This window comes from Uloborus diversus, unplaced genomic scaffold (assembly GCF_026930045.1).
Source record: "Uloborus diversus isolate 005 unplaced genomic scaffold, Udiv.v.3.1 scaffold_14, whole genome shotgun sequence".
Lineage (NCBI taxonomy): Eukaryota > Metazoa > Arthropoda > Arachnida > Araneae > Uloboridae > Uloborus > Uloborus diversus.
Window position 1 is genome coordinate 8,879,597 of NW_026558098.1, and position 72,089 is coordinate 8,951,685.

The window sequence follows — 72,089 nt, forward strand, 5'->3', positions numbered from 1 at the left end:
TAAGAACCCATAGCGGGGAAAAACCACATCCCTGTGCAGTATGTTCTAAAGCATTTTCTCAACTAGCAAACTTGAAAAAACACTTGAGAACCCATAGTGGGGAAAAACCGTTTTCTTGTGAAATATGTTCTACAGAATTTTCTGACGGATCTAAAATGAAAGAGCACTTGAAAACCCACACTGGTGAAAAGCCATTTTCATGTGAAGTGTGTTCCAAGACATTTTCTCGTCCTACAAATCTGAAAGAACATCTGAGAACCCACTCTGGCGAGAAGCCATTTTCATGTGAAGTTTGTTCTAAAGAATTTTCTCAGCTATCAAACCTGAAAGTGCACATGAGAACTCACTCTGGCGAAAAGCAATATTCCTGTGAAGTTTGTTCTAAAGAATTTTTTCACCAATCAAACCTGAAAGTGCACTTAAGAGCCCATAGTGGGGAAAAGCCATTTTCCTGTGAAGTTTGTTCTAAAGAATTTTCTCACATAGCAAACCTGAAAGTGCACATGAGAACTCACTCTGGCGAAAAGCAATATTCCTGTGAAGTTTGTTCTAAAGTATTTTCTCAACTAGCAAACCTCAAAGTATACTTGAGAACCCGTGGCGGGGAAAAGCCATTTTCCTGTGACGTATGTTCTGAATAATTTTCTGTCCTAGCAAACCTGACAGTGCACTAAAGAACCCATAGCGGAGAAAAACCATATTCCCGTGAAGTATGTTCTAAAAAAATTTCTGACGGATCAAACCTAAAAGTGCACTTGAGGCTCTTTTTGGCAAAAAGCTGCACTGGAAAATCCAGTGTTACCATAACGGACTCGTGTATACCAAAAAATTGTCGTAACTGTCAACTCTTGGAAACGGTTTCTTGTAAAAAAAACTGTTTCTGTGATGTTTGTTCTAAAGACCTTCATGCTTTAAGAACCCTAATTTAAAAAAAAAAAAAAAACGTTAAGAGTCAACACTGGTTTTAAACCAGGGAACCACTGGAAATTTGTTTTAGGAGTTTTCTCAATAAGTGCTTTTGAAAACCCACTAACGATTCTATGCTGTAGTGGAACTCTTGTTCTAAGTTGACCTTTAGCCGTAAAACAGGAATCGATGTCAGAATTTTTCTGTAGTTGTAACTTTTACAATGTACTTGGTATTCAATTATCTGTATTTTCATATTGTGTGAGAAAAAAAAATATTTAAAGTGAAAACTTTGTCAGAACTTCTTTTCTGTAGCTGAAACATTTAGAATGTAGCGGAGACCGGGGCTAGTTCGCGAACTTTATTAATTTTATTTTTTTTAAAGTGGTAAATCAAGTAGAATTTTTTATCTGCTTGAATAATAATCTGTATAGTATCAGCAATAAAGCCGTATTTTTGTTTTGACAGTTCAAGACTTTGTGCATGTTTTATGTAATTTTTGTGGAACCTTTGCAGAGTTCGCACACTTGCCCCGTCACGGGGTAAGTTGGTGATCCATATGGGGTAAGTTAGCGAATTGAGAAAAACTCATAATAGGCAGCGAAATTTTCACATCAAGCCTCAATGATGTTTAAAACATGCAAATAAAATTTGCCAATCGATGGAAAAAAGCAAAATTAGCATTATAATTGCTTTAAAATTAGGTGTATACAGGATGGCGCAGATAAGTCGGTTAGATTTTCAAAATCCACCAGATCATCAATGGACACAAAACAGCATCTCGTAAATTTTCCAAATTTTTATGCTAACTTATTAAAAATATTCAAAGATTGCATTTGCTTTCAAAATTTCGCCAAAAAAAAAACCTCTTTTTCTAACTTTTATTCTATTTGTTCACTTATTATTTCTATTCCATTTTCTTCAGATCACGAAAGTTTCCTTTCTGCTTTTTTAATCACGAAATTGTTGACCCGATTTCTAAAAAACTGGGGGGGGGGGGGGGGGCAACACTTTTCTTGGCAAAAGGGCAAAAACTCTCGTGCCCCCTTCCCCAACGTTTGGTCACGCTTCGCCTCTGTCAAGAAGTGATGCTACGTTCTTGATGAAATTTGGAATAACTATGAACCAATATTTAAACGCGTTGGTTCAGTTTTGGCGCTAATAGCTCCAAAGAGGCTGTTTTTTTTTTTTTTTTTTTTTTTTTTTTTTTTTTTTTGACGAATAAAAATAGCTTTAATAATGCAACAATGGGAAAGATAAATCCTAACAGTATTTTGCGTGATTTTAATTGTTGGAGAATGACCGGGAATTCCAATGAGATTTAAAATTTTTACCGTTCCTATCTTGTGTTTGTTAACAAATAAAATATTTAATTAATTTAAACAAGGCTTTCAAAAAAAACTTGAAGTTTTCGCTCTTTGCTTTGCTTTTGCTATCTTTTGGAAATTGGGATGGTCGTCAAGTTTTTGCGTGTGTAGTTTTGTTTTTGTTTGGAATATTGCTTCTTTGTCAAGTGTGAGCAGGGATCAGAATTCATAAGACAGATATAAAAGACAGCTTCGTGATGGCCACAACATACTAGTTTCTTCTGGAAGAGCCTTTTTGACCGGAGTATCAATGGGTATTGCTGTAAATCTCTCCCTCCCCCCTCTTTATTGTTAAAGTTTATCTTCTCTTACTCTAGCATATGAGTTGGAAGTATATGATCTGTCGTAATGCTCAATGACGTATCGACAGTATGTGTATTTAGCTGAGAGATAGCGCTATCTTTAATAGAAAACTATAAATTGGGATTATTGAACAAAGCAGCTACTGAATCTGCTGTAAGACAGGTATATCCAGATTCTCTACTTTCGTCCATCGGGGACAATCAAGTTCACTTATAGATCTTGGCAATTTGGAATTTCGCCGATCAGTGATATAACTTGGCATGAATACATGGAAAATATTCCATGAGAATAAGTTTGATCCCCCCCCTCCCCAAAGCAGTGGTTCAGCAACAGCAACACTAAGCTTACGTTCGACGAGCTCGACCGGTAGCGCCCGGTTAGTTAATCATGTGACAGCTATAGATCACGTGCTCCAACCCACCAATCAGCTTAAAATGGTAACCGTCGAGGTAATAGATAGATGATAGAACGCTGCGGTTTGTAACCGGTTACTTACCGGTCGACCGGTGAGGTTCGTCGAACGCAACCTAAGAGTGGGCGAATAAATTTTGCGAGGCCTCCTCACCCCTCAATTTGAGATAGATCAAGTAGTTCTTCTATTCTGTCTCATTTATGGACGCTAAATTTACTAGTTTTACATGCAGAGACGGCGAACTCAGCCTATCACCATTGAGTAAATAAAATTGAATTCAACTCTATTTTAGCTTCGTACGTTGTCGACATGATATTCTGCTCGCTTTTCATTCGGAGCTAGTGATCTCTGTTTACGAAGAAATTCATTCCGTGGATATGATGTTGAAGCGGGATTAGGAAGATTGGGCGCCGAGCATTTTGGGCGCCGGGAACTTTGGGCGCCCAATCAAAGAGTTCTATAATAGGGTAGAGGAACGACTCGTATGCTGCTTCCATTGGCCGCCATGACCAAGCACGGAGACCGGTTTGAGAGAGATTAGAGTGGCAAGAAGTCTAGTTTCGTTATGAAACGTAATGAAATTCTAGCGGCGATAAATGTTTTTTACTGCGTCAAATTGCTGATATTTTTCCTTAAATGCAATTTCAAATGGAAATAACGATGGAATCTGCTGGGAATTTTTGTCAAATAATTTGAGTTAAACTATATAAAAAGTTTTAATGAATGATGTATAAAAACATAATGCACTGACAGAATACAGTGATTTTCAACAGATAAATCGGGAAATTTTTAATCAGTACGACGAACGAAAAACGAATCAGAACAACGAAAAACTCTACATATTTTAATAAACAGATTATAAAACAGTGTTTAAATTGTTGGGTCTTACTTTATAATAGGGTTGATAAAAATCAAGATTTTTAAAAATATATGTGTAAATACTCGGATTTTTTTATTTAAATAGAATTTTTTAAATTTAAATTTATTTAAATATAGTATTTAATATTAACAAGTTAAAATGCCCAAGTTAGATATTAAATTAGATAATTCTTTTCCTATATATGGTTAAAAATTCATAAAATCTAAGTTTGAGCTATGCAGAAATCAGTAAAAAATAATTACACATCAGAGCTTAATAAAATCTTACTACAATATAAAGTCCCATATCCATTTGGGTGTATTTCCCAGACATTTTTTAACAATCAAAATGAATAACACCTTTCTTTTTTATAAGAAAAAAAAAGGAAATAATATGGAATTACATAAACTGAGGAAGAATAAAAATAACGTAGAACATTGAATTATTTTCCTTTTTTTTTTTTTTTTTTTTTTTTTTTGTGAAAAATAACACCTGAAATAAAATGCACGAAGAAAAAAAGGAATGCTTCTTGTATTTTAAATATTTTAATAAAACTCATCAAGGACTGAAAAGAAGACTGTTTTTTAGAATTTTCATCTTATAAAACGCATGTATATTTTTTTTTTTCACTGTTTTGACTTACTGTAAGTTGAGAAGGATTTTATGTTTATTTTTTTGGGGAATAAGTAAATAGTTTAACTAGGGTGGTTCAAAAATACATGTAAAAAAAACGTTTCTCCTAGATAACAGGACACCCCTCAATATTTTTATACTTGTTGATAGTAATATACCGGAAGAATTTTGACTTCTTATTTCAACTGAAAGAGGGTGCTCAACTCCCTCCCCCAAACATCGTAAATATGGCGATAGGCGTTAAAAATTACATTGAACTGAAAAAACAATGCTACATATTATAATATACGAAAGTAATATGCATATACATTGAAAAAAAATATATATATTTACAAAAACACAGCTGGGGAAATTTAATATTCCTAAATTTGTGACAATTTCCATGATACGACTAATGTTAAATTGAGCACTCTCTTAAAATTTGAGTAAGAAACTAAAACTTTTACAGCATAATACTTGGACTCTAGCTAAAAAAAAAAAAAGATTTTCTCTGACCACTCTAAGCTTAACTCTTAATAGGTACATAACCAATTTAATTTATTATTTTTAATTTCATTGAAAGGTAATCTTGTTTCATATATATATATATATATATGCTTCGCAAGTTCTTTCTCTTTTAATGTTAATTGCTACTATGTTTTTTTTTCTTCAGTTTCAATTAAATTTATTTAATAACAATATGAATTTTTTTTGTTTCTTTTAGTAAGATTACTTATAATTAATATTTGTTTGTTCATTGTTTTTCTAATAAAAATATTCTGAACTTCATGTAAATCAAACTCAGCCATTTGAACTTTTAAAAATTTTATCTTTAAAAATCATGATTTTTGTGAATCAATGAATTATTTTTAAATCAACTGATTTAAATCACTCAACCCTGCTTCATAAGAAAAAATAAATAAAACTTTTAGGCATTATTTTTTATTTACAATGACACATTTATTTTTAACAAAACAAATTTTGAAAGATGATCCTCTAATTTTAATAACATGAAAGAAATTTATTTGCACTATTTATTACTTCTGTATATTGTATCCAACTAGAATACTGTGTTAACTTTGAGTAAACTTTGGACAGATTTACTAAATCACATCACCAATAAAAAGTTAATTGTACATATTTCACAAGCCATCTGTTATTATAGAGTTCGATAATAGTTTGAAATATATTTTTATCGAATGCAAAATTATTCATTTTTGTAAACGCACTCACAAGCATGAATAAAGCTTTTTTTTAATTACTCATCAAAAAAATTTTAAACTTTGATTGAGTGCGGCTGCTCTGTTTGTACAACCATATGATGAACAAGATTTCACCATTTTAAAAACATAATAGAACTCTTTGCGCCCAATCGACGGTGCCCAATCTGCGGCGCCCAAACTTCGTATTTCGTGTTGAATCAATGAAAGATATCACTCCAGCTAGTTATAGGGCAGTAGCAGACGACGTCATCCTGGTGGACAAACAAACTCCAAGTGCTGCAGACAACTAAACGTGCTGTTCGCTCGGCTGTCAAAGCATCTCTTTCGCTTCCATGTTTTTACATCGTAATGCTGCGTGTGATCTAATTTTTGTTGAATTAGACACTGTTCAACTAATTTCTTGGCATTGATGAGCATTTATTTTAATACTAGATAAGTTGAAGTGACTAATACAACCAATATTTTGTTAATTTTATGTACAGATTCTTTTTTAGAGTGAGATTAAATTTTTGTTTACTTCACTCACCCATCCACGATGTTTACGTTATGTTGCTATTATTGTTGTTACGTTTGCGTTGCATCAAAAATTATTTGCATTCTCGACGAGTCAAAGTCACAACTTCGTTTGTCCGTAGTGTGGGTGTTATTTCTGCTTTTTTTTCCATCCCTTCATCATATAACTTTTTTGCCTTGTCATAAATTTTGTCATTACATTTCGTGTTACGTTTAACCACAATACGCAATGTTTAGATTCTAAAAATTTTTTTATAATCACTGAACCGACTTGCTCCGCGTTGTGTTGCTATTCAATTTCATGCTAAACGAACTTCGTTGCACTTTTTCCTCTCAGTAAAACTCATCACATTGAGATTAGATAAGTCAAAGTCACAAAATAAACAGTTTTCCACAAATTTTATGAACTCTCTCCCCCTCCTCCCTTTGTTTTTGGGAATTGTTTGTTTGACATTTGTTGCCTTCTATACTATTTCTTTTGCTGTGCAGTTTAGGTGTTATTTTTTGCTGCTATTAAGTTTTTCATAGTGTTTCTTAATCAATAAATTTTGATCAGGACTACGGAGCCGGAGTGGGACTGATTTTGGGGTAAAGGAGTCAGAGTCGAAGGCTCTAAATTGCCGGACTCTATTTCCCCTCCAACTCTACAGACCATGTTGTCAAAAATTTCTCCTTGGATTTTTGCTTAAATGTTCTTTATTAAAAATTTATTATTCTTGAACGTTTGTATAGTTATGACAATTCCCAAAAGAGGCAAAGGATATGTGCTCAATACATGTTCTATCAAAAAAAAATGTAATCCCGGGAGAGTCTCGCAAATGTTTCGCCCCTGTAGCGCTTAAAAAATGCGGCTTTTAATATAAAAATTTAAGCAATCGTTTATAGGAGGCTTTGGTCCTGTTTAATGTTCAGGCACTTAATACTTTCAATGTAACTCCCCTACTGATATTTTAATGTTACTCAGATATGAGTACTGAGAATAGATGAATAAATTTCCTTAATTGAAATGTTTCATCTATTTATAAATTTAATAGTTTTTTATTATGTTGATCAGAACAGCTTTCCTGTTTAATTACATTGATGTGAGTCTTTTTATGTGTTCCCCGTTTTTATTTTTTTCATTACGATGGTAATTTTTTTCATACCCAATTGCAAACACTACCGCGAGCTTATTAAGCTTTTTATGATTCTCTACGGATGAGAAGTGCCAAAAAGTTGTATCAGAAACACAAGGAAAATTTTCACTAGCTGGATCATTTGTTCAGAGACAGAGTTAGTCTTTAAAATTCTGCCCTGCGAATGATCTTGTTGGTATGAAAATTTGGAAGAACTATTTGCACTTCATAAGGATGCATTGACTTTGACAACAGAAATATGGACTCTTCTCTGCTACCAAGGACGGAACAACATAGTAGTATATTCTAAATATAAAGTTTCTCACTAAATTAGACCATACGATTAACACATAATGTATTTTTACCACATGGACAGAAATAAAGTCAAACTTAATAGTTCATGGTTCGTGTTAAAATTTTAAGTTCATTTTGCTTTATCTGTGTCAACTTTTTTAACTGGTTTAAAATTTAATTTGATTTAAAATGTGAATTCCATTAATGAATGTGCCACTTATTTTTATTTTGATCCCATGTGCTGACATATAAGTCGGAGATAACCAGGGTTGCCAGACGTCCCGGATTTCAAGGGACAGTAGCGTATTTTTAAAAATTGTCCCGCGTCCCGGGGAACTTCCATACGGGATGGCTGAAGTCCCGTATTCTAGCTGATAACAATATTTTACAGAACGAGACATTATTTTAATGGAACAAATTAAAGTAAAACAAAAAATGAAATAATGAGCAATAAGAAAATCATGTGGCAACAAACGCAACAATTGTTTTCGCTTTGATTTGGTTTGTATGTTTTTGTTTTGGCGACAGACCATGTGGAGCCACAGGGGTGTTCACCTAGGGAGGGGGGGTCATGGTGAAGACTGCGCCATTGAAAGTTTTAGGGGGGTTGAGGGGTATTTTTCTCATTTGGGGAGGGTCTTGCTTTTTTTTGGGAGTGGGGATCTTTTTACGATATTGAGGGAGTGCACCATTGCCGTTTGGGGGGAGGGGGGCACCCCTGAGGAGCCGAATGGTTGCTTCTTCTTTCCTCATTGACCAATATTGGAAATATACCTGCGCATCTTCGTCATTCGCAATGAAAACGATTTTTTACTTTGTTAGGCGACATTTTGTGAGGTGTAATGCTTTGTTGAGATTAAATTTGCAGCGACGTCTCAAAAATATCTCCCCCCCCCCCCTTTTCACACCTAGCAGCATGTCCCGCATTTACTGTTCTTAAATCTGGCAACCCTGGAGATAACTGTATTAAGTTTTCAGAATGAATAGAAAATTATGGTTTAGTGAAAACTTGATTTTACGCTTTCTGTAGAACTAGTGATGAAAAATGTTCCAAGCAGGAAAACTTAAAATCAGGGCCTTGTTCAAAATCTGAGCACATTGTTTAAAAATCGACTCTTATCCAATGAAGTAGGGGGAAATGCTTAACCTTTTTACTTGTTTTTTGATACAATTTCATTTATAGCACGATTCGTTAACATTTTTTTACAAATTCACTTCTTGGTTGGCATTTACAAATGTAAATAGCTTTAGAGTTTTTGTTCTTAAAATTGCTTAATCATCTGTGGGGACATTCTCGATTATATCTTCTTTGTTTTCGTTATTATCATCAAAAGCGTTCAGTTAATCTGATCTTGAAGGAATTCGTTATTTAATGAGACGACACGTGTCACCAACGGCTGGAAAAATTTCAAGAAGGGTACCAGCAGCTCGAGTCCTCAACTGCCCTGAAGGAATATTGGACGGTCAGAGGAAATCCTTCTCACAGACAAAGAAAAATTAGACAGTGCAAAAAGGATGCCAGAGCGGCTTCAAACAGCTATAAAACATTTATCTTTAAAAAAAATTCTGTGAGTCTTGTAGCTGAAAAATTATTTTGATCTGTTTGTAGAAAAACAATCATGTGGACTTTCTGAAAAAGGGTAAAGTAAATCCGGAATATTTTAACGTATTAGTACAGTCTTTTTCAGAGACCAGCAGAATGGAGTTCCACTGTATCTGCAATTATCTGCTCATTGTGGGAGAAAAACTTTTTGATGCTTTATCATTCAAAAAAAAAAAAAAAAAAAAAAAAAAAAAAAATCGAAATCAATTTAATAATTTTGAATGGAAGGCACAAAAATAACACATTCAAATAAAAACTTTTATTTCCAATAAAATTTCTATTGCTCCTTTTTACATACATACATATGTATACTTACACACAATGCTGTAGTTGTAGTATAATTGTTTTTTTTTACTGTAATAAATGCAAATGTGATGTCAATTGGTTTGAAACCACCTTTTCTTTTAATGAGTCCCCTCAAACATTTTTTCTTAATTGCGGCATTACTGACTTGTATGTGTTATTAGTGAAAATCACCCCTCATATGAAAAATTTATGATTATGTCGAATTTTATGGGTTGTAAGCCCATAGCTATGATAACCTAAAAATTATGTTTGGGTAGGTAAAAAAGAATGAGTTGGCACAGAAACCACCTCTTCTCCTTAGAACAGAGTACCTTCCTTTATAACTCTAACGGGTTTGATGACAGTCCGGCAATTGAGAGAGAGGACTTAACAGAATAAATTAACATCTGCTACCGGGCCTCTGCCCTTTGCATTTTTATCTATAAACTTTCTTCGTTATACCCCCCCCCCCCCGAAATAAAATCCTGGCTACGGTCTTGCAATAATCTACTCCACCTTTATGTGTCCGGCCTAGGCCCGGATCTATAATTCCTTCCCTCCCATAATCGCTATCGAATAATTGTCTTTAGTCCTAACATCATTGTTTTGTGAAATCCTTAGGTTTTTTTTTTAATGAAAAAAGGAGGAAAAAGTTTGTTTTTAAATTCGATCAATCCTTGCATTACATAAGTGAAAGAAATGCAGTGAAATCCCATTACAAACAAACTCCAAGGGACTGATAAAATATTTCATTGTAACGGAATCGTCTAAAAACTTACTTTTATTTTTATAAAAGTGTCAATTTTACAAACCTACACACCCTAATATACGTAAATATGCAACTTTTACAGTTACAAAAAAATCTAAAATATAATTAACACATTAATTATTCTGAAAAAAAATTAAAATATTGAACACTGAACTTTTATTCACTGGTCGTCATCACAAAAAGGGTTGCTATTTTCTTTTATGCGAGACATTTGGTCCCAGTAGACATTATAAAGGATTCTAATTGATAATCGTTATTATACTGACCACAAGAACCCTTTCCGAATTCGCAAGGTGCGTTTGGTGTGCAGAAATCGACAGCGCTTGGATAGACACTAGCTTTTGTTGTCACACATAAACCCATGTTCCAGTATGAGTGCATTTCCACCTTGAATGGCTCTGTTTTGAAAGTACAAATGGAGTTTTCACATAGCGACTTGTGAAAGTTGTTTTTTAGTTTCTGAAAACAGCATTAAGTACAAAATATTTGAACTGACGTTGAAAAAAATATTTTGTGGAACAAATTTTAAAAAAAAATGTCTTGGTTAAAATGAGATGTTTTATACATCATCTTAATAAGTTTTAAAATGGGACCACACATTTTGTTCGTTGTAACGAAAATTTCGTTGTAATGGGATTCCACTGTATATGGAGTTCTACGCACTCCAATTAGTTTTTTTTTTTTTTTTTGCTATGTAAGAAAACTACGTGTAACAAATGGACATTTTCCATTTTTGAAGTTTCTTTCTCATTTCGGAGAGGGTTCTAACTCCCTGGATCTACCTTTGGCTGTGCCATTGCTTGTGGTGAATATGTTGTATTATAATCTGTGCAATACGTATTTTTCAGATTTTTAGCTATTATTTGTGGTAAGTTCGCTGCTTCATGTTATCATACATAAAAATATGGTAAGCACATTACATATTATTTACTTGTGTGTAATATTTATATATTGTAATACTGTAGACAATAATTTGGTTAACCTTTTAGTTCCATAAAGTGACCACTTGACCAAAAATTTAAAACCTCGATTCTCCCTCTCCCCCACCATTTTCTTCAACTATTTGGATATCGCATTAAAAAAAATAGAGCTTTGCACAATGCATTTGTTTTAGATATTAAATTCAACGCCTTTTTAACGATTCCGTCCCTAAGAATTATTTTGCAGGAAAAAAATTAAATTTCAGTTTTTGAGGTGAAATATCCTCTATATTATTATGCTTCAATTTTGAAATATAGTCAGTACCCTGTTATGTTTTGATATTCATAAAAATTTGATTAATTATTCATCAGTTAAAAGATTAGAGAGAAATTTAGAGTGGTGTTAACTTCAGTATTAGAATACAGTAAAGCATGGTTTATACGCTTTTGAAGGGACTGTATGAAAAAAGCAAACAAATGAAAAAAATGTATTATAAGTATAGGTTAATGTGTATTAGACTCTGCAGGGACCAATTTAAAAAACGTATAATTGATAAGAACATATAAAAAAAAGTAAGTATAAATGGTGCACTGTATTTTATTTTCCGGAAACGCATTAGCATTTCAGGTGAGCTACTGAACTCGAGCTATGAACCAAAACATACACCTAAATTTAACCGTATTTTTTCCTCGCTATATTTGTCGACAAAACCTCACTACAGGTGTTAACTAGATTTTCCTGAACGTCATAGCATAAAGGTGCCTAAAAGACACTTGCACAAGGGCACCGATCAGGCTTGGCACGAACCTACCCGCCTTGTTAAAACCAAGTATTTAAGAGATCAAAAACGAATTTTCTACAATAACTACAAAAAAGAATCCCGCTCAAAATGGAATCACATATTGCTTTACGAATTGGAATTAATTTACCACAATAAATAACAGTTTATTTAGGACTGTTGTAAAGATTCAAAAAACAAGCCTGTCGCTTTGAATTTTTCGGGGAGGGGGCAAAGGGCTATATTTAATGCAAGTTTTTATTGAAAAACAACAAAACCTGCACTCTTTTATGAAAAAAACATTAATTTTTCAAAGCTGGCCATTGAAAAATTAATGTTTTTACATGCAAATGGTTTTGCATTGCTTGCTCCTCCCTGGAAAACTCAAAATGACAAGCCTGAGGAGGGGGGGGGGGGAGCAGTTGACCCTTAAATGACAGGTCTGTCTAAAAACTTCCATGACTGAAAAATTACTATGCAAATTAGCAGATATACTCCACAATTCATGTTATAAATCTGAGTTGTACGAGAAGGATAACTTTTATCAATATTCAGAGGATTGAAAAGTTGGCAAAGGAAGTTTTTCTCAATATTTCAAAATCAGAATAATCATTTATCTTTGCAAATAATATACATACTCAATATCCAGCATGTATTTTAAACAGTAAAAACACTAATTATTTTATTATTTATGCTTTGTACTACTTTTATGTCAAGGCATGTTTAGTTTTTGAGAGCCAAAAATTTCTTCTATTCTTCCATTTATTTAAAATGTTCACCAATAATTCAGTTTTATTAGCAAGTGTGAAAACTGAATCTGTCTCTGGTGTGTTGTCTTTTTTTGCTCATGAAGTTCTAACAATTCAACAATTAATCTGCTCTTGAAAAAACTGCACTAAATATTTTGTATTTCTTAGGAGACCAAGTTTAGCATAAATTCTGGGATCAATTTCATAGAAAATATGATATTCGAAACAAAAATCAATCCTTTAGAAAATGAATCGAATTTTATATTTATGTAATTAAAAGTGCACAAAACAAGGTCATTGCAAAAATATTTGGACAGACGCCGGTATGCTAAACATGATTTTTACTTTTCGTTTCAGTCACCGCACATATATCGCCGAAATTTTACACATTAAAAAATCCGAAATACATCCACAAGAGAAAAGGTAATAAGCTTTTAAACTTCAGTACGCTTTAAATTCTTCTAATGCATTGGCACTGAAGCCATAAATCGAATAATTCAGGATTCAAGTATGTCAAGTCAGATGGCTTTGTTGAAAGCTCATTTTTACTCAATAAATATTGGTCCTTATTGCTGATTATCTTGATTTTTTCAGTTTTTCATCGTTTTTCTTCGTTATTATGGCTTTGACAATATTCAGAATGCTTTTTATACAAAGAAAAAGCATAAAAGAATAACATTGCACTCCCAATAACATGCAGCTAATACGGCGAACTCAGGGAGATTAAAGGGCGAACTGGAGGTTGCTTGTCCACCAGGAACGGTTGCCAGGTTCCGTTGCTATGCAAAAAGCAGCTGACTGCTACTGCCCTATATTAGAGTCCCTATATGAAAACGTAGTTTTCAGAGTTGCGACAACGCGGCATCATTTTCCTATTGGTCGAAGACCGCCTGAGGCAGTGTTTCTTCTTCTCCCGTAGGATTAACATGGAGCGTATGACAGTGCTGTGGAAAAACCCAAAATATGGAAAATTAAAGGTGAGTCCAAGATTTTAATGCTCATATTACTGTTCTACAATGTTCAAATTATACGTGTGTAGCTTTACTTGAGTGAGTCCATTCCTATTTCTTTAACTATCGCGTAATTATATCAAGAACATGTGTTCCAGTGTGCTAAAACTCCCTTCTGACACTTTATTTGGGTCTTTTATAGTTAGTTTTCCTGTTAAATCGATGATTCCAATCACAACGTTATTGAAAAACAACACTTTAAGACAAGGCAAAAGTTTAAATTGTGTAAATTAAATTGTTTTAACGATAGATCTCTGTATTCGGTTTGGCGCGATCAATTTCGTGCTTGGCGACGAGTGGAAGTAAACAAAACATACACTTGTGATGTACGTGATGATGTCTTAACTTGTGATTTGTATTATAAATGCTGTATGTTGCAGAAATTTTTTTTAAAAATAAATGTGACTTGATATTAAAACCCATTTTAACTTATGTTTTAATGTTAGGGTTTTTATTTTTTCCTGATCATTGACAAAAATTGACTTATGTATCGTTTTAAATATTCCTTCAAGCTATAAAACTCCAAGTTAAATCTTCTCTTTATGCAACGTAAGTATTTAAAGTGTCAATTTTTTTCTTTTTTGAGGGGAGATGCAAAGGAAATAAAATGCTTATAAATTATAGAACTTTCAATGCTTGCTGGCAGTATCTTTTAATAACATTTAGATTGAAGGAAAAACGATTTGTTATGATTTTCTGCCAAATATTTATTAGTTAAAAATTGTAAAAAAAAAATGTCAATTCGATTATGAAATTAATGTTACCACATGAATTTGCCAAAGCGTTTGAGGTGGATATGAAGTAGAACACTTGCTTGATACACGGCAGATTTTATCGATTTTTTAGGTTGAGCGAGCCAATTTAAAACGTATTATTTTATTAAAAATTTAACGAATTGTATTCAGTTTTGGTTATTTTGGTAATTTACTCTTTTTTATTCAACAAGCACGTCACTCACTCTGTGTTCCATCATAAAAAGAAAACTGAGATGTTCTGAGTTCGTTTCAAGTAGTGTGTTGGTGCTTTTTATTATACTCTAATTAGGGTTTACTAATTTTTTAGGTTGCCTAGTTATTTCCTTTACATGCTACTCCTTCTTTATCACCTGAAGAATAAAGTGCATGCTATCACCCCGCTTCAGGTTAGTAAAAATTTCTATTTTTATTGAGAAAATGATTTTTAAATAATTATGGCCATGATTGATACATAATTAAGTTTTAACAAATGTTGAATAACCTATGAGATCAGGACCATTATCATGGGTTTTTGAGATTGTAAAAGTCCTCCCAGCCACAGCTCTTGTTTGTCACAAATTAGGTACATTTAAAGTTTTGCGGGTTGAAATATCAATACTTTCATGATAAAATGCTGAATCAAAGATTTTTTAAGTGAAACTTTTTATGCGAGGGCCTTGAAGTTATGATCCAACCTTTTTGTGTGACGAAAAGTGGTGGGGATAAGCAATGTCGGTTAGAAGGAAAGCAGTGGCTTGCTTGCCTTCAGGTATTGGAGAAAAGTGAGACATTATACTCTTCTCGCTTCCTTTCTCATTTTGTATGGTTGCATGTACTGCATTCAGGCAGCGCAGAGATCAGTATGTACATTTGTAATTACTTACTTTAATTATCGTAAACAGATCATTTCTCTTCTTAAGAAGGAAGAAGATGATCATTATCAGTAGACACATGTATATAATTTTATGTAAAAATATGAATAAGAAACACAATCTGAGTTCAAAAGTGTTTGATGAATAGTTAAAATATTTCACGTCTATCGTGTGTCATTATGACACAACCTGTTTCTTGGAATCAAACTTTAGAAGAATTCTACTCTTCTAGATCAGCAGAAAAATAAGGTACATGAAGTTCTTACCCCACATCAAGTTCGTAAAAATTTCAATATTTGGTGGGAAAATGATTTTTAAATAATCCTATCTCGATTAATGTGAATTTAAATTTTAACTAGTGTGGAATTGCATTTTAAAATTGTGGAAAACGCCCAAGAACTGAACTGAACTGAGTTAAGTTTAAATAAATTAGCCGGACTCGCGCACCTCGTAGCAGTTCTTATAGCAGTATGTAATATTCAAAATTCTTGAGATTTTATTTTCGAGAGAGTTCGTTGCCGATATCTTCATTATGTTGTGTTTATTAATTAACAAGCTTTTATTTGCAACTAACATTGTAGTTTATTGTGCTGTAATTAAATTTTTCTAAGTTAAAAAGTTCAAGTGTTTGTGTCACAATTTCTACACGAAGGAATATCTGAAGACTTCAGTACAAATGATTTCATTGCCCCGCGACTTTTGGAAGCGTTGAAGAAGTTAAATAGATGGTAAGAGTTTTTAAATTTAGAAACTTACTTTGGCGCGCAACATGGCATCCCTGCCGGGACTGCAGTGAAGTTATTTGATTTGTATTTAAAAGTTAAGAACTTTGTTGAAATGTCTAAAACAAATGAAGATATTCAATCTAAAATGTCAAAAAGTGTAGAAAATTTATGTAAAAAGCGAGCTGTAATGCGAGCTGCTGTAACAAAAGCAGTAAATAAGCTAGAAACAGAATTGGCAAAGAGTGAGGTGGATGCAAACATCGTGGAAGAACTTGTAGAAATATTAACTTTAAAATTTGAAATGCTAAGCGCTGTAGATAGCGAACTAGAAGCTAATTTTGAACCGAACGAACTCGAAAAAGAAATTGAAACTTCGGAAGAATATCGCGAGAAAGTGACTGTTTGGAAGTTTCGAGCTACTAAACGAATTAATGAAATGCGTCAGAATTCGTTGGAAATCAGTCGCATCAGCGAAAATCAAAATAGAAGCTTTGAAACAAGCAGCAACAGTACTATACGAGTTAAACTTCCGAAATTGACTATCGCGAAGTTTTACGGAGATGTGAGCCAATGGTTAACATTCTGGAACAGTTTTGAATCTGCGATACATAAAAATGAACTTTTGAATAACGTTGACAAATTCAACTACCTAAAGGCATATTTAGGTGGAACTGCCATGAACACAGTTGAAGGATTTCCAATTACAGCTGAAAATTATGATAACGCGATAAGAGCATTGAAGGACCGATATGCTGAAACTGACTTATTAATTAGTGCTCATATGAATAATATCATCAATATGCAACCTCTTAGAGACTCTAATGATGTTCGTGCATTTCGAAGATTTTATGACAACTGTACAACGCAAATACGGTGTTTAGAAGCATTAGGTTTGTCATCGGAAAATTACACTAGTGTATTATGCCCCCTGCTATTAAAAATCCTTCCTGCGGATTTAGTTTTAGAATATAGCAAATTAGAAAGTAATACCCATTCAAATCTGACAAACTTACTTGATTTTCTGTCAAAATCTTTGATGTCGCGAGAAAGAGCAATGCACATTATGTCAGTTAACATAAATCAAATTTCCGCCAACGAGACTTTCGCGCCACATAGGCAAAATACTGTCGAAAACCGTGTTAGAAATGATTCAAGGAAGAATAGGAAACAAATCGCTACCGCGTCTGAACTGATTTCTACAGATGAGATAGAAAATCCCAGAAAAATTAAATGTGTATTTTGCGATTCATTTACCCATTTCAGTTCTGAATGTGAATCTGCCAGTAATTTATCGCTAGAAGAACGGAAAAATATCCTGATGAAAAAGGGAGCGTGTTTCAAGTGTTTAGAAATTAGGAAGCATATTTCTCGGTTTTGTAAAGCAAACGTAAATTGTAAGCATTGTAAGGGAAAACATTCTTCTTTAATGTGTTTTACTAAATATAAGCAGAAACTTAACGTAGATAAGAATGTCCCTCCTGAAAATTCCGTCCTCTCAAACCAATCTTCGTCGAATGAAGTTTATTTGCAAACTTTAATTGTGCGTATTCGAAATCAAGGTTTAGAACATTTACTGCGTGTAATTGTCGATTCAGGGTCACAAAAAAGTTACATTTCGGAATTTGCTGCAAATAAAATGGGGTTAAAGAGTTCGGGAACTGAAATTGTTAAGCATGGGCTTTTTGGAGGGATAGAAACTACAGAACAGCATAATCGTTATTCTGTGCTCTTGAGTAGTCTTGATCGGAAGCATAGTTTTCAAATTGAAGTAATGGATCAGAAGAAAATTTGCGCTTTTATTCCGAAGGCTAAGACAGGTCAGTGTATTAAAATTTTGAAGCGGGCTGGTATATTTTTGAGTGATATATCGTCAATGAGTAAAACATGTTTGTATGAAGAAAATAATAATGAAATACACATGTTGTTAGGAGCAGATATAGCGGATAAATTATACACGAATGGAATCAGACATTTTTCGAACGGTTTAGTTGCTGTTAAAACTAAGTTGGGATGGACACTCATGGGAAAAGACTCAAATAAAGCTAACGTAGATAATTCACTGTTACTGTTATCTCTTCATGTTAATGACGCTAAAATAAATGATTTGTGGAATTTAGATTCTTTGGGAATTCTTGATCCAAGTGAGAAAATAAATAAAAAAGAAGCCCAAGAATTGGCGTTAAAGCATTTTAGAGATACAATAGGAAGGCAAGAGGATGGGAGATATATTGTTTCTTTACCGTGGGTAAAAGATCCTCATTTGCTAAATGATCATAAAAATTTGGCAGAAAAACGTTTGAAAAATACGGTAAAAAATCTTAAATATACAAGAAACTTAGGGGACTACGAAAATGTCTTTTGTGAATGGGAAACAGAGGGAATAATAGAAAAAATTCCAATTTCAGAAAATAGAACTGAAACTGCTTCTCATTATCTCCCACACAGAGCAGTAGTTAAGGAAAGTTCGACTACTAGAATTCGTCCAGTTTTTGACGGATCCGCTCATTTACCAGGAGGTTTATCTCTTAATGATTGCATCGAGAAAGGGCCTAATTTGATAGAATTGATCCCTACCATCTTGAACCGTTTCAGGATTGGAAAGTTTGGGGTGGTTGCTGATATTCGTCGAGCTTTTTTACAGATAGCTTTGCAATCAGCCGATAGGGATTTTTTGCGTTTTTTGTGGTGGGCAGAGGGCAATCCAGAAAAGACACTAATTTATCGCCACGCTCGTGTCGTTTTTGGCGTAAGTTGCAGCCCTTTTCTTCTGGCCGGTACACTTGCTTACCATCTCGATCAAGCCCCAGATGAACTTAAAGAAACTGCGCAAAAACTTAGAGATTCTCTTTATGTGGATAATTGTGTGGCTAGCGTAGACAGCGTAGCAGAATTAGAAAATTTCCGTGAACATTCTTGTAGGCTTTTATCATCCGCAAAATTTGATCTTAGAGGTTGGCAGAGTAATGCATTAATTCCTGAAATCGCTAACTTGGAAAAAAGTGAACCGGTGTCGGTTTTAGGACTTTTGTGGAACACCGCTGAAGACACGCTGTCGTGCGATGTCAGAAAAATAACAATAGATGGACCAATCACAAAAAGAACTATTTTGTCCGTTACACATCAAATTTTCGATCCGATTGGTTTTACTTGCCCAATAACTTTGATACCCAAAATAATTTTACAAGAATGTTGGAAAATCAAAGCTTCGTGGGATTCTCGGCTTCCCGATGAATTAGTGAAGCGTTTCGAAAAGTGGAAAAATGAGATTGCAAAATTGTACAGTCTAAAAATATCCCGACGTTTATCCAAATTGCCATTTACTCTTAAAGACATAACTTTACATATTTTTTGTGATGCTTGCAAGACATCTTATGCTACGTGCATATATTTTAGAGTGGAACAGGTTGGATCCCCAGTAACTTGTCATTTGATTGCCGCTAGAGCTAGAGTTGCTCCTTTAAAAAAGATTACGATTCCTCGTCTTGAACTTTTAGCTTGTTCGATTGGAGCTAGATTAGCAAACACCATCATATGCGACCTACGTCTCGAAGCCGTAAAAACTGTCTTTTGGTCAGATTCTATGGATGTGCTATTTTGGATAAAAAAGGAAGGCCCGTGGGCAACATTCGTAGAAAATCGTGTTCAAGAAATCAGAAGACTGACAAAAATTGAACAGTGGAGATTCGTACCAGGAGTAATGAACGTAGCTGACATTCCGTCCCGAGGATGTACCTTAGGAAAGCTATTGCGTACGGAATGGTTGTGCGGACCGGACTGGTTGAAGAGATCTGCCGAATATTGGCCGAAAGACGAATTTCTGCCTGACATGGAAGTAGTGAACGCAGAAAAGAAGAAAGTTATAATCACAGCTACTAACTCCGAAGATAAGGGAAAATACTACTACAGATATTCTTCTTACGTTAAACTACTACGAATCACCGCGTGGATTTACAGATTTGTAGAAAATTGTAAAAAATCCAAAAAAGATAGACGATTTGGTGTTCTTGACAGTAAAGAGCTTCAAAAGGCTGAACAAGTAATTTTAAAGCAAATTCAATCAGAAGCTTTTGGAAGAAATCCTGACGCAAGATTAAGATCGATCAATACAATCGTAGGCGACGATGCCTTGATTCGAGTGAAAAGGAAGATATTTTTTAGAGATGATGACATGCATTTTCGGCTTCCAGTTGTACTTCCCTCCGAACACCCGGTTGTCCTTAGTCTCATTCGGTGGAAACATAAAGAGTTAGGACATTGTGGCGTACAACTGCTTATGTCAGCGCTTCGAGAAAAGTACTGGATTTTGAAGAGCCGGAAAACCATTAAGAAGGCAATCAAGTCCTGTATTGTGTGTCGAAGATTCAACTCTAAACCGCCCGAAGTTCAGGAAAGTGTTTTACCGGAAAATCGTGTAAAAGATGCATCAGTTTTCGAAATTCTAGGAATAGATCTAGCAGGACCCTTGATCCTCAAAGATAACTCAAAAGTTTGGATTTTGATTTTCACCTGTGCTGTTTTTAGAACTGTTCATGTTGAGATGTTGACTTCAGTGTCTACAGATAACTTTCTTTTGGGGTTGAGGAGATTCATCGCGAGAAGAGGCAGACCGTCAATTATCTATTCCGATAACGGAAAGAACTTCGTTGGCGCAAAAAACCAATTAAGCAAGATTGATTGGAAAAAGATTCAAGATGAAACTACTGCTTCTTCTATTGCTTGGATTTTTATCCCCCCTTCTGCTCCCTGGTGGGGAGGATTTTGGGAAAGGTTAGTAGGAGTTTTGAAGAGAATTTTAAGAAAAGTTTTGGGTCAAACATCGTTGGATTATGAAGAGATGTTAACAGTCCTCTGCGACTGTGAGAGTATCATAAATTCGCGACCGTTGACTTACGTTAGTGATGACGTTCAAGATCTTACCCCGATTACACCTTCTATGTTTTTGCAAGAGATTAGAGAAATCGGTGTTCCAGACTTAGATGTGCTGGATCATCAGAAATTAAATAAACGTCACGCGTATACACAGAAAATACGAAAAGATCTCCGTTCGAGATTTCGAGTGGAATATCTCGGACAGTTGCGACAACCTGTGACTAATAGAAATAATTCTCCAGTTCTAAAAGTTGGTGACTTAGTTATCGTGTGGACAGATAACTGTAAAAGAATTGACTGGCCACTCGGAAGAGTTCTAGAAGTGTTCACAAGTAAGGATGGATGTGTGCGAGTTGCTAAAGTCAAGACAAAAACGGGTGTGTTCATTCGTCCTGTTAAAAAGTTGTGTTCTCTGGAGTTGGGAGCGGTGTCATCTTGTGAGCTTCAAAAGTTAAAACCCCCTCCTGTGACTGTTCTTGAGGATTTGTGTTGCACCACCACCACCAGTTCATCACCTAGCCTGACAGCATTGAAGTTGAGTTCCGGAATCCCGAGCCCTGAACTCAAGGTGGGGAGTGTGGAAAACGCCCAAGAACTGAACTGAACTGAGTTAAGTTTAAATAAATTAGCCGGACTCGCGCACCTCGTAGCAGTTCTTATAGCAGTATGTAATATTCAAAATTCTTGAGATTTTATTTTCGAGAGAGTTCGTTGCCGATATCTTCATTATGTTGTGTTTATTAATTAACAAGCTTTTATTTGCAACTAACATTGTAGTTTATTGTGCTGTAATTAAATTTTTCTAAGTTAAAAAGTTCAAGTGTTTGTGTCACAATTTCTACACGAAGGAATATCTGAAGACTTCAGTACAAATGATTTCATTGCCCCGCGACTTTTGGAAGCGTTGAAGAAGTTAAATAGATGGTAAGAGTTTTTAAATTTAGAAACTTACTTTGGCGCGCAACAAAAATAAAGGCTGTCATCGTGGGGTTTTGCGATTATCTGTTAAGATCAGGGTTCGAAAATATCCGATATTTTGATATACAGTCGAGTCCCGAATTACGCGAGGGATGCGTTCCAAGACATTTCGCGTTGTCGAAAAAGGTATGTAAAAACTTTTATAAACATAATCAATCATTTTAGACATGTGTAAACACAACCTTAAACAGTTAAAAACCTTTTCTTAACCATACCTTACTGTTTCTTACATAAAGAACTGAATTTTTATTTGTATTTTAAAAAAATGCCGTTTTATTCAACATAAAATTCTGCTATGATGCACAAAAACAATGATCAATGGGAAAGAAAGAAATAAAATAAACCAGTACTGTACGTACGGCATGTAGTAAGGACAACAAATGCCCTATAGTTGTACTGTACAGTTGATTCAGTAATGATATTTGTAACTTAAAAAAAGTGAAAATGATGATTTATGCTGCAGTTATTCTAATATATTTTTAAATACAGTTGCTTCATTGGTTCTTTTATAAAGTTTCCATCTATGGCATTACCCCTCTTCCTGGTTTCTTTAATTTACAATAAAAAATAGCTTCCATTTTCATAATTTTTGCATTTTGCTTGGATAATATTACTCGGTGAACTTTTATGGATTTCCTTTTCTTGACTTTTAATTGTACGTGTGGAAGATTCACTCATACCGTCATACCTAATTATTGTGCGACACTTCGAAGCATTTTTTGGTTCAGCTTCAGCTTTTCAAGAAGCTTTACCTTTTCTTTAATTGTCAGAAACTTTCTCTTTTTCTTTCTATCTTTACCAACTTTAGATAAAGCAGCGCTCCTAGGTGTCGTTATATTTTGTTAACTTTCGCATTTAGAATGAAAAAAATATAATGGAAAATGAGAAGTAGTTATTTATATAAGCGATAAAAGACTAGTACAGTGTGGGTACTTCTGTTCTCAGTGATTCTAAAGGGATGAAGGTCCGTTCACGAAAAACAACTTACTCACCGCGGTTCCTTTCCGAAAATTTTCATGTTGCAGGCGAGGAATTCGCGCTAGCTCAAAAATTCTTTACTGTTGAAAAAATCGCGTTATAGCCATTTCGCGTAAGTCGGATCACTTTGTAGCGGGAGTCGACTGTATATTGGATATTTTGATATTTATCCGATGTTTTCAACCAATGCAAAATAAAGTGTTTAGTAACTGCTTCCTTAAATCAGAGTTATTTATTTTCTTATATTATTATTATAATGCATCAACTTTAAAAGTAATTTTTCTTTCATTATTTATATTCATTTATTACATGTTTATGATTTTGCCTCATCCACTCAAAAAGTAATTCAATTGCATCCGAGTTCATTTCAACCACTCATAAAAATAAATATATAAATAAATAAATATTCAAATTAACAGAGCTTATCTTAATTTGTTGAAGTCTTTAGAAAATCAATACTTTTGTCAGGAAATAGAACATTGAAATAAAGGGGAATTCAAATGCTCTAAAACAGTGGTGCCCAACATACGGCTTTCAAAACTGATTCATGTGGCCAGCTGAAATATCAGGTATAGATAAATGAATTTACTAAAAAAAGTGGCTTTATTTTAAAGAATTTAAATTCAAGCATCAGTATATTTTGCATTCTCTATATTTTTACTTCACTTAGATTTATATATTAAAAACAAACAAAAACAGTTTATAATTAATTTCTTTAGTAGGATGCACTCACATTTTTTCAATCACAATCACAAGTAAGCACTTTGATTAAGTCTTGGCATTCATGTAAAAGTTTAAGACAGGAGTTCATTTTTTTTTTCCGCAATCTTGACTAAAACCATTAAAAAAATTAATTCATAGTTTTCTGAAAAGTACTCAGGACTACTGAAATAACACTTTCTGGAATAAAATTTGTTCAATATAACTGTACCATGTGATTTCCTTATAGGGTTTGTAGGACCATAGGAGCTATTTGTTGGTCAAAAAATAAAAAATATTAATATTATGCAAATAATTGGAACCCGTACAACATGCCCCACTGTCCAACGTGCCCCACCTCCCGCTACAATTTTGTTGTGGATATTCCTGAGTGAGGTGCAGAAAAAACAAGCAAGTTTTCTCACGGTTCCTAAAAAATTTAGAATCACGAACGTTCATTACTTATTTTAGTCATCAGAAACTGATGATTTCTCTTCTTAAGAGCAAAGATGATGCACAGTAACAAATATGTACATAATTTTGTGTGCATAATTAAATGAAAAGCAATCTATGCTAGTCAAAAGAGACTGATGAATTAGGTAAAATATTCCCCTGTAATATGTGTTTTACATTTTCAAGTGTTTTTAAAATACACCCTGTTATTTGAACTTAAATTTTACAACACACTTAATGCAAAGTAGTTGAAATACAGCTCTATTTCAATTAAAGTGTGTTTATTTATTTTCCATTTATAATTTTATGAGCTAGTTTAAAAAAACATTCCTGCCAATTGTGTTCAGCCGTATTGATGATTTAGCACATTTGAAGAATTTTACTTCTGCTTTTAAATTTGTTTGCCCTTAATGTTTTTTAAGTTTCTTCCAGATATTCTGCAACTTGAAGAAAGCTCGACTACTAACTGAATTATAGCCCTGATGCAGATGTTCTAGAAAACTCATGATAGTATTTTACAGTTCGCTTAAAGAATTGTATAATAGAATGATCTCCAATATTTAGTTTACAAGGATGTCCAGAAATCATCTTCCAAGTTTTTAGCTTGACAGCTTTATCAAAACTAATGAAGTTGTTTAAAAAAATAATAAACTTCCATACATAATATGCCATTCATGTTTGTTATGCTTCTTATTATGCTGATGACTTCAGGAAATTTGTTGCCGAAATGGTCTTTGGACTTTCAACAATGACATACAAACCAACAAAAATTCTGTGTTTAACTGCTAAATAGTGTAATTAAATGAAATTTTGTTCTTCTTCATACAAACAGTGCTGTATTTCTGATTTGTCACGCTTATTATCATATTTATTATCATTCATTTGTATAATAATATTGAAATGTAAAGAGGTAAAACAAACAATAATTTTGCAACCGAAATTGAGAAATAGCTGGAATTCTGTTTTAATTCTCTAAATTTAGAGTTTTGAATTTGTTTTGTAAAACAAATGCTTTAAGGTTTATGCTTGTTTGTCATGTAAAAATATTGTTTTCAATTTAGATTTTTAATAAATTTTTCGGTATTCAATGCAAGGCTAAAAAATTTAGGTATACATAAAATTATGAAAGATATATTTAGGTTTGTTTATTTCAGCATTAAGTGAACAGTTCATTGATGCTTATTCTCTTTGTGTAGTTATCCAGAAATCCCCCCCCCCCTTTAAAAAACAGTTTTTTCTCCCCACTTAAACTACAGGACAGGATTTGAATAACTGCAAATAACTCCAATTTTGGAAGGGATAGGTAGCAACTGTTATCTTAGTCCATTTCCGACTGTCAATGCACCTTCTCTGTTTCTGGCTAAATTCTGGAAGCATTTTTCAGGATGTTGGAATATAGGTCATGTTCATCCATCCATGATACAAGATAATGAATGGAATTGCAATCTATATGAAAAAATCTGAACAAAAATTCAATTTATTTCAGTCAAGGGTTTTTTCACAAACATTCACTTCACAAATAGTATAAAAGAAAATAAATTTCAAGCATCAGTACATTTTGCCCTGTCTAATCGAAACTCCCTAATTGAGTAGATGGGAGTAAAGTCTATAACAAAATTAATTTTCTTTATGCTTGTAAGTGACTGAAATTTTTGATTAAGCTTGTGTTTTGTCCATAGTTATTAGTTTTAAGAAATGATACTTTGGAGTAAAGAATTTTTAAAAATTTGATAATAATAACCACATTTTGAACATGTGAATATTTTAAAGTTACGTTGCATTTCAGAAAGCACAAAGATTAATCTTTGCTTATTTTGTTACTTAAGCAGTTATTGACAATAATAGTTTGCCCCAAAATCTATAAAAGTTACAAATTCTGTTTTGGTACCCTGAATTTGATTTTAATTGCCTCATTGAGAAAAATGTCTTTGTTTTCTCTTTTTTTTTGAGTGTAAAAATGTTAGAAATTCTATGTTTGAAATAAAGTTTACAGATGTAACAACAATAAAAAAATAAATTGAACATTAGAGACTTGTTGTAATCTTTATGTGGTAATGACCTGAACTGTTAGTATGGAATGAATGAGTTTTCTTCATGCTAAGTTGTATTTCAAATCTCTGTCAAAATTAAATGTAAACATTGCTTCTCCACGAACATTAAAAATAAGTACAAGTCCTCTACTGGTGCTGGGAATGATTTTTTTCTTTGTTTCATTAAGAAAGTGTCTACTTTCTTTTCTTTATAATATTGTTTTGATTTGAAAATATTGTTCAAAATGTAAGTAATAGATGCATGATGTGATACAGAAAAAAAATAATAACAATAGATACATTTGTTTCTTATTCATATGAGTTGAAAATAAGTAATGTTTCAAATTACACCCCCTCAACTCCTCAATTTATTTCTGAATATTTCTATCTACATCAAATTAAAGTAATATTTTTCAACTTTATTCAAATTAATATTTTAACCAAGAGTGCCTACTGAACCCCTAAAATATTTAGAGGTTCTTGGTATTCCTTCTTTCTTTTTTTGGGGGGGAGGGGGTTTACCTCGTTTTGACCATCTACCTATTTCTAGTATTGAACTTTCAAATTTTCCTTTGCATATTTATCTTTCAAATTTTTAATTTAATGTTTAACTTAATCACATTTAAATCAGAAAATTGTACAGGGTAAACGTAAACATGCAATTTTTTTAATAGCAAACCATTTTTATTAGTAATATTGCTTTTTAGATGGTTACAGGAAATATTTTTAGATTTAAAACTCTTTATAACGCTTGCCTTTCCAAAAAAAAAAAAAACAAGCAATTTCTAATGTGCATTATCTGTCGTTCATTTTTTTATCTCTTCATTTATTTTATTTATTTTGAATCAATTAAATTCTAATACATGGAGGTGAGAATTCACATGCTGTGAACCCCCCCCCCCCCAAAAAAATAACAAAAATTATTACAAAAAAAAAGACAGATTTGAATATATATATTTTTGCTGAAATTAAAAAATAATAAATTATTCCTTAGTTTTAACTGTAAAAGGCATGTGACAGCCAAGTTGCACTTTTTGAGGATTAGCCCATTAGTGACTGAAGTTTTTAATTAAACTAATGTTTTGTTAAGGGAAACAACACTTTGAAGTAAGAATTTTTAATTATTTTGTAATAATAAACATATTTTGTACATCAACTATTTTGAAGTTACGTTTTATTTCAGAAAACACTAAGACTGTTTTGCCACATAAATATAATAGTCACGAACATTTAATTTTGAATCCTGTCTTGGTACTCTGGTTTTGATTGCTTCATTAAAAAAAATGATTTTTTTCCGGATGAAAATGCTGGAAATCATGTGTTTTAAATAAAGTTTATAGATACAATAACACCAAAAAATAATTTGAACAACAGAGATCTGTGTTTACAACAACAACAAGATTACAACAATAAGATCATGCTATTGATCTGAAGACTTAGCATGAAATAAATGAGTTTTCCTTTTGCTAAATTGTTTTTAATTTTTAGTTTTTGCTTTCTCATAAAAATTCAAAATAAGTACAAGTCCTTTTTTGGTGCTCTGAATTGTTTTAATTTTGTTTCATTAAAAAAAAATGTCTACTACCTAACTACCTTTCATTCTAGTATTGTTTTGGTATAGAAATGTTTTTGAAACTTTTAAGTAATAGATAGTGTACTTTCGAGAAATAAATATAAAACAATGGAGACATCTGTTTCTTATGCATATACGAATGTTGAAAAATATAATGTATTAAAATACATGTCCCCCCCCCCTTTAGCTTCCCAATTTCTTTCTGAATATTTCGATCTGCATCTAGTTAATTAATATAATTTCATTATTCAACTTTATACAAATTAATCTTTTAACTAGGTGTGCCCACTAAACCATTGAAATATTCAGAGGTTCTTAATCTCTTTTTTGGAGTGTGGGGGAGAGGGGGAACAAGATAGGATCTCCGCAGTGTGGGGTGGCCCACGTCTTGGGGCCCAACAGCCTATGAAATTGAAGAAAAAAAATTGTGAAAAACCTAGCACTAAGACTTATTTAACGTTACAAACATACACTGATCACCTCTGGGGAGGGGCCATACAGATTTTGTTGCAGGGAGGCCCAAAATGTATAGATCCAGGCCTGGATAGGGTACCTTGTTTTAAGCTTTCTACATATGTCTAGTATTACTCTTTCAAACTTTCCTTTGCATATACATGGGTGCCATACCCCTACCCCCCCCCCCCCCGCAGGTGGCCATCCCAGGCATATATTTCCCTTCGGAATTTTTAAGTTAATGCTAAACTTTGTTCCATTTAAATCAGAAAATTGTATTTTTTCCCCTTTATAGAAATAAAATAAATAAGTAATGCTTTTGATATCAATATAAGAAATATTTCTAAGTTCAAAAATCTTTATAAAGCTTAATTTAAGGTAGCAAAAACAAGCAATTTTTTAAGTTCGTTATTTGTTACCAATTTATTTATTTTCATTTTCTTAATCAGTTTTTATTCCTTCATTCATTTTGAATCAATTAAAACTAATATAATTTTCGTTGTCTTGGAATCTTTTGATTAAATTAAAATTAATAGTATTAAGGAGAATAAGGTTTAAGAAAAAATCTGCTTTTAATTCTGCTAACACAGAGCCATTTTGTCTTTTTTTTATGTTTGAATCTAAATCGAGCGTTTCATTTTTTGACAGCATGCATTTTCGAATCAGCGTGCTTACATCCTTCATAACCCGTTTCATCCATTCTTCCCGCTTGTGACTATTTTTTTAAAGGAAACTCGAAAGCGAACAAGGAGCCAATCTTGCAGCTCGGCGGCAAACCTATCTTCCCCTGGAAACCGGTTGCGCTCTCCGAGCGTAGCTGTTGTCGCAACTCTGAAAACTACGTTTTCATATAGAGAAAACGTTGTTGACACTCTTCTAACAATGCTTTCAATTTTTAGAAATAAAAAAAAATTGCAAATTCAATATTTAATTTAATGTTAACGTCATGAATTTGCTCATGGAAATTTCCTGTCTTACTTCTGGTCATCTGGAACGAAATATTTTGCGATTCAGCCAAGTGAAAATACTTTTTGTATTTGTTTAAGGAACCGAAGTGCTTTTTCAGCTTGTTTCAACACTTACCGCCTAATTCACCGTTAACCTAACCATACGCCTTTAACCACGAGGTTCGTTAACTCGGGGTTGAGATTTTAACCACGAGGTGAAATATTCGGTATTCACCGGTCACGCACCGGCCAAAAAGGCCCCGGAGTTTTCCAACTTCGTGGTTTCTCAACTTTGCCAGCACACTACGCATCCTATTGGTCAATAATGATCACATGATTTTCTACGTTTTTTGTTTACATTTTGAACGACCTTTCGCTGTTGCTGTTTCATTCCGTGCTGCGTTGCAAAGCAAAGCGAGACGAAGATAGCATTTGCTCTCTTTGATTTGAAAAAAATAATTGAACACAGTTCATTACCAAACAAAACAAATAATATAATTTAAAGTTTTTCTAAAAAGTCAGAGGCGTAAGTACAAACACGGAGTTAAATTTGAGTAGCAATTGTGTAAATTCAAGTGTAAACAAATGTATTACTTTAGCTATTATTTCTTCGAATCTACGCATACACAATTACGGATGCAATTTAAACTTATTATAAAGCTTCGGAGATAGATAATTTTAATCTGCTTATCTCTTTTCTTAAAGAAACTAAATTTTTAGTGACAAACCATTTTATTCCAATAAAAGAACTGTTATATCTGATTAAAAATATTATTTTAAACCTCTTTCATACCAGGATATCTCTAGCAATAATAATTTCAGATAAAACAAGTTCAATATAGATACATTATTATTATTTTTTTTTATTAATCAATTTAATAAGAAACAATAAAGGACATTTTCAATGGTTTTCTTTTTATGGCTTATAAATGTGCAACAAAAGACTTTTTTACTGCCTCATCAACATGAAGAAATGCATTTTTTTCCATAAAATTCAGTTTTACTTACATTTTCTATGAATATTCTAAACTAATAATTGAAGTGTGCCCCGCTAGACATAATATCACACGCTAGACACGTTTCGGCATGGTATGTACTAGACTAGTCCGTATAGTTTAGTCAATATATCTTAACCATAAGCCAATAGTGGCGGAAATCAGCTTCTCCATCCGTGCCGTCTCACTTGGCTGTTTTTTGATACAGCCCATAAATTTCCTCTCTTATTCAAGTTCTGTGAATTCCCGAAACAGTCCAATACAGTAAGTTTGTTTTTTGAGCACAAATTGTTAATATGCTTCAAAATGGCACTGTGCGCTGCCTTTTGGAAAAAGCAACTTCCTTTACACCATAGTTTAGACGATTGAAAGCATTTTTCAGGGCAGTATAACTTTGTAGCTGGTATTGTTCGTTATTCCTTCTGCGAGAAGAGGAGATGTAATCTCTTAAACCCAGAAACATCTTTTTAGGAGAGGTGCCCACTTAGGAGGGGTTATGACGCAGACTGCGCCATTGAAATTTTTAGGGGCATTTCTCTTTTTAGTGGGGGGGCTATTGTTTTTGGGAGGGGGGATCTTTGTGATTTTTACGCGGGGTGAGCACCCTGATTTTGGGCGGATACTTGGGCGCTTATTTGGTATAGTGCTGAAGAGATTTTCCTTTGCTCCTTCTCACGTACTTGGATTTAAATCCCTGAATCACAAAATCTGTTTTGTCAGAAAAAAAAACTTCTTAGTCTATGTTTTGTATTTCAATACTCATTTTAACCTTTTTTTCTTTATAAGAGACGTGAGAAGCTGTTTCTTGTACGGTGCAATATTGACACCAGCTCCCACCGTGGCCCTGGAAAGTTGTTCAAGGATTTATAACACTCATTCAATATAAAATTTTGTCTTCACGAGTCGAAGTTTATCCCTTTTGGTTGCATTTTCTAGTGCAATCGACTCGAGCATTTCCTGTTGTCTGAAACTACTTTCATATCCTCTCGACACTTTTTGTACTCACTCCACAGATTTTACCTATTTCTTCTAACGTCATTTCAGTGTTTTCTAAGCGCAATCTATTTGTCACTAACTTTCTCAGCTGATATCCATGAGGTTAAAAATTACCCCCACAACAAGCGAGATACCAACATCGCGGAATACCTACCTCTCGGGCGGAAGAATTTCAAGATCTGCCACTTACCAGGTGAATAGGAACACCTACTACTTTGATAATAACTGCAATTTGCACTCGGCTGATTTGGAGTACTTCTTCAAATAAACTTACACATGATAAAAAGAAAAAAATGATGTTTCTCAATTTAATGCCACAATACTGTAATTGCGTGTCTCACAATTTTTACAATGACTTTACTTTCAAACATAATCAAAATAAAATAGAAAATAATAAGATTTTTTAAGTTTTGGACAGGGCTGTGGAGTTGGAGGTTAAAAATTCCAAGAGTTGAAGTTGCGTTCTCCCTCAAAAGCCTGCAACTCTGGCAGTGCTAGTGGAGTCGAATTGATTTCGGAGAAAAGAAGTCAGAGTCTAATGCTCTTCTGTCATTTTCCCTCCAATTCCACAGCTGTGGTTTTTGTCGCACTTGAATTAAGTTTTATACTAATTCACTACATTAATTTTTATAAAAGGAAACCATTATTTCTGTTTTCTTTTTTATACGGCATTGCACTGAATGTAAAACAAGAATGAAGCATGCTTTCAAGTGCAAATGAATTTAAAAAAAAAATATTTTACTTACTTTCCCTATTAAAAGTACAAAAAATTTTTTATGCTATACTGAAAGTTTACTTTCATGACAATATTTATAAATTAGAAAAAACTTTTATTTAATTCACTATTTCAATGAATATATAAAGCATAAAGAGCAATAGTGTACAGTTTTAAAAATAATTTATTCTGAAATGTTGAAATCTGTTACACAATATCTTTCACATTTGAACACATTGAAACATCAATTAACAAGTAAAGATATATCTAATGTTTTGACAAACGATTGTCATCAATGACTTTTTATTCAGTTCATTGATAATTGAATTTTGTTTGATTTATTTTAATCACTTTAGTCAAACCATGATTTAATTTAATTAAGCTGTTTTAAATCAATTCAAATGCTAAGCAACATAAGTTACATTAAAATAATGAAGAACCCATTAAACTTGGACACCTTATTGTTGAGTTAATGATATCAGAGCATAATCTATAGTTAGTAATTATAATTTTAACTGACAATCAGTTTTTTTTTGTGTTTCATGTATAAAATAACTAATAATATAAAATAAGTTACAGAGGCAAGTAAAATTTATTTCAGCTAATTGAGTACATAATCAGGATTTAATCTTTTAAAAACAAATACAAAGTAATACAATTGAAAACCAATTAACATAAATTACAACTTCCTTTTGACAGAGACACCAGTTATATGATTCCTGAGATAGATTGCAGCAAGTTGTAAGTTTCAGTATCCAGAGTCAATTCGGAATCAACTGAAAAACAAATGAAGTCAAAATGCTGATAAAAATAATTTTTTGAATTAAAAAAAAAAAAAAACGAATCAGTTGTACCACAACTCTAACACACACTGGCAACAATAGCAGCATATTTAAAATTCTACACTATACCCAAAACATTAATAGGTTGTGTTAACATTATTTGCTGCTTCTTGAATATATTTGAAATTAGAAAATCTTCCAAGAAACTTTGAAATTTTAAAGAACTGCCACTATCTGTAATATAGTTTTTTGCCCTCATGTACAAGAACATTAAAGTCGTTGCCACTTTTCACAAAATACAATTCTGTTTAACGAAGGGGCTTTAGGCAGTGCCATACGGAGTAGCACTTAGGCCAAACAAAAGGAGTACTTTCAACCATTGCTATTCCGCTAAGTAGTATTTATCAATAGAGCTAAACAAAAATTCACTGACATACACGAGAAGGATTTTGAACTTATTGAAATATCAGTTTGGGATTTCAAGCATATACTTGTAATAATTTGTAACATAACAGATAAAAAGGTCAAAACCAACACCCGACAAAAGTGGATGTCTTTATTTTTTTCAATCCATAAGCTCCTTGCATTGAAAAAGGCGTTTCTTGTAACACCGAAACCCGTGACTGCAGCAATCTGCAGTTTGCTTTTTGATGATGCTATTTCCTATTTTACTTCTTATGCACGAAGGTATTTATTTAATGTATAGTAATTTATGTAATTAAATTCAATTTAAAATTAAATGAGGGAGCGCAAAGTCATTTTAAGACCAAATTTTACACCAGTCAAAGTAGTTTACAGTGTTATGCTTGAATACTTACTGGTGAAAATAGAAGAGACTCCTGGCATGATTTTGCGAACAGGGCTGTCTGAAGAGGGGACAATGGATGCAATTGCCCCAGGTAACAAGATAAGAGAGAGCCCCATTAATTGAACCTTTTGCCACATAGTACTTGAAGGGTTTTTTTTCCCCCTCCAATATAATTCCTTTTTAAAAATAGTTTCTGAAATGCTATGATATAGATTTATTCAGGCCTGGATCTACAAATTTTGGACCCCCTGGCAACAAAACCTCTAGGGCCCCTCCACAGAAGCGAGCAGTGTGCATTTGCAACGTTAATAAGTCTGAGTGAGCTACTTTTTTTTTTCAATTTTGTGGGTTCGTCAGACCCCTTAAGGACATACCCTCCCCCCCCTGTCGAGTCTGCAGGCACGCAGATCCGGGCCTTATTTAATATTTGTCTTTTATGTCACATATGATCTGATGAATTCAGAATACATGTTCAAGTAAGCAATAATTAATTTAAAAAAATGTTCAGAACTTTACTATTTTTTGCGTGAGGGGGGAGGGCAAAAGATGATTGCCATCTCTTCGGATGGCGTTGATGTGGCAGGGGCCATACAGAGATTATAGCATAGCATACGCTGACATTCATACAATGTAGAAATTAAGGGCTTTTTCAAAATTACTTTACATTCAACTAGTGTGGAACCAAGCTGCACTCAGGGCGAGTATGTACTTGGTCAAATACAGAGTATCTTAAAAAAAATAATAATAACCATTGACATAAATGTGAAGCATGTTACACTTATTGGAACATTAAAATCAATTTTGCACACATAGTGATATTTTTGAATTTGAAATTTAACTAAGCACCCCTCACAGATTTTAAGAAAAAAATTACAATTATCTTTTTTACTACTAATAAAGCTCAAAGTCTCTCTGTCAGGATATCTGGATCTCTGTGACACACATAGCAGCTAGACCATTAAGCCGATTTTCATGAAATTTGGCAAAGTAAGTTTGTAGCATGGGGGTATGCACCTCGAAGCGATTTTTCAAAAATTTGATTTTGTTCTTTTTCTATATCAATTTTAAGAACATTTTCCGGAGCAAAATTATCATAAGATGGATGAATAAATTACAAAATTGTCATGACGTGGAATGGGAGAGTGAATGAACATAGCCAACTGGCGAGAAATTCATCATCCATTATTTGTAAATATACAGGGAACCAAATGACCTTTTAATTTTCTACTACGGACAAAGCCGTGCGGGTACCACTAGTTTAAAATATAGACAAAAAACTGAATTAAATGAGATGAAATTTCAACTAATTTAGGAATTTATTATAGCTTTAAAATATTAGAAATTTGCACATATAAAATATTTGTGGCGTAATAATAATAAAAAAAACTTTTGAGTGCCATATTTTTTAACTTTCCCACGTTTAAAAAGAATGGTGGAAGTGACATATGCATATTAAAATTTTACTTTGCTTTACATGTTCAGTTTTTATTAATTTTCATATACAATACAGTCATATTTTAAGAGTCAAACAGTAGTAAATGATTGCAAACTGAAAATTAAAAAAAAAATCCGTGAAATATTTCAAAATTGCTCGGGATAAGCAGGAAACATAGTTAAAATTTGACCGAGTATACCAGAAATAGACCAAGCAGTATCGAGTACATACAGATTACTTGGTAGATATTATATGTCACACTACTTTCCAACTCAGTCACCAAATGTGCAATTATTAATATTGAGATTTATATGCCATACCACAACTCTGGAATTACTATTTTTCTGTTCACTGACACATCATTACTCGTAAAGCTGAAATATTTTGAATAAACTACGGAATAGGAATGGAAAGTGATGAAGTTGCATCTTTTAAAGCGCAAAAAACGACCGATCAAATCCAAAATGGAAATTTATGAACGATTACTATTGACATATACAGTACAGAACAGCAATAACATAACTAAAAACTTTCATTTGCAGGAAATAAAAATATCTTACCTTCAAGCGAAGATCACCTCGAACCGCCATTGCTTCTAATGTTTACTTGTAATGCGCATGCTCAGAAGGCAAACCAAGCCTTTAACCTTGCTCCGGAGCTTGGTTAGGTTTTTCAACCACGCAAGGTTTCGGAAACCTGTCAGCGCGTAGTTAAAGTTGACGGTGAATACGAAATCGGCGGTAACTCCGGGTTAAGGACTGGTTTCGGGCTTAACCGCGAGGTTTAGGTGGCCCGAGGTTAATGGTGAATTAGGCGGTTAAGGTAGCTATTCATCGTAACACGTCGGTCAATGCAGGAACGATCCTGGGTCCATGGTTACCATATTGGCGACTTCATCTATTTCAAGGCGAGTTCTTATCAACATGACGAACATGATGCCAATAAAAAAGTGCGATACCATAAGCAATACAGTTGCAGTTTATTTTTCCTTTTTGGAAACACTTCTTGAAGGAGTATGTTCTTTCCGATTTTAAGTGTACTTTTTTTCATGTATTTGGTATTTTCAAGAATGGTAAACATCATTAAATGCAAATTAGTTTAAGAAAATAAACTGGTTCGTTCTGTATTCTAGAGTTATATATTTTGAATTACAATAAAACAAACTAAATGACGTTACAGTTTTTCCGCATTTTTTATGAAATTCCATTTTCACCAAAAAAATCTTTCCTAAATCAGAGATGCTCCTCTTCCCCCTCAAGAACAATGATGTCCCCTCCCATCAAATGCATCCCCAAAATGAGATACCCTAAAAACGACAAAGACAATTTTTAGCAAACCCTCCTCTCCCTAAAAATTTCAATCATGCTGTCTGCTCTGAAGTCCCACTCGTTGCACTTTATTTATCTAATTATTTAGAAGCTAGACAGCTTCACATAGATAGAGGACTGCGTGCCAAGCGCCTTGCCTACGGAAACACACAGGAAAGATTTACAACACTAGAGAAGGAAATAACACTCAAGGCACAGGCGGGAATCGAACCCACGATCTTCAGCTTGGAAGACGAAGCTTCTACTACAGAGCTACGGAGGCCCCCTCGTTGTACTAACTACCTTAATTTTGATAACATATCACTCAAGGGGGATCGTGGCATGAACCGTACCATAGAAATTTTAGGGGGTATCCTGGGTGCTGCTCCCGATTGAGGGGAGGGGACAACTACGAAACACATAGATGCAGAGGGGTACCTACCGTGGGGAGGTCATGCCGCTCTGCACCATCGAAATTGTTATGGGGGGGGGGGATTTCGAGTGGTATTTTCCCTGTTGGAGTCTTATTTTGGAGGGGGTGCACCCTTGCTCTTAAGGGGAGGGGGAAATCCCTAGATGCAGTAATTTTGCAAACTTTTTCTGCAAAATAATAGTTGTAACATTTTTCATTAGAAATGGTTCATTAAAAATTTTAATATTTTCTCTCTTTTCTTTTTTTGTAACATAGATACAGCATATGCAACTTTCAAGAGAAACAATATTAACTTTTGTGTCAAAATGAACTGTATATCGCTTTTCCAACCCCATGCCGTTATGCATAAGCTTTGGAAAAAGCAGCAATATGGCAATAAATATTGAGAGTTCAGAGATTGGTAATAAAATGATATGTATGACTTATTAAGAACGTCGGTAAATAGCAAAAGTAGTACTTCCTTGCAAATGAAGAAATTCACAGGACATCAGTGGACGCCCAAAAACAGAAGCACAATCTTTTAGATATTGGGCTTTGGGAGGGGGGGGGAGCACTTTCATTGAGTCTCAAGCAATTCTCACTAATCCTTGAGTGCTTATGAAAATACGAAGATTGCTAATGAGCCACAAGTAAGTCCGTCGTCATTTAGGGGGTTCGGGGCATGGGCGCGCACATAAGCAAAATTTTAAGGGGGGAGGGAATCAGATATTTTTTCCATGGTTTAGTAAGATACTTTCCGCATAGAAACCGATTTCAGTACAGATTAGAGTTATTAAAATTTGACATTTTAATAATTTATTCATTAATGGCTGGAGAAATGTTTTTACTTTCTTGCTAGAAAAAAAGTACTAAAAGCAAGGAAGTTCTAATTTCCAAGGTGGGGCTTGAGCCCCCACTTGCCCCCCCCCCTCCATGTGGACGAAAGGGAGAAAGGTCGAAAATCCCCCTTACTTTGGAAAAATAATGCTTTTTATTAGTTATAAGTGGATAGCGGGCGTGTTTTTCGTTGTTTTCCCCCAAGTCAATTCCCATTGAGTGCACACACCCCTCCCTCCATGTCAAATTTAGAAATGAAGGACCGCAGAAAAATATTTCCGATTGTGCTGCCCCCTAATAGAGAATATGTTAGAATTCCCCCCCCCCCCCTTCCACTTCAAAGAAAACGCAAACCTACCTGGACTTAAAGGCTACCCACCGATCTGTTACGTTAAACTATTATTTATTAATTGATTGCAGCGAAAAGGCAAGGAGCAAGTTACCACTTCATTAAGTTATTTACTTAGCCCAATTTATATAATATGTGCATATAAGTATACAAAGGGCAAATGTATGTTCAAACTGACAAACTAAAAAAATTCCTCTCCTCTCCTACTCCATGATTAACAGACATTAAATTAACGTGACTAGGGGCGCAACCCCCTCCCCTTCCCCGTTTAAAAATTCCCTACTCTTGATTTTCTCCTGCAATAGAAACTGAGTATTTTCCGCATCGTTCCCTTGTTTTTTTTTTTTTTTTTTTTTGAAGTGACGAGCCTGTCAGGTGCTTGTACACTCAAAACAGCCTTCATTAAAAAAAAAAAAAAAAATCAAAACTATGACTTTTTAGTAATTAAAAAAAAAAAACATTTAATACAGAAGAATGTTCATATAGCAAACGGATTAAGGAGATAAAAAAACGATAACACTTGTTTAAAATAGAAAAGAATTTTCCAAGTAATGTGTTTCATGAAAAGAATTTTCCAAGTAATGTGTTTCATATGATACATGATAGAATTCTGAATAGATTAAAATTTGACAAACTCTTAATAAAACTCTATGTGAAACATAAAGTTAAATAACAATTCTTAATAAAACTATTTAATATATAAAGCAGAATAACTTTCTTGTAAATATACAGGCGTCTCTCGTATTCATTCCATGTAGTATCGAAATCGTGTTATACGAGACTTTTTTAAACTTATTAACATATTTTTTACACTAATTAATCATGTTACATAGTAAAAATCATGTCAATATGTATCGTGTTGTATCGAAACCGTGTTATACGAGACTTAGAAATAATGTAAATCAAAGCAAGTCTATCGTGTTATATCGAAACCAAGTTTCATGAAAAACAAAGTAAAACCTCATTAGAGTTATCAAACATTAACAGAATGTATTAAACAAAAAAGAAATGTCTTCTTTATTAAAGATAACTTTCGTGTTATATCAAAACCATGAAGTATTAAATTGAAGTTTCGTACTGTGTAATATCGAAACCGTGTTGTGCAAGTACCGTGTTATACGAGGGACAAATGTACTACAGTAAATTTGTTAAAATCAAACGTCAATTACATTGATTGTATTATAAATTAAAACCTGCTAAGTGTGAAGCATATGCAAAATATAATGTTGTGGTTTTATTTTAATTTAGAAGCAAAATTACCCACTTATAATTGTTATGTGTGTTGTTTAAATGCTAACACTGAAAAACACAATTACAGCATATAACCAAATCCAGAATAAAACATTCTTAAAAATTGGATGGTATGATAAATTGAGGAATGTCTTCACATGCTTTTCAGCACTTATTCAACATGGTGCGAATATTTTTAATGCTCTTGCTCAAATGTTCTTGACATTGAAATATGAATATAGCTTAAAATTACTCCTCTGTTAATTTGAAAGGATGATCTTTTTAAAATCCCCACGGAAAACACATATCTAATGACTATCATGCTAAACTTGTTACCAAACAACTATATTATTTTTACCATTATCTACTAATATGGTGCTTTTGTAGAAAACAATTAAAGTACAAGAAAAATATATTTGACCCAAAGAAAGACAATCATTTTCTCTTTTAACTATAGCTTTGAAATTTAATATTTAAATACATAATTGAAAAAACTATGTATGTCATTGCTTTGACAGGTTTTTTGAAACATATCAATAACATAAAGCATATATACCACTACTATTATGCACTTAAGTTTTGCTGATACCTTTTACTTAAAATGCAATGTTGTGATTTAATGCTCATTTCTTTTGATTCCCCTCACTAGAATACTTTGCTTAATTTTACTTTCCTCATACCCCTAATTTCTTACACCATAAAATTACAGATAGTGATCTCCAAGTTTTAATGCCAGCATGCCAAAGTTTTGTAAATGTTTTCCTTTTGACATTTATGAAACTTTTGCACCAGGAAAAACTTTAGAGTACTGAGCTAACTACAGGAATAACTTAGAGAAGCATATTCATTTTTGGTATGATAACAGCAAGAATTTGTTTTAAAATAGAATAATACACAGATTTTTTTTAAGCCGGCTGTGTTACAATTCTAAGCAAAATAATTGTACCAGAAATAAAACATATCTGTGACCAAGTAAAAATGTTCAAACCAAACTTTTTATCTCGAGGAAAATTAGCCTAAAAAATGTTAGCATTTATAAAGAGCGTTTTAGTCATAAATTAAGTGACAACACCCCTTTATATTAATTCTGTAAATGCTTTTTATTACATCAGACACAAGAATCATATAAAGTAACTGTCATGCAAAGTCTAAATTCAACTAGTGTCGTGCTTAAGTTTTCATGAAATCATCCATCTTCTCGCTATTCAGGATCAAACAATTGCCATCTTGGTAAACTAACATGGAGGAACCCTTCTGAAAAATATACAATAAGCAAAAAATGTATTCATAATTCACAATACAAATTGAACATTCAACTTTGGGCACATTGAAATAATTATTTTTATACTTATCCCACAGAAAGTTTGTGCATCAGATGAACTTAATACTGATTTCTGGCCGCAAAGCATAGACCCACCATTTCAAAGATTCTAATGGTTGTTCTTGTTCATTAAAAGGTCCAGTTAAAGCATTATTACCAGCAAAATTAAGACTTTGCAGCAGACTTTAATAAAGTAACTGTCATGCAAAGTCTAAATTCAACTAGTGTCGTGCTTAAGTTTCCATGAAATCATCCATCTTCTCGCTATTCAGGATCAAACTATTGCCATCTTGGTAAACTAACATGGAGGAACCCTTCTGAAAAATATACAATAAGCAAAAAATGTATTCATAATTCACAATACAAATTGAACATTCAACTTTGGGCACATTGAAATAATTATTTTTATACTTATCCCACAGGAAGTTTGTGCATCAAATGAACTTAATACTGATTTCTGGCCGCAAAGCATAGACCCACCATTTCAAAGATTCTAATGGTTGTTCTTGTTCATTAAAAGGTCCAGTTAAAGCATTATTACCAGCAAAATTAAGACTTTGCAGCAGACTTTAATAAAGTAACTGTCATGCAAAGTCTAAATTCAACTAGTGTCGTGCTTTAAGTTTCCATGAAATCATCCATCTTCTCGCTATTCAGGATCAAACAATTGACATCTTGGTAAACTAACATGGAGGAACCCTTCTGAAAAATACACAATAAGCGAAAAATGTATTCATAATACTGTAACGGATTCGGTGCGACTTCCACTTTCTTGAAATGAAGACACAGTTCTTGATAAAAACACAGGAAATTTATTTACACTATGTACAGGAAAGATCTTCAACAACTGCTAAATTATTCATCAGCAATTAAGCAATTATCACACAACACCGTAAACTCAACGTTTACACACGTATTTACTTCCAAATACGAAAACAACACAGCGAAATGCCTCGCTATAAACAGAGCAAAATGCTCTCCGTTCGAAATCTGAATCGAAACTCACTGTTTATCCATCGCTAACGGCTTAAATACACCGAAAAGAATTTTCCACAACATTCTTACCTCTTCGCGAAATGCGTAGACCGTTAAGAAAGAAAATAGGGGTCGTATACTTTAGCCGAATGAAAAAGGGGTTGTATATTCATTACGGGAAACTATTTACAGGTTACGTTCCTACAATAATTACTATTTACAGAATTTGTAACATTGCCCCCTTCCCAAGGACTGCACGTCCCGGGCAGTACAATCCCCAGAAAGGGTGCGAAACCTCTATCACAAGTTTACAAATATACACATTAATTAATAACTAACAGATACAGAAAACACAATAATAACAAGAAATATTACTAAACATTAAAAGCAAAAATTATCTACAACTTTTATGTTATCAACCATGGTTGTTTACGTAATACTCATGAACTATGGCCATAGTATGGGGCTAACCGATCATAATGTACAACCCTAGGTTTTGCATTAGGTGATTTTTGGATCCTCACTACGACGTCATTTAGTCGGTTAACGACTTTGTAGGGTCCATCCCAATGCGACTGCAATTTGGGTGAAAGACCTTTCCGTCGGATGGGATTCCATAACCAAACCTTGTCGCCTTCGTTGAATTCATGTCCAGTAGACCTTGTGTCGTATCGGGTCTTCATCTTCTCCGCCGCGATGTTGATTCGCTCTCGTGCGAAGTTATGAACGTCTTCCAACCGGGCCTGGAGATCCTGGATGTACTCCTCAGGCGATGAAGGCGCATCCGGGGGACGACCGAAGACGAGATCACAAGGTAGCCGAAGCTCTCGTCCGAAGAGCATCTGAGATGAGGCATATCCGGTAGTCTCGTGGACAGCACTGCGGTAGGCCAGCAGGAACAAAGGCAGCTTCTTGTCCCAATCCTGTTGATTTCTGGATACCATAAGTGAGAGATTATTCAGGATTGTGCGGTTAAATCTCTCCACCATGCCGTCCGATTGTGGGTGTAGTGGTGTTGTCCTAGTTTTCTCAATTCCGAAAATTTGACATAGGCCCTTAAACACAGCAGAGATGAAATTCCTCCCTTGATCGGAATGAATCTGCAAAGGTGTTCCGTATCTCGAGATCCAATGTTGGACTAGAGTCTCTGCTACGGTAGTAGCCTCTTGATCTGGAATGGGATATGCTTCCGGCCATTTGGTGAAGTAGTCGATGGAAACAAGAATGTATTTGTTCCCATCAGCAGTTCTTGGTAGAGGACCCAGGATGTCGATCCCAATTCGTTCGAAAGGAGCTCCAACGTTGTACAGATGTAGCTTCCCTCTGCTTCTCTTCTTCGGTCCTTTACGAGCAGCACAGGCGTCACAAGAATGGCACCACTTCTCCACGTCATCCTTCGCCTTGCTCCAGAAGAAGCGCTCCCGAACTTTATTGAGGGTTTTCAAGACACCAAAATGTCCTCCAGTCGCACTACTATGTATTTCTTTCAGAACATCTGAAATCCTGGATCGAGGAAGTAGTAACTGCCACCTAGATGTCTTGCCGTCGTCAGATTCCCATTTCCGGTGTAGCACGCCGTTCCGTAAATGGAGTGAGTTCCATAAAGCCCAGTATCTTTTTGTTGCAGGACTGAAGATGGAAACGTCCTGCCAGCTAGGGCGTCGACTGTCACTTTCCATGAACTCCAAAATTGGTTTTATGTCGGGGTCTTCAAGTTGATCTTTTCGAACTTGGTCATCACTCCATGGATCAGGTTCTGATGATGTTGGAGTCACTGTCACCTGATAGGCGGTAGGGCTAGTCGTTCCATACTGTTTCTCGATTCGGGAACAATAGTGGCAGTTCTCAGGACAGGGTCTTCTTGATAAAGCGTCAGCATTACCGTGAGATAACCCTTTTCGGTGTTTGATCTCCATGTCATATTCCTGGAGTCGCTGTATCCACCTGGCTATCTGGCCTTCCGGATTTTTGAAGTTCAAAAGCCAAGTTAATGAGGCATGATCTGTCCGAAGCAGAAATTTTCGGCCGTAGAGGTAATGATGGAAGTGTTCTACAGCTTTCACTATGGCCAGTAACTCCTTTCTGGTGACGCAGTAATTTCGCTCCGACTTTGATAAGCATTTGCTCCAGTAAGCGATGACATGTTCATTTCCGTCAATTTCTTGGGATAAAACAGCTCCGATGCCCTCGTTGTTCGCATCAGTGTCCAGGATAAAGGATTTTTCAGGCTGAGGATAGGCGAGGATAGGCGTTGATGTTAAAGCCTCCTTCAGTCGTAGAAACGCTTCTTCGCATTCTTTGGACCATTCAAACTTTTGCTTGCTCTCCGTCAGCTTATGCAAAGGTCGTGCAATGTTGGAAAAACCCTTTACAAACTTCCTGTAGTAGGTGCAGAGCCCCAAGAAACTTCGCAGCTGATGGATGTTTTCGGGACGACTCCAACTCTTGACAGCAGATACCTTCTCTGGATCGGTTTGTACACCCTCAGAAGAGATGATGTGACCAAGGTAGTTCACTTCCCGGCGGAACAAATTACATTTGGACGGGCTTAACTTCAGATTGGCTTCCTTAAGCTTTTGCAGCACCTTCCTAAGATTTGCCAGATGTTCTTCGAAGCTGCGTCCCACGATGATGATATCGTCTAAGTAGACCAGACAGGATTCGTAAGAAAGTCCTCTTAACACCGTCTCCATAAGACGCTCGAACGTAGCTGGTGCATTGCAGAGGCCGAAGGGCATCACTTTAAACTGCCATAAGCCTTGTCCAGTTGTAAACGCTGTCTTCTCTCGGTCATCAGGGTGTATCTCAACCTGCCAGTAGCCGCTCTTCAAGTCCAGGGTCGAAAACCACTTGTGTCCGGACAGAATGTCCAAGGTGTCGTCTATCCGTGGAAGAGGTAACTGTCTTTCTTGGTGATTTCATTCAGCCGTCGGTAATCGACACAAAATCTGGTGGAGCCATCTTTCTTTCGGACCAAGACGATGGGAGACGCCCAGGGACTGGATGACGGTTCGATTACATCATTCTCCTTCATCTCTTTCAGGAGGGTCTCAACCTCTTCCTTCTTGGCGAACGGTAGTCGTCTTGGATGCTGCTTAATAGGGAGGTGTTCTCCAGTGTAAATCCTATGCTGCGTTAAATTCGTACGGCCAACATCCTCCGATGTAGATGAAAACAGATGCTTGAAGTCATCCACCAATTGTTCCGCAGCAGTTCTTTGGTCTTTCGTTAATGGTGCACTCCCAATTAACTTCGATGTCAAGGACTCAGAAGACACAGTCTCGGGGGAATTGATTCTTCTAATGATGCAGTTTACTGGAGTACAAGTTGCTAACACTTCACCTTTTCGGATATTCCTTGGCCTTTCACTCACGTTGGCGACTCTCACAGGAATTACATCCTTAGAAAGGTCCACAAGCGTAGATGCTACCAGCACTCCTTTTAGGCTATTGCTTAGGTTAGGGTATTCAATGAGTCCAAATCGAAAACTATTGGTTTCTTCAATGGAGCCAGGTATTAATGATTCTGACCTTGAGGGAATCGATAAATCTGTTTGGGCTATTATTTGATGAGCGGATTTTACATCACTTTCTGCAGGGAAAACGGCTATGTCTTCTCTCATCGAGTGCAGCTCATTAGTCTTGAAGTCGAGAGTGAAGTCATATTTCTTCAAAAAGTCCAATCCGAGAATGAAGGGGTCCGTGATATTAGCGACGAATGCCGTATGATGGTAGGTGGCACTCCCAAACACTATTTCCAAGTCCACTTTACCGTCAATCTCAATTTTGTCACCTGTCACAGTCTGGAGACTTACGCGTGGCGATGTCCACAGCAGTTTCAATCCAAATTCACGAGCCACATCTGTCCTAATGATTGTCACATTGGCTCCAGTGTCGACAATCAGTCTGCAGGGGTTCCCATTTACATGTGCGTAAATGAAAAGTCCATCACTGCCACTACTAGAAGAGGAAATCTGCAGAGCTCTAGTGGTGGTGATTTCCTTCCCTCGCGTAGCTTGGCGAGCCGGACAACTCCTTCGCAGGTGTCCTTCACTACCGCATTTCCAGCACTTCTGCTCTTGTTTCTTTTGGGCTGTTATGCTGCTCAGATGTCTTGTCAAGTCACCGAGTTGTCTCTCAAGTTCAGCGAGGTGGGACGACCTGGAATCGGACTCAACAGCTTCCTGAGTCCGGATTAGATGGCGATCCACACGGGTTGCTTCTTGGGCGGCCTCGTATCTCATCGCATACACAACAGCAGAATTCAGGTCTTTGACATCCGCCATCCGTAGAGCTTTCTGGATTTCCGGATCTCGAACCCCGTCGATGTAGTAGTTGAGTGCCAGGTTGTCTCGAACATCCGCAGGGCAGTCGTAAAAAGCAAGATGAGACAGTCTCTCGATGTCCGCCGCAAGCTCTTGCAGGGTTTCCCCAGTTTTCTGGAAACGGGACTTCAACTGGAGTCGGCTGAAATCTTTCTGGCACTTCTCACCGAAGCGAAGCTCCAACGCAGATGTGAGGGCGGCGAAATCCAGGCGCTGGCTGTCCGGAAGGGTCTGGAGAATGTCCGCTGCGTCACCTCTCAGGGATGCTGCAAGATGACAGGCCTTGGTAGCAGAGTCCCATCCGTTCGCTTCCGCCACTATCATGAATTGAGTTTTGTAAACCTGCCACGAAGTTTTCCCATCGAATGTGGCAAGTTTAATGGACGGTCGAACAACCGATGTGGGAGCGCCAAACTGTACAGAGCTGCTTTTCGCGGTCGCCAATCTCCTTTCCAGGTCTTTAAAGATGTCTTCTTTAAGTTGATGAAATTTTCTATCTTCTTCTTCCAGTTTATTTTCTACAGCATTGCATCGGCCTTCAACGGAACTTAATTTTTCTTCAAATTTCTCTTCGCTTTTATTTTCCACTGCGATGAATCGGCCTTCAACTGCCTCAAACTTTCCTTCAATAGCATCAACTCGATGCTCTATCTCATTAAATTTATTTTCCATCACAGTCTTTACCGAAGTAAGATCGTTTTTAATTTCCTCTTGGTTAGAAACTAGGTCATTTTTCAGCACCGTTAAATCACTTTTCAATTGGTTTTGATTAGTAGCCATATCACTCTTCACAGAGGTGATTGCGTCAAGAAGTTGTTTTAATTGTTCATCCATTGCGCGAGTAATCACCATAAAAAAAATAAAGTCCTAATTCAAAAAAAAGTCTTTATGAAAAAATGTCCAAAGTCACACTTACTCCAAGAAAGTCCAGAAGATGCCCCACGTTGGGCGCCAATTGTAACGGATTCGGTGCGACTTCCACTTTCTTGAAATGAAGACACAGTTCTTGATAAAAACACAGGAAATTTATTTACACTATGTACAGGAAAGATCTTCAACAACTGCTAAATTATTCATCAGCAATTAAGCAATTATCACACAACACCGTAAACTCAACGTTTACACACGTATTTACTTCCAAATACGAAAACAACACAGCGAAATGCCTCGCTATAAACAGAGCAAAATGCTCTCCGTTCGAAATCTGAATCGAAACTCACTGTTTATCCATCGCTAACGGCTTAAATACACCGAAAAGAATTTTCCACAACATTCTTACCTCTTCGCGAAATGCGTAGACCGTTAAGAAAGAAAATAGGGGTCGTATACTTTAGCCGAATGAAAAAGGGGTTGTATATTCATTACGGGAAACTATTTACAGGTTACGTTCCTACAATAATTACTATTTACAGAATTTGTAACAATACAAATAGAACAGTAAACTTTGGGCACACTGAAATAAAGCATTTTTATACACATGTCCGCAGGAATTTTGTGCGTCAGATGAACTTGGAACTGATGACTGACCAGTGAAAAACCCACAATCTCAAAGATTTCAATCATTGCTCTAACAATGACTGCTCACTGAAAGGTGAACTTATACTTCAGGTTCTATTATTGACAAATGTACCAGGTGCCCTACTAATTTAATAGAATAGTGTTTCATGCTTAAATAATTTAGCTCTTAGCAAACTACAAAAATCTTTCATTTGTTGCTAGACAAAGTTAAAGTTCAGTAGAGATTAAAAATCTGGCATATAATTTTAAGTAATGAATTAAAGAGCTAAATAGTTTCAATTATGTAGGATTAGGAAATAAGTATTTTACTCATGATAAACACCTATTTGTTACACATCTATGATGCTGGATAAGAATAATACCTAAAATGCATGAATTTTGACAGTAAATTAAGCATACTGATTTTTGACACCAAGAATATGAAAATTAATAAATGTTCATTTTTGGCACACCCAGGAAGGCTAATAGGGAGAATATTCAACAAGAAGAAAAGATATGATTATTGAGGGGAAGGGGACTTAACAGGAAGAACCTTTACAGAGTTAATTTTTGAAGGAAATATTTTGCCGGGAAATTGAACAGTTAAAGGGCTATTCCACGGAAAATGGTAATTTTTTCCCGCACGTGATGCTTCGTATATTTCATAAAAAATAATAATTTAAAAGGATAATGAACAAAATTTTGTTGCTTAAGACATCACAAACGCATGTGTGACTTCTTTAGCCAAAACTTTCAAAAATTATTTATTTTTATGAAATACAGAAACCGTCACGTGCAAGACAAAATGACCATTTTCAATGGAATAGGCATAGACATATTTTTTTTTTTCAATGGTTTAAATAATTATTTCTTAACTTATGAGATATGTGTCCTTTACATTGGAACCATAGCTTTCGAAACCAGCAATTTGTTTCGTCATTGCTGTATTAAAAGAGCAAAAATATTAGCTTATCCACAAGCAAGTTACCAGAGGTTGACTTTAGATGTCCCGCACGTGACGCATGTAAATTTTAATTTAAATAACAAAATTGTTTCAGAAGTATCTTTGTATCAAATTTAAAGATAAAAATTGCTTACCCCAGTTTCAATAAAATATTAAGAGATATGACGAAATGTTAATGAAATTTAAGCGTATTTTTGTCCCACATGTGACGGAGGAATGGCCCTAAATGGTTTCAACTATGCAACAGGAAAAGAAAATAAATGTCAGAATGAAGTCATTTGATGCTCAACTACACAGGAGACAGAATCCTTACTTAAGACTTGATATCTGAAAGAAAGTTAATTTTGGTAGAAAATTAAATTTGCTGATAAATATTCCTAATTGTTCAAGGAACAAAAATGCTTTACAGTACAATTTTCAATAGCGTTCATTAAAAACACATCTTTGCACGCTAATGGCTAACAGGAGGAATCTGTCCTTAAGAATAGATGACAGGAATAAATTTAATTCTGGCAATAATTAAATTAATTATACATCAAAATGGTTTTACTAAATGAAAGAAATTAAACAATTTACTCACGATAACAGATTTCTAGTTGACGCAGATCTATGCACGCTAAAGGCTGACAGGAACAATTCTGACAAAAGTCAACACATCTGAGAAAAATGATTGTTAATTAATGATGATAATTAAGCAACTCAGTAGCTTTTTTAATTATGCAAGGAAAAGGAAAAATCTAAATGTTTCACAAATGATTTAAACGTTTAATGAAGTGAATACATGCACACTTACAGGAAGAATCCTCAAGGACGTCTTAAAGAAATGTACGTTAATTTAGGCGGGAAATTAAAAGAAGCCTAATAGTTTCGATTATTCAAGGGGGGGGGGAGCAAAAATCTCAAGCACACGAGAAACGTTTATTTAATGCACACCTATGCAAGCTAACGTCTAACAACAATTTCCCATATTATATTAGTTATCTGAAAGACGTCTAATTATGGCATAATATAAATTTTGTTCGGATAGAAAGTACAGGTGCACAGAACGATAATCTAGAAAAAAACCTAAGGCCTAGCCATAATAAATCTTAATACATGCTTTTAATTTCATGACCGTTGTACTGTCCAATTACAGATTGCATGGAATTTTCAAACGTCCAGATCAACGAATCTATGTGAATAAGGGGGAAAAGTAAAAATTTGATGCGCGTATTCCGCTCATTTGAATGAGACTTTGCTTCTGAAAAAGCTGACATCGGTAAAAAATAATAAATTTATCCATTTCCGGCTGTAAAACGGTGTTTGTCATTCCATACAATCCGTGATCAGACAGTAAGCGTAAATAAAGGAACATGCTCTTTTTCAAAATAAAAAAAACAAAAAGATACAACTTAATATAGTCACATCCAAGAAAATGTTTCACTTACTTTCATGCATATTTAATTGCAAAAATCTCATCATAATAAATACATTAACACATTACTCATTACTACATTCTTCAGGCCATTTTTTAAACCACGCACCACGAGGTACAGGAAGAATCCTTGTCGCCAAGTCTGAGAATGATATCATTTAGCGCCAAAATATAGGGTTGCCTCCCGTTTATCTGTCAGGATCGTTCCTGCATTGACCGATTTTCTTCATCGTAAGTTTTATCGTCGCATTATTTTTCTTTTACGACTTATTGTATTTATTAAGCTATAAAATTTAAGTATTTCTTAAATGCGATCATTTTAACGCACACCAATTTTTGCAAAATGAAAGAAAAAAAGATTTAAAAAAAAATGTAATATTAACATTTTAGTTAGAAAAAAGCTAGCCATCTAAACTATGTTTTCCATCATGCTAGCAAGCTGTAAAATGTGTGAATTGCAAAGTTACTTCCAAATGTATCCTGAAAAGATGCACCGCGCCACAAAAGGAATCAAATAATATTCTACTCTTAAGCAATTCCATTTCAATTGAAACATCATTTGTTTCACAAAATAAACTGTACGATCGAATCTTGTTATTAACGCAAGGGACTGAACTTGAATTTCATGATGAGCAACATTTCACGTTGTTAACGAAGTTAGTCTGTAAAAAATGAAAAATAATCTGATCAAGTTAAATACAGGGAGAAAATTCAAGAGAAATGTTTTTTATTCAATTTCTATGAGTATAACAAAGAACCATTATTCATTACCTAACAATTAAAAATGAATTATTTAATTAAAGTGAGATGAAGTCAAAGTGAGATAACAAAAATTATTTAAGTGAGAACTAGTTATAGTGTCTTTCTCAAGAAATCATCCTAATTCTTTGCAGGGTGTTTATTATGTATTCTATTTTGGAATAACTTCTTCTAGAAAATTAGTGTTTTTTTTAAGTATAAAACTCTGTATTCAGTTCTTTTATTTACTTAAAAATTAAGTTTGGGACACACCCCATTTTATTTAGAAAATTTCTATCTTCAGAAAATTTTAAACTTTCACCCCTGCTTAAAAAAGATGTAAAAAAACTGCATTTTTTTAGTCAATAGTAATTTTTTGTAAAAACTTTTTTTTAAAAATCAGCCAATTTAAATTATATACACATTAGATATTTAAGGAAATCACATCACAGTTCATATTCACTAACAGGAATTTTGTGTGATAACTTTGTCATACGTATTACTATAACTTGATTAAATTTTTAGATTACCAAGGGAAAAACTCCAAATAAATTATCAAACATTCTGAATAAATGATTGGTTTAATGTTTGTGTGTGTGTGTGTGTACACACGAAGAAAGTTGACTATTTGAGTAAGACAGCTTAGTTTTGATTTCTTTTAATATTTGGCGACACTGAACATTTCGCAATTGCCGGCTAGCAAACATATCGGCCACCAAGTCGATCAAGTTTAAATACTGAAGATGAGTTTGATTTTCACTCAACTAAAGTGCTGGTTCTGACATCACAATGAGCAACGAATGATGTTGATGCGTAGGTGGGCTGCTGAAAATTGTGAATGTTTCATACAGTACCTTATTCTAAATATGGCGGATACTATTTTATTAGTGAGTTGCAATTACATTGTGCACCCAAAGTGTCTTGATTTTGTCAAAATTTCACATATAACACCTGTTTGGAAATGAATCCGATTCCTGTATTCCAGGTCACATACAGTTCAGAGGATTGTTTGCTGCGGGAAGTAGTTAGTCTCCAAGGGTCCTGCCGAAGATTCTGAAGAACCTCCTCCCAAGTAAGATTTATGTTCGTCAATAATTATGTACTGTGGGGTAAAATGTGTTTGTAACCTAATGATTGGGGAGTATGTTCGCCCCTCATTTCGTTGGTACAGATGTGATATACCCCCCCCCCCCCATTTGGCGACATCCGATTTTTTTTACACAAAATTGAAATATTTTTCTGGCCAATGGGGCGATAGCTTTTTAAGCATTGCTGCTCTGAATAAACTAACCTGTGTTTGGCAACCCAAAGGCAATCTTAGATCTGTTCTCAAACTTGTTTACATCATAGCGGTCCATGTTTGATATTCTTGTTTTTTCGTGCAATATACCCAGGCAGAGGAGTCAGTCACCTTTCTCACCTTAAGTCACCTTTTGAAAATTTGGTTACTTTTAGTTACCTTTTGCAACTTTTGTCCCCCTTTCTCATCTTTCTTTAAATGTGTCGTAGAATTTTTTTTTAAATAATTAAATCCTTGAAAAGGATCTGAATGATAGCTTTAACAGTGAAATTAATTAAAAAAGTAGTTTTAAATACCCCCCCCCCCCACCCACCTTGTTGTTGTTTAAGAAAAATATCTATGCTGCCAGGAAATCAGAGAATTTTTTTTTATTGCCTGCAATTTCACCCTATGAGCAGAACCAGTCTTTCTATCCCCTTCGAACGTCAGACGCATTTTCTGCAAGTCTCGTCTAAACGCCATTTTGTTTCCTATCGTGTTTCTGGCTATAGAGCGTTGTTCGACTAATGTTCAGCTGTGCAATTCCTTTCTGCACACTATGTTGAGTGAGTGGTCATCGAATGCAAGTTGTCTTCTGTGTTTATCAAGTAACATCATGTGGAGTCTTCTTTGAATCTCACGGAATCTCACACTCATTTCTAGCCGGGTGCATTACTTGCTTGTTTTACTTTTACTGACCTCGAAAGCCGCGACTAAGCAGCCACAAGCAGTTCGATTTAAAAAAGGGGTGATGGGTTAAGGAGGCGTGCCTCGATGTCTTCTTTGAGTGCGGAATAGTGAAATGTTTTGATTTGCGTTTATAGTTTCACTTTGTGTTTGCACAGAAATGGTTAGTTTGGGTTCTATTTTTGCTGCGCAAATGCGAAGTGAACTTGGTCTGTGTAAACATTTCTAAACATTTCCTTTTTTGGTACGTCTCAGAGAATCTCTGAAAGTCTTTTTTATTAGGTTTCAACCCTTATTATGGCTAGTTCCAGTAAAAATAAAGCTTTTAGAAGCAGATGCTTTCCAAAAGCTTTATTTTATGTAATGACGAGATTGATTTTATTAAAGCAGGGTCATTCCATTTCAATTCAACCGAAAAAATGGCATTTTGACGCCCACTGACACGGATTTTGATAAAACTTGGTGAGTTTAGTCCTTTAATGTAGAAAAGTGTCCACATCAATTTTTTCTTCTCAGTCTGGTTTAGTTTTCATTTTAGAGCCAGTCGAAATTTTGAATGTGTAGTCTTTTTTCCAAACTATGACGATTCTGTTCGTTGATTGAAAATAATTTGTATTTCATTTATTTTTCAGCCAATTTTTATGAAAATTTACAGTAATATTAATGAAAGTATGAGGATTTCAGGAAAAATATAAAAAAATTCTAAGTAATATTTTAAAAGTTGAAAAAAATTATTTTCATAATTTTTGCAAAAAGCATTGAAGCATTTTTAATAACTTGATTTAACACTACATTTTTTACCTCCCATGGACATTTCATGGAATATTTTCAGAGCTTGCTAAAAAAATAAATAAATAAATAAAAACAGTTTTTCAGTTTCATACTTCAACATTTTATTTTTGCATTGTAAGTACAATTATCATTTTGTTAAAGTTTGATTTTTCAAATTGGTTTTCTCAGTTATTCTCTATTGTCAAGACTTTCGATTTAATATTTATGCTTTGTATTTACTAAGAAAAAAGAAATACTGATAATTTTTCAACAAGTTTAAAAAATAGAAAAAAAAACAATACTGAAAATGTGATTGAATAATATAAATTAGATGTTCAATAATTGCATCATCTTGCTCTTAACTTCACAATTTTAAGCTTTATTATGTTGATTAAATATATATATATATATATATATATATATATATATATATATATATATATATATATATATATATATATATATTAAGGTTACATAGAGTTTACACTGAAAGTTTTTTGAAAATGTCTTAAAATTTGTATTTTACCACTTCTAGCCCTATAATATTCATTTCCAAAATTATAAAGAAATCTTTATAAAAAGTATATATGCTATTTGGGTAAATGTCAGTAAAAAGGGATAATCCTTTTCTGTTTTTTTGAGTTCTCAACAAATTGCTTTTGGTCACCTTCTAGTTACTTTTTCTAATTACTTCTAGTTAACTTTTTTAATTTTCTCGTTTCTTAATACCTTTTTGTCACCTTTTAGTCACCTTTGTTTTCAACTCTACAACTTTATAAAAATATGAAGGTGTTATTTTATGTAAAATTTAGTTGGTATTTTGAAAGAATTTTTGAATAGCAAATTAATGTATGGTATTTTTGTAATGTTTATGTTTGGGATGTTTTGTCGAGACATTTTTCCTTTTCATACATCAAAATTTGAATAACTAAGCTTTTTTTTTTTTTTTTTGGCTGAAATAGTTATATTTTGGGGATGTTTTCTGCTTTAAACATTGCGTATTGAATCGCTTTGCTCTTTTTCAGTCGAGTATGAGAGTTGTTTCTGTTGGATAAAATGCATGTTGGAAAATAGATTTTATTTCTATTTTACATATTTCTTTGGTGAGCTTTGATAGTAATTTGTTAATTTAAGCATTTGAAATACCTACTAGTAATTTTTCTTTGTGTACAAAAACTTTCTAGTTTCTGGTATTTTTGAAGCAAATATTTGCGATGTTTTTTGCTGTTTTTATATATATTATCTTCTGAAGTACTTTGATCGTGTTTTTTATCTGAATTTTTCCCGTTGGCGCTAAAAAAGCATTGCTAAGAACGATGTATGACATATGTCATCATACATTGTTTTCTTCGCGACGCTTTCTTGGCACCTACAGGAAAAAGTCACCAAGGATGGGGTGTATGACATTAGTTCCATTTCATTGTATTTTCGTCAATCAAATTCATTAAGTCATCCATAATTTTTTGAAATGCATCATTTGCCTCTGAGATTAACCTTTGTGAGATTTTAGAAACACATTTTGCCTTCTGTTCAGCATTTTTAAGAGCTCATGAGGTTTTGAATCTTTCCATACTACCTTCCTTCAATAATAAAAACAATAATTAAAAAGTCCTGCCAATTTCACAGCAGTGTATTTTCAGAAATAGCTTTTATGCATGTAAACGCTTTAAAACACGTTCAATACAGTTTTATTTTAGTGCTGTCTTTTTACCCTTAAGATGTTTATCATAATTAATCATATCACATTTTTAAACCATATATCATACAAGTATTACATAAGTGCAAAAATGACACGTTTCCAAACTTCGAGGCCTATATGATGCAATAATATACACAAAATGCAGATTTATATGGCTAGATTCCAGAAAAAACGAGGCTTTAAAATGTATTGTAATTTAATATTGTAACTGCAAGTCTAGTTTAAAACATAATGTGAATCCTTTGTAGCATTGTATATATTATTTCTCGAATGTGTGTGTGTGTGTGTTTTTTTTTTTTTTTTTGTGAAAACACCTAAACTTTCTTCAATATTTGATCAAACTTCAAAAGTAAGGCATAATTAAAAAGATTTTTTCACCGCTGCTGCGAAAAATAGAGAAAATTCACATTTTGGTTTATCTGCCAGAAAAAAAAAAGATTTATTCTGTTTTTATATAACACATTGCTTTAATGTATAGCATCCCAATGGTTCAGTAGGTTAGAGTAGAGTCATGGTAACAATGCACTGCTCATGAGTACAATCCACATGGGCCGAAATAAATTGTCTTAATGACATTCTTTCTTCATCAGAGTTCTGGTCCCATTTTCTTTTACTGAATAATCTAAACTCATTGAAGAATTCTAAGCTACAGTTCTGTTGTTGTTAATATCAAAAAGTAAGACATCAATTTTAACATAATATGTCGCAGTAAAATGTTTACAAAAGTATTTCAGCAAAATATATTTGTAAATATAAAAAGGTGTGGATTTCAATTTTTTTTTTTTTTTTTTTTGTTTCTTTAATACGCTTTGCTTTAGAGAGCAGTGTTGCTCAACCAACAGTGCATGGGCCACATAGCCCCCCCCTCCCCCCCCCCCCCCAAAGCTGATTTGTGTGGTCCGTGGATTTGTTCAATGTCACAAAGCAAAAAACATGATTCGTGACAATGTCACAAATTTTGAGTCAAACATTCAGAAATTGGATTCTGAAAATTAGATGCATTTAATAAAATAAGCATCAAGTAATGATAACAACAATTATTAGGTTATAACTTTCTTTTCCATATTTTCACACATTATTAAACAGTTTTTATTCGCAATTCTAGATGTGACCCGGACATCGGGAATCATTTCAATATGAGATGCAACCTTCAAACAGTTCACCCCTCAATTTATTAGACTTGGGGATAGTAAAATTCTGGAAGAATTTCAACTAGAAGCTGATGCTCAACCTGCCTGAACTTCATAAGTAAGTGTTTTCCATAGTAAAGTTTTGATAAATTGTTTTCAAAATACATTTGAACCTCCATATATCGAACCTCCACATATCGAAATTTTCTATGTATCAAAATTCCAGTAACTTTCTATGTTCATTACATAGAAAAATTGTTTCTATATATCGAAAAACTCTCTATATGTCAAATTCTTTTTGAGACATTTGTAGATTTTTTTTCCTCTTTAGACTGTTTATTTTATGAAAAATAAACGTTAGGGGAGAAAATTATGTTCACTAATGGTTTCTACGAAACTCATAAGGAATCTGGGGTTGAGGGGTGTGTAGATAGGTTGTTGTTCCATTCTGGAGTTCTTAATTCCCTCGAGCTCATTTCAAATATCTTAGTTGTAACCAGTAACATTGTCAAATCAGTTTCAAGCTAACCCTTTTGTCTGTTGATCGTCATTCCTAGTCGTTTTAGCTGCAGTTAAAATCATTCAAGTTAAGTAGATTGATTTTTTACTTTTCTCTCGATTACATTCTCAAAACGAAAATCCCCTCATGTTGCGGATCAAGTTGAACTGCCGAAGAATAAAGATGTATCAAGGCGCAAAAATATGTAATTTCTGATTTTTTTAATTATTGACTTTCATTCAATCTGATGCTCGTATAAATTAGAAATTGGGTTTTTATACACGAAAATTAGCTTTAATTTTAATGTTTTAGGAGATTTTTAGGATAAAATAAGATTGTTTCTATATTTCAAAATTTCTATATATTGATTTTTTTTTTCAGGCAATTTGCCACTTCGATATATGGAGCTCCGACTGTATAAATACTGGGAAATGTATGCATAATTTCCAATTTTACTACCTCTTATATAAATGAATAAATCAATAGCAGAAGAATTAAAGTGTGAGTACATTTGAAATGATTATTTCTGAAAGGGCCTAAGTCCTACGGGAATGCATTGAACTTAGGCGCTCTCTGAAATAATCGATTCATTTGTCCTTTGATCTTACACAATAGTGGCAAAAAAACGTTTTTTGATAGTTTCTCATAGAATGCCTTTTCTGTTTCCTTCTTCCCCTACATCAAATACAAATACAAATGTGACGACCAGCAACAGGCTCTGGGCCCAGCTAGACTGGTCCTAGTCAATTAATTAGTCCCCAATGAAGATCAATGGCCCTCTTAAAGCTATCCACCCCCTTGCTCATTACCGCCTCTTCCGGTAAGCTAACCAAGTGCCCACGACCCTGCTAAAGTAGTAGTTTTTCCTAATTTCCAAGTTAGCCTGAGATTTAAATAGTTTAAAACAATGACCCCTTGTCCTGCTTTCCCCGCAAAAATTTAATCCATTTACATCTTTCATTTTGATAAATTTAAATAACTGAATCCTGTCCCCTCTGACTCTCCTTTGCTCCAGGCTATACATGTTAAGCCTATTAAGTCTGGTATCATAATCTAAATCTGAGAGTCCCCTTACTAGTCTAGTTACCCTTCTTTGAACCCTTTCCTATACAAAAATATCTTTCTTCAGATAAGGCGACCAAAACTGAACAGCATACTCCAAATGAGGTCTTACTAAACTCCTATAGAAAGGCAGAAGAACCTTCTTAGATTTGTTTGAAATAGATCTATTGATAAACCCAAGCATTTTGTTGGCTTTGTTACTAGCAATACTGCACTGTTGACTAAACTTGAAGTCAACAGTCAACAATTTTCAAGCTTTGAAAATGTCAGGTTCACCTCTCAGCTCTACAATTCTTTCTTTTTCTTCTGTATAAATTTTGCCTGTCTGTAAAACAGCAGAAGTCTTACCAATTCATCAAATGAATAACCTCATTTGGTGCTTGCTTACTTTTCTAAGAGAAAGTGCAATCTTTTTGAATTTTCGTAATGAATTTTTGAGATTTTCTAGAAATTTGAAATGTACTTCAAATGTTTCAATTGCAAGGTGGGACTTCTGCCCATACTTTTTTTTTTAAGAGCACCAAATTTTGCAAAGTTTAAAATGTGCTTTTCTACCCTCTGTGCTAAGATTATTCTTCGCAATATCTTTTCAAACAGCCTTGAATCTACAAAAATTGCAATGTTTGGAGAACTTGAAAAACTAAAACATAAAGTAATTGTTTTTGCTGAATTCAATTCCATTACAACAAACCGGGAAGAGTACTTTTAAGTTTTCTTTTAAGTTAAGCACAGGCTGTATTTAAAAACCAGTGTTGCGCTCATTTTTTCTATTGCTTAAATCAATTTGATTAGCATTCCATTTTACTCACTCATTTATTTATTTATTTTTCATACAGTAAACTCCTGATTGTCATGGTTGCATTATCCTATTTTTTTTTTTTTTTTTGTCACACACATTTTTTTTTTTTCAAATAGCGGTGATGATTTAGTTAATGTAAAAAAATACACCCATTTGAACTTTGTGAGTGCAAAATCTACTTTTAGACATTCTTATTTATTTCTTCTCCTTCCTTCCTACGACATCAACAATCAAAAGGACTTGCAGTCCTTAAGTGGATTAGACCAATCTATATAAATAAAACAAACAATATGTGTGTGTATGTTCCCTATACAAATCCGCAGTTTACGTCAGATCTTGACCAAATTTGGCAGGGAGGTACTTGGGGAAAGAAAGAACATACCAAGAAGGAACATGGGTGGGGGGGGGGGGGGGGGGTTGAATGATAAAAAAGTACTGAACTGTTCAAATTTTAATTTTAGGACCCAAAAGTGGCATTAAATATTAAATGGTTCTTTCTACCCAAAATAATTATCCAATTTCTTTGATTCAGGTCCCCCCCCCCGCGAAAAAAAAACCATGAATTTCCTTCAAATTTGAAGGGGGAAAAAAAAAAACGCTGTAAAAGCACCAGAAAAAAAATTGAAAAGCATTTCTAAGCCTTCTAAGCCTAATGGAACAGAAATCTTAAATCAGAAAATTATCGTTTGCATGATTTCATTTTAAATTAGCGTGAATAAAATTTCAGATGATTAACACTTTTTTTTCCTCGACTGCGACGAAATAAGGTTTTGTTTTTGTTTTGAGGTAAAACTTTCTCCTTTTTATTATTACTTGGTGATTTATCTTCTTTCTGTTTTTTGTACCGCCATCAAAAAAGTTGCGTGTAATTTGTTCGGGATTTTTTGATTTGACATTTTCTTTCTTTAAGACTGATTGCTTGGATGGGAGATTTTATAGTTTTTTTTCCCTCTAATTGAAGCCTGATTGTTGAACATGCGTCACTTGGCAAAACTTTATTTTCAATTTTGACTGTGCAAAGCCGGGCAGTGCAGCTAGTTGTTTTATAAAAATCCTCTTCTCGATTTTTGGACTAACCTAAAGCATTCCAAGCAACTAAGCCCTAGAATTCCAGTTCTATTCCAGAAAAACAATCGGTAGCATTCTGTTTCAAATTGACGTCACAACAAATCCCTTATCTCCATTTGCAAAATGCTAAGCATCAACGGGGGGGGGGGGGGGGAGTTCCAACTACAATCCGAAGTGCAGTGATATCGTTTTTAGTTTGAAATAGGGGTTTAATAATTTACTTATGATTATGTTATTGTTTTGAATAGGGAGCATGCACTAAGTCGCAAAATATGATCAAGATGGTGTTATTTCATAGATTTGATGATGGTGATGCTAAAAAATCTACATAAAAATGTAAAACACTCATTCACTTGAGCGTGAAAAGCAATTAAAAAAGGCGGTTTTTGTAAACAATGTCACGTGACTGAAAACGCACAGCCATTGGGCCACGTCATAAAACACGATTCTTCCACGCTATGCAACAGTCAATGTTCGTTTCCCAACACATTGCTTTTGCTATCGCTATAATCAGGGTCCGAAAGTGGATGTCGTTTCATTTTTTTGCTTTTTTTTGGCGTTTTTCCCATTTTAGTGAATTTTTCAAAGACGTCTACAGCACTTTTTGCTTTTTTTTTTTTTAAATTTTCAGGGCATTTTAATCTTATCTATGAGCCATAAGTTTTCACCTCCAATTTTTGAGACTAGTACAATCTCGAAGGAGCTGTTTCTTCTTATCTGTGGGGGTTGATGGTTCTCATTGTTTACTTTGAAAAGGAAAATAAGGGGAACAAACAAAAAGGACAGGTTTTGATACTCTGTACTGACTACATTTCAGATTCTGGGTGAAATCATTTTCTTAGAAGTAGATTTCTGAAGACTGTCCTTCTCAATACTGAAAAGCAAAAGCATTAATATTTTTCCCAAAAGGCAGATTTGGGTGTCTGTGCCCTGATTCTTAGTAAAACAAACCCATGTGTAAGTTATTAAAATATTTAAACTATTTAAAATGGGATTCTGGCTTTATTCCTGAAGTGCAGTTTTAAAAATTATAACAGGATTTTTCAAATTTAACTGCTTTTTTTAATTTTGAGATTAGGGACATTTTTTATTTTAGTTTAGTTGAGTTTTATTTTAGAGAATTTTTAGGTTTTACTACGTCATCATTTTCCGGGACTTGGTTACGATCAACGATTTATGTTTTGTTTTAATTTCCTTTTTAAAACTGATAAAACTATTTCATGTAAAATGATGGAAGGAGGTCTCGTCAAAGGTCAATCCGATGATTTGCCGAAGTTGGATAAATGACATTAAAAGTAAAAAAATGACCCTAAAAAAAAGTTAAATTTGAAAAATTGCTGTAATAATTTTTAAAACTTCACTGGAAATGAGGTCAGAATCCCATTTTATAATTTAAATATTTTAATAACCTACACACGGGGCTATACTCTGTTTTCTTTTTGGCAAGATGTCCTAATTTTATATCCGAGGAAATGAAAGGAGTTAAAGCAATAAGTTGATTCAAAAGCTTATACATTCGTAAAGAGGGGAAATTTTCGTCTGATAAGTAATTTATTAACCAAAAAATAGTAATTTAAAAAACAAATTTTATCAGTTTTAACATCCATCCAATGTGTAAAGAAAAATTGATGCCATGCTGTGCTTGATTTTATCATTTTTAATAAGTTACAGGCATAGTTACGCGTTGTTGTTGTTTTTTTTAAATATTTTATAACTGAAAAATTTATTCATTTTCAATTATTTATGCTATTTTTAAACCACAAAGGAAGGGGGTTATAAGTTTGACGTGTCTGTTTATCTCTGTGTCGGTGTATGGCACTGTAGCGCCTAAACGGTTGTACCGATTTTGAAATTTTTTTTTGTTCAAAAGGTGAGTTGATAGAGAGTGTTCTTAGCTAGGTTAGGTCTTGGGATGACATTAATTAATGAACATATTAATTTAAAACCTCTAAAAGATTTTTCGTGATTTTTTCCAGTTTAAAAATTTAGTACCAAAATAAAAAAAAATTTTTATCTGCGTCTGATAGAAAATGTTTGGAACTTCCATGTTATATAGAATTCGAATTATAATGTTTTTTAAAGCCTATTTTAAATATGGTTAAGCCTTTAACCACGCGATTGGTAACCGAATTCATTGTTGGCCAACAAGGAAAGAAAACGCAATGATTTAAAATGGTTACTTGTTGCCAGTTTATATTTGTTAACAAATAAAATACTTGTAATTAATTTTCAATAGAAAAGTATTTTAAAAGGATCTTCATATTTACCTCTTGATTCTACATTTGTGACGCAGTTGGTTTTTGTTTTCAATTTTAATTTTAGTTATTATATCCAACAATATTAAAACGCTTATAGATTTCTAATGAAGTATTCTTATTAAACTTTAGTCACAATCCTCAAGAACATCAGAATTGCGTTGCATTTTGAAACTACAACATGATATTCTTAAATCGTAAAAAACCAAAACTATCTAAAAACCAAATTCTTATATCACAAAAAACTCGATGCAATATCAATCGTCAATATTGTCGTTGAATATGATTCATTCACAAAAATATGTTCTATTCTACATTTTCCCCCCCACTTAAAAAAAGAAAGCCTAAATTTTGCCTCAAAGAATAAAAGCCCAAGCTAAATGCTTTTAAAATGAGCACTCTTTCGTAACTTTAAAAATCCCTATTAAAGGGGGGAAAACAATGCATAAAGCCTAATGACTTGTAAAGCCCTTATAACCACTGAATGCGTTCAACCTAAGCCTTAAAACTTGTGTTTGGAGTGCGTTGATTCCTTGTTCTCGGACTCCGCCATTGCAATGTAAAGCACCAGCAGAATGTACGTACGGGGAAAAGTGTTTATTGACGTCACAAGCTCTTTCTGCCCGGTAGTTTCATTTTTGCAGGGGCGTGGCCTAATCACTTTTAAACCTCGTTTTTATTGCGCTTAAATTAGTTTAGTTGAGGTGATATTGGTATATTTCAACATAGTTTTTCATGATCTTTCGTTTACAAGTGAGTTTGAAAATCATGCATGTTCCCTATTACTGGATATGGTGTATTTGTAATGGGTGCTTTCTGATGTAGAACGTCTCTTCATGATAAATCTGCAAAATTCAATCGTAACCAGGGTTGGCAAGTTTTTGCCGGGGGCGGAAAAAAGCCATGGAAAAAACCACGGTTTTTACCGCCTGGCAGAAATAGGTCTTAGTCAGTTTTTGCCAAAGTGGCAAAAATACATTTTGAGTTAACAACTTACAGACAGTTTTTTTTCCTTTAATATAAAAGTAAAAGCATAAAAGCAATAAAGATTTTTTAAAAGTAAAAGCAATAAAGATTTTGATAAAATTTTTATTTAATTATTTTTATAGTTTAAAAAAAATAAGGTTTAACTTACTTTTAAAGTTATAGAGCATTTTTACTTTTAAATTTTTAAACATTAACATAAAATTTCAGTTTGTAACATCTAAGACAAATAATTAACTTACAATGAAAAGGTGTAACTTCTTACTGATAATTGATAAAAGGCTTTGCCATTTTCTGTAGAGTGAGCTAGTATTACTAAAAAGTAGAGTAAATATAGAATGCACATATTGATCAGCTTTTTTTTTTTTTTTTTTTTCTTCTTTTTAAATTCTCCTCTTGGCTATCCATTTTCCCAGTAAGTGAGAAAAAATGCATTATTTCTTTAGTGAGGAAAAGTTAATATTTTTCTATATTCAAGTAAATATTCTGTTATTAATTAAATAGCTTAAAAAACTTAGTGGGATAAAAAAAATGATTAATTATATATATATATATATATATATATATATATATATATATATATATATATATATATATATATATATAATTAGAATTCAATCTTTTTATTAATTTACTAAGTTTAAGTAAACATTCCTTGTTTTAGCATTGAAGGAATTGGCTCGTTCTGAAAAAATTGTTTTAGCAAACATTTAAAATCTTAAGTTTTGCAATCCCAACATTTGTTTTTTATTTATTTTTCACCTTATAAATTAGAAGTAACATGGAGAGACATAGTTTTGTGCTTAATACATTGGATTACTGACTTTTTAATATAATGCTACTCTATTTGCAACTAAGTTTTTGCCGTTTGTTCCATTTTTGCCGGTTTTTTCCATTTTTGCCATGGTTTTTTCCACTGTCCCGGCAAAAAACCCAACCCTGATCGTAACAAAGCCTTAAAATGTCGCCAATCAAAGTAGAAAAATCCTTTATGCGATTGACGACGTATGCGCCACGATATATTTTATTTACATTAGTCAATGCGCCAAGAGGAAGCAATCATTTGGCTCCTCATTGTCTGCCACCAAAATAAAAACCAAATTAAAACGAAAATATTTTTACGTTTGCTGCCACATGATTTTCTTATTGCTCTTTATTTCACATTTTTTGTTTTACTTTATTTTTTTCTCACTTTGTAAAATATTGTCACTTGCTAGAATACGGGACTTTAGCCGTCCCGTATGGAAGCTCCTCGGGACGTGGGACAATTTTTCAAAATACGGGACTGTCCCTTGAAATCCGGGACGTCTGGCAACCCTGGTCATGAATTTGGACAAAATCCTAGATATAGGTCTATTTCCATCAGGTAGGAGACTAGGTAAAACTTTGACTGCATAGGCCCTAGTTCGGCTGCAACATGGGCACAAAGTTGATGATTTGGACCCAGAAATACGACAGAGTTTCCTTTATAATTACGATTTAACCACTTTTTCTGCAATTGTACTGCAATATGAGTGATTTGCTTGCGCTTACCTCTGAATAAAGTATGTTGAATATTTATTTTTAATAAGTGGTTCTCAAATTCAAATCGGAAACTACTTTTAATTTCTAAAATTTGAATGCCAAAATAGCGTAGTTACAGAATATTTATTGTTTGTAAGTGAAACTAATTATTCTTGTTTTTATTAATTATCTGCTCTAGTAAAAAGTATTTATTGTTTGCTAATAAAAGCATTGACTTTAATTGGATATTTATCGGCTGTTGTCAAAGATATTCCACAATGATAAGCAAAAAATGGGAAAGGAAAAAAAAAACAAATACAAATTTATTGCCCATGGCAAAAAAATAAAAAATAAAAATAAAAGATCACTCTGACTTTTTAAGTAACTTAAATAATACCCATAAATAAATAGAAGTTCTCCCTACCATTCGTTGTACTAACAAAAGATGCCAAATGTGTTGGGACATCGAACATAGTGTCGAAGACTTAAATTCCAATGGAAACGCCATTGCATTTCAGTACCCAAACATTCTTGGACTCTCGTTGCATCCAAACTAAGGCCTATGCAGTCAAACCGCTTTACCTGGGCTCATATTTATTGGGAATGGACCTATATCTAGAACGTCCTTGAAATCCGTGACCCTCAAGGGCGTGCCGTTTGGTCGTTAGTAAAATATTGAATGTAGGCTGGCCTTGTATAAATTGTTTTTCATTGGTGTAATTGCGGAAGCATAAGCATAAGACGCTCATTGTTGTAAAGAAATGGGAAAATAAAATTAGTTGACATCTTGTTCTAAAGTTGATAGCATTGGATTTTAACATGGGAAATATCTGGCGGGAAAGAGGATCTACGCAGAAAAATAACCTCTGATTTGTGGTAAATTCGTACCAAGTAATGAACCACCACATCTGGTGATCTGGACATGATATGAATTTGCAACCTTCTGATATGGAGTCATACAACTCATAGTTCTGTATGCCACAATGCTTTTCCCTCATATAAATTTCTTTGCATGGGCCCAGCTTTGACAAATAGTGCACCGCCCATAACAAAGCTTTGTAGAAACTTGCAACATGATCATTGATCATACTGTATCAGCAGTAAGTTAACGGTTGAGGTTTCAACTGGCCCAAACTATCAAACACATCAAGATAAGCTTGTCGGTCAAAACCACGAGAAATTTTTTGACCAAATGGGAAAACACCAAGTTAACGGTCTTATGCCAGGGCTAGGCAGAACCATGTGCAATGTACCAGACTTATCACATCCAGACACTACAGTTTCATTGAGATGACAATTTCAATGATATGACATCTGCCTCCTGCTCGGTTATTCACTATTGTAGACTGACGAGTTGTCAGGGCCGGATTTGGAAGTGTGGAGGCCCCAGGGCAACGAAGGAGTGGAGGCCCCTAATCGAGGTTCGAAAAGGTTATCATATTTTCGAAAATATCCGATACTTTGATATATGTCCGAATATTTTGATATGTATGTATATATCCGATATTTTCGACCGTGAAAGTTAGGATATTTTGTAAATATTTTATTGTGGGGGCCCTTTGTTGTGGAGGCCTTGCGCTACCGTAAATCTGGCCCTGCAATTTGTAATATGCGCGAAAATGCAGTCTCAGGATGTGATGACCGGGCTGTTGGTATATTTTGTGTGATCATACTGGTTTTTGCTTAGAATTGCATTGTAAATTACATGATTTCAAGCAAAACAATGTTACACATTATTTCAAAATTGCAATTAATGAAAAGCCAAGGGCTTCTATATAGGGAGGTAAGTGAGGGCTCAAGCCCCCCACCCTTAGAAATTAGAACTTTATTGCCTTGAGTACTTTTTTCTTTGCAAAAATGTAAAAACATTTCTTCTTCAGACATTAATGAATAAGTTGTTTAAAAAATCAAATTTTAATAACTCTAATCTATACTGAAATCAGTTTCTATGAGGAAAATATCCGGCTAAACGATGGGGAAAATATCTGAGCCCCCCCCCCTTCCCCTTAAAATTTTTCATATGGGCGCCCTTGTGAAAAGCAGTTACAACAGTTTTGATAAAATTTTAATTCTTTATTTTTTTTTCCAAAATAGTTTTAGTATGCATGAAACATTTTCAGTACTTAATCTTAAATGCTATTAGTTTTAACTTTATTATAAAATTGTACTGAAGTAAGTATGCATTAATTTATCTACCTCCAACGAAGGGACAAGATGTCCAGTCCTCTTAGTGTCCTTATCTAGAAGTTCTACTGTATGTACAGTGGCTCTCAAAAGTGTTCGTACACTATAAAATATTTTAGTAAAACCAAAATAACCCAAAACTGAATTCGAATATGAAGTCCAATATTTTTTCACATCGTTCCTATGTCATTCTAAATAAAACCCTGTAGTTTTTTCAAAATATTGACGGATCTTCTTTTTGAAATGGGTCAAAAAATGAAGAGAAAGAGAAATAATACGCCACAAAAGTCATCATACACTCAAATATTTTCGAATAAATTCATGATTAAAGTTATATGTCGTTTTTTTTCTATTATTTTTGCATTGGGTTGACCCTTAAGAGTCATTTGGCTTTAATTTTTTGTTTATTTATTCCTTAATATTGTGCTTATTACTTTAAAATGGCTGGTATTCGTAAAAAACCACAATCATCATTCGAAATTTGAATTTTTTCCTCACAGTGGAGGTTAAATTGGTTTGAAATGTCTCTAAATTTTGTTAATTTATTCCATTCTATAGTCAATTGCTTGATAATATGCTTTAAAGAAAAGAATGGGACCAAAAATAAGGCAAGAAAAGATCAACCAGCAAAGTTGACAAAGCATGATTGGAGATTTACAGTTAAAAAATTTATGAAAAATACACATTTGAGGGCTGTAACAGTTTCTGCAGAATTTAATAAAAACTTACATTTAATTTTCACCTAAAATTGTTCGCCAAGTTCTCTGATTAACTGTATTAAATGGAAACTCTTCCCGCAGACATTTCTTGTTCGTGCGAAAAACGGAAAGCTTACGCTTTTTGTCGCAAAAAAAAAAAAAAGAGTGATAAATGAGCTCCATAGCGTTTTGGAATAACATCTTACTAACAGATGAAATTAAATTCAACATTTTTGGTTAAATTGTTGTATTTGTCAATAGAATAAAAAAGGAGGTTAATTATGATTAAAATGAGGTTAATAAAAATTAAAATGAATTAAAATGGAATTAAAATGAGGTTAATATGAGAAATATTGTTTTTTTGTCAATAGAATAAAAAATGAGGAACTTGATCTTAAGAACTTAGTTGGATCAGTTTATCAGGACGGTGAAGGGGTTCTTGTGTGAGGGTGTATATCAGCATCAGGACTCGGTAGTTTGGAATTTTTTGATAAAATAATAAATCATGCTGTTCATTTAAATATTTCAAAAACCAATTTTAAACTCTTAGCCAAAAATTTGGTTATCAGAAACAACTTTGTTTTTTATCAAGATAATGATAAGAAGCACACAGCTTTCAACGTTTGCGTCTAGTGCCTCAAAAATTATCCTAAAGTTTAGAAAATACCCCTTCAATCTCCAGATTTGAACTTAATGTAACATATTTAGCGATATCTGGATTCTAGATTACGAAAATACGACTTTGAAACGAAAATAGAGCTACTAACAGTAACACTCGAAGTGTGGTTGAACACTTACTCAGAAATTACGCAAAAAAAAAGGAAGAAAAAAAGAATGAAATCTATTCCCAGACGTTTAAAAGGTGTTGTTGATACTGCATGATATTCTACTAAATAATTACTTAATAAAAAATTAGATTATTCAGTAAATATATCGACATTTTTTAAAGTACATACCAAGACTTTTGTGAGATAACATTTCCGGCACTTTTTGGTTTTTGATTTTTAAAAAATTACCTTTTAATATTTTTGAAAAAAATTTCATGTAGTTTTGTTGAAAATAAATCATAGATCTTATAATTAAATACCTAAACCAAAATAATAATTCCAATCAATGGATGTTTGATTGTCCTGTTTCATTGAAAGTCGTAGGTGTACGAACACTTTTGGGAGCCACTGTATATAAAATACTTTAATCTATGAGCGTATGTTTATGTGTGTGAGTGAGTCTTCAAGCGTAAAAATTACTTTTATCATCCTCATGCAAATTATATTTTCTTGCTGTCGGAATAGTGAAGTATTATTTTCAGCGTAAAATTTTAAATCATTTGTATCCCTTGTATTTAATACTGTTAGATTTTATGCTCTGATGTTTTTCATTTCTTTTCAGCAACGATATGGAATGCATCGTGATGGGTTTCATGAAATATGATGTCAGAATTTGACGTCCCCTGTATCAGTGAACGTTTTTCTTTGTGCTTTCATCTAAGGAATTATGGCGAAGTATTGAGGAAGGACTTTGCTGGATTTCAAGCTTAAATGGCGTGTTGGTGTAATCATCTGCATCAGCCAAGTTTGATTACTGGAGATTGAATTCATCCAGTTGACTAGAATAAAGGGAGCTTTATTCAGACCGGAAAAAGGTATTCAGTTATGATGCAGTTTAAAAACTCTCAATGCAATGAGAACTACTGGCCCTTTCGTTTTTCAAATTTGAAAATATGTCATCAATCCAGTGATAACTAATGCAGAAGTCTTTGCCAATGCAAGATATTTGATAGCGAGTCAACACATATGCTCATAAATCCTCTTCCAAGATTAAGGATTCTGTGGAATTTTTGTATAGCAATCTTTATTACAGTTTGATTATCGAAGCAAAGTATTGTACTCAACACGCAGGTAACTGGAAGAGAAATTTTTGAAAAAAGTAAAGCAAAAAAAAAGTTTCTGAGCCGTGTTGAAACACAAGGTAGCTTCAAATCTAAGCATAAATAATGGTGTAAAGAATTTGTTCTTTTCAAAGGCAGTCTTGAAGTTTAATTCACGAATTAAAGTTGGCAAAACAATGCCTATCAAGTTTTTTGTTAAGAATTTCTGCTCAAACATATGACAGTTTTTAGTTAAAAAAACAAAAAAATAAAAAAATAAATATTGCTTTGATGTTCCTGGTTAAGAGTCTTTTCAAACGTTTGATTAATGGCTTTCCATTCAGAAATCCATCATAATTCTTTTTAAAAAATTGTTTGCGTGAAAATTGTTTAAAATTGTTTTCTGACCCTTTTATCTTTAAAGAGACATTTCAGAAACTGTACTGACGAGAAACCGTTTTCTTGTAAACACTGCTAAAAGTCATTTTTCAATGCTTAGAATTTATAAGTTCTTTTGAGAATCCATACTAGCAAGAATCCATATTGTCAATGTTGGGCAAAGGCATTTTTCTGCTCTTCGTGCTTAAAAAATATTTACTGTTCCATGCAGGAGAGAAATTGTATTTTGTTAATTTTGGTCAAAGTCATTTTTGCTTTCAACAACTTTAAGTAAATATCAGAGAATCTATACAGGTGAAAAACCATGTAGTGAGCTTTCTTCAGAATTATTTTCCACTTCCAAAGTATTGAAGAAATATCTGATAATTCATTCTGGCAGGAACCCAAAGCATTCATTTTGCTACAAGCATTGCTCAATGGCATTTAATAGTGTTACGAAATTAGAGAAACTTCAGAGAATGTATTCTGGTGAGTAACTAAATCAGCAACATTCCTGTGAACAGTGCTCAAAAACATTAACCCATGCTTCAGATTTAAAGAGACATTTGAGAGCCCATACTGGCGAGAAACCGCATTCCTGTGCACATTGCTCAAAGGCATTTTCCAACAATTCACATTTAATAACACATCTGAGAACCCACTCTGGCGAGAAACTGCATTCCTGTGCACATTGTTCAAAGGCATTTTCCAGCAATTCACATTTAATAACACATCTGAGAACCATTTGAGAGCCCATACCGACGAGAAACCGTATTCCTGTGAAAATTGTTTTAAGACATTTCTTGACCATTCACATTTAATAACACGTCTCAGAACCCATACTGGCGAGAAACCGCATTCCTATGCACATTGCTCAATGGCATTTTCCAACAATTCACATTTAATAACAAACACTGGCGAGAAACTGCATTCCTGTGCACTTTGTTCAAAGGCATTTTCCAACACTACCGATTTAAAGAGACATCTGAGAACTCATACTGGAGAGAAACCGTATTTCTGCGAACATTGTTCAAAATCATTTTCCCAAGCTCAAAATTTCAAAGAACATCTGAGGATCCATTCTGATGAGAAGCCGTATAGTTGTGACTTTTGTTCAAAGGCATTTCCCAGTCCTGCAAGTTTCAAGAAACATCTGAGAATTCATACTGGAGTGAAACTGCATTCTTGTGCCCATTGCTCAAAGGCATTTTTTGACAATTCACATTTAATAACACATCAGAGAACCCATACTGGCGAGAAACTGCATTCCTGTGCGCATTGCTCAAAGACATTTTCCAAAACTTCAGATTTAAAGACACATCTGAGAACCCATACTGGTGAGAAACCATACTCCTGCGAACATTGCCCAAAATCATTTTCCCAAGCTCAAAATTTAAAGGAACATCTTAGGATCCATTCTGGTGAGAAGCCGTATAACTGTGAGCTTTGTTCAAAGGCATTTTCCAGTTGTGCTAATTTCAAGAAACATCTAAGAACGCATACAGGGGAGAAACCTTATAGCTGCGAATTTTGTTCAAAAGCATTTTCCAGCTCTGCCTACTTAAAGACCCACATTAAAATCCACGCTGGGGAGAAACCAACGTAACTAAATCTGTGCAAACATCGCTAAAAGGCATTTAAAACCACATTTACCTAAAACCCATACTCAGAAGAAACCATTTGCATATGAACATTGCTCAAAATCATTCTCCCAATCTTGAGTTTCAAAAGTGCATTTAGAAGTCATACTGGCAGAAAAGCATTTTCCTGTTCCCTAGAAGTTTTTTCTAAGAAGTTTTCTCGAGCAGAATCCATAATAAACACTTGGAAATCCAATCTGGCAAATAGTCATATTCTGTGAAGTTTGAGCTAAAGATTTTTATGATTCAGGGTCCAGCAATTGTCAAACAACATTTGAAAATTCTACCATGTAGATCAGATACCATATTTCAGCAAAGTTTTGTCTCACCTGTAACATCCTGGAAACTCAGTTGGGAGTCAGAATTAGTATAGTCGGAAATAAGGTTTGTTATAAATTGTATTTTTATAACAAATCGTGACGCACCTGAATGAACTGTTAAGAATCTGTACTGGAGAAAAATCAAATTCCTCTGATGTGTATTTTCAGGGATGTCCTCGAGTAACAATTATTGACATATTGCTTGCGAATATGCTCTGGTAAACGACCATTCACTTGGAAATGAAGTTTGGAGCCTCTTTTTTTTTTTTTTTTTTCAAAACTCTTTAAGAAGAACTTTTAAATTATAGTGAGAAAAGAAACTAATAAAGGTGTACTTTTAGTTTAAAGATATATTGTACAGCTAAAGAATTGACAATGTGCATAAGACTATTCTTTGGTGCATAAGACTATTCTTTGTAATTTGATATGGTGTTACGAGGGTTAAAGTTCGATCGATCGCGAAATGAAAACCACAAAGAAAATGAAAACTCTTTCATTTGGAATATGTACATAGACCTTCCAACTACTTCTCGATGTAGTCGCCACTCCGATTAAGACATTGTCATAGCGTGGTACCAATTTACGATACCTTCGTCATAGAAGGCAGCCGCCTGTGCTTTCAGCCAGTTCTGTACGCTGATCTTCAGCTCGGCATCGGAGCCAAACGTCTGTCCTTCTAGCCAGCGTTTCATGTGACCAAAGAGATGGTAATCGGAAGGCGCCAAGTCTGTATTGAAGATGGTCAAACGCTGTCCAGCGAAACTGCGGCAGGAGATTTTTGGTTAAGGGAGCAGTGTGTCGATGTGCATTATCATGCAGAATGACAATGCCTGATGACAACATTCCTCTTTGTTTGTTCTGAATTGCCCTTCTTTCAGCATTCAGAAATCGAATTACAGCATGCACTTCACACTTAGCAAGAGACGCAATTGTTCGAGGCATGTTTCCTCGTTCACTGCGTGCTCCGAAATAACCACAGCGATCTGATGCACTGCACAATCTTACTTGAGAGACTGCACAACAAATCTACGCACAGCATCATGGACTAGACTAGACTTTCTGATTTTCACTCCGCGATCGATCGAACCTTGAAAAAAAAAAAAAAAAAAAAACGTGGTATTTTACAAATTTGATTTA

General features: G+C 34.0%; 2 protein-coding genes and 2 long non-coding RNA genes across 4 annotated transcripts in view; 2 read left to right on the forward strand and 2 right to left on the reverse strand.

Annotated features, from left to right (window-relative positions):
- Window positions 1-1,257, forward strand: part of LOC129232921 (zinc finger protein 782-like) — a 1,511-nt gene extending 254 nt beyond the window's left edge. The window contains exon 2 of the mRNA XM_054867024.1: window positions 1-1,257. This exon is cut by the window's left edge and continues 55 nt beyond it. Within this exon, the coding sequence (XP_054722999.1) occupies window positions 1-641 (641 nt within the window). The 3' untranslated portion in view covers window positions 642-1,257.
- Window positions 1,258-20,884: 19,627 nt separating this feature from the next.
- Window positions 20,885-21,523, forward strand: LOC129232922 (uncharacterized). The gene has a single exon (XM_054867025.1). It carries the CDS (start codon window positions 20,885-20,887, stop codon window positions 21,521-21,523), a length of 639 nt encoding a protein of 212 aa, XP_054723000.1.
- Window positions 21,524-32,309: 10,786 nt separating this feature from the next.
- LOC129232937 (uncharacterized) lies at window positions 32,310-35,460 on the reverse strand. The gene is made up of 2 exons (XR_008581400.1): window positions 35,322-35,460; window positions 32,310-32,512 (listed from the first exon to the last, which is right to left on the reverse strand). It is a non-coding gene; the product is annotated as an uncharacterized LOC129232937 (long non-coding RNA).
- Window positions 35,461-40,093: 4,633 nt separating this feature from the next.
- Window positions 40,094-49,498, reverse strand: LOC129232938 (uncharacterized). The gene is made up of 3 exons (XR_008581401.1): window positions 49,405-49,498; window positions 48,558-48,634; window positions 40,094-40,150 (listed from the first exon to the last, which is right to left on the reverse strand). It is a non-coding gene; the product is annotated as an uncharacterized LOC129232938 (long non-coding RNA).
- Window positions 49,499-72,089: the final 22,591 nt, after the last annotated feature.

Bases quoted from the DNA above. Each gene is read 5' to 3' on its own strand.
- LOC129232922 (XM_054867025.1), top strand. From the start codon at position 20,885: ATGTTAACAGTCCTCTGCGACTGTGAGAGTATCATAAATTCGCGACCG.